The sequence below is a fragment of the Amblyraja radiata genome, chromosome 35 (assembly GCF_010909765.2).
Source record: "Amblyraja radiata isolate CabotCenter1 chromosome 35, sAmbRad1.1.pri, whole genome shotgun sequence".
Taxonomy (NCBI): domain Eukaryota; kingdom Metazoa; phylum Chordata; class Chondrichthyes; order Rajiformes; family Rajidae; genus Amblyraja; species Amblyraja radiata.
In genome coordinates this window covers 17,871,264-17,926,265 of record NC_045990.1, presented here as the reverse complement: position 1 = coordinate 17,926,265, position 55,002 = coordinate 17,871,264, and the positions used below count along the sequence as shown (strand labels likewise).

At 45.7% G+C, this 55,002-nt stretch overlaps 2 protein-coding genes across 4 annotated transcripts; one reads left to right on the top strand and one right to left on the bottom strand.

Annotated features, from left to right (window-relative positions):
• Positions 1–20,062: 20,062 nt before the first annotated feature.
• get3 (guided entry of tail-anchored proteins factor 3, ATPase) lies at positions 20,063–51,208 on the bottom strand. Of its 2 annotated transcripts, XM_033050884.1 has the most exons (9): positions 51,204–51,208; positions 39,408–39,415; positions 39,182–39,331; positions 34,943–35,090; positions 30,924–31,072; positions 27,812–27,962; positions 27,145–27,252; positions 23,993–24,193; positions 20,063–22,104 (listed from the first exon to the last, which is right to left on the bottom strand). In XM_033050884.1, the coding sequence occupies exons 1-9, from the start codon at positions 51,204–51,206 to the stop codon at positions 21,976–21,978; spliced, it is 1,047 nt and encodes a 348-aa protein (XP_032906775.1). In that variant the 5' UTR covers positions 51,207–51,208; the 3' UTR covers positions 20,063–21,975. The 2 variants fall into 2 exon arrangements, with proteins under 2 accessions (XP_032906775.1, XP_032906776.1); XM_033050885.1 differs by lacking the exons at positions 39,408–39,415; positions 51,204–51,208 and adding an exon at positions 50,007–50,016 and having other exon boundaries at positions 21,075–22,104; positions 39,182–39,361.
• Positions 43,002–53,427, top strand: LOC116991910 (telomerase RNA component interacting RNase-like). 2 transcript variants are annotated; one of them, XM_033050888.1, is made up of 3 exons: positions 43,002–43,330; positions 49,222–49,299; positions 52,259–53,427. In XM_033050888.1, exons 1-3 carry the CDS (start codon positions 43,040–43,042, stop codon positions 52,364–52,366), a joined length of 477 nt encoding a protein of 158 aa, XP_032906779.1. In that variant the 5' UTR covers positions 43,002–43,039; the 3' UTR covers positions 52,367–53,427. The 2 variants fall into 2 exon arrangements, with proteins under 2 accessions (XP_032906779.1, XP_032906781.1); XM_033050890.1 differs by lacking the exon at positions 52,259–53,427 and having other exon boundaries at positions 49,016–49,261.
• Positions 53,428–55,002: the final 1,575 nt, after the last annotated feature.

The window sequence follows — 55,002 nt, the reverse complement described above, 5'->3', positions numbered from 1 at the left end:
AATGGAAAGACAATACATGATTACAATCGAGCCGTCCACAGTGTACAGATAAAGGATAAAGGGAATAACGTTTAGTGCAAGGTAAAGTCCAGTAAAGTCCGATCAAAGATAGTCCGAGGGTCTCCAGTGAGGTGGATAGTAGCTCAGGGCAGCTTTCTAATTACTAGGATGGTTCAGTTGCCTGATAACAGCTGGGAAGAAACTGTCCCTGAATGTGGAGGCGTGCGGTTTCATCCTTTAGTTTTTGGGGAGACCGTTGTCCCAATCTAAGTCACAGCAATCTGAGCTGAGATCGGGGTAGACAAAAGTGCTGGAGAAACTCAGCGGGTGCAGCAGCATCTATGGAGCGAAGGGAATAGGCGACGTTTCGGGCCGAAACCCTTCTTCAGACTGATCAGTCTCAGTGTATGTTGTCTCTCGGACACATGATAAAGGCACTAACGTAAACGGATCAAACACTGTAAACGGTTCGATTGTAATCATGTATTGTCTTTCCGCTGACTGGTTAGCATGCAACAAAAGCTTTTCACTGTACCTCGGTACACGTGACAATAAACTAAACTGAACTGAACTGTTTTAGTGCAAGGTAAAGTCCGATTAAAGATAGTCTGAGGCTGCCTGACCCACTGGGTTACTCCAGCACTTGGTGCCTTGTGCTTTGATCTGTGTCTCAGTTCAAATTACAGGCTGACCAACGTGTGTGTGTGTTTGGGAGTAATAGGGGGGTTAGGGACAGCCAGACTAACAACCATGCCTCTTGTTTTTCACCAACATTGTACCATGAAACCTTGTGACCACAGAGGGCCAGGGGCACTTGACCAGCGTGTGATGAGCTGACTGACATCTGACACTCTTCCTACCAACACCCTTCATTATCTTTAGTTACACAACAACAGTCTCTGTGTCTCGCGGCCATTGGGAGTGTGTGACAGGCTTTGGGGGTTTTCTGGAGAGGGGTGGGGGTTCCAGGCCTGCTCTGCCCCCTAGGCAGGGGGACGGTAGAGTTGCTGCCTCACAGCGCCAGAGACCCGGGTTCGATCCCGACTACGGGTGCTGTCTGTACGGAGTTTGTACGTTCTCCCCGTGACCTGCGTGTGTTTTCTCCAGGATCTTCAGTTTCCTCCCACACTTCAAAGACGTACAGGTTTGTAGGTTAATTGGCTTGTCACACTTGGGCGCCATTTGCGCGCTTCATCATTTACGCGCGCGAGGTGCGTGGTGGCGTAGGCAGTGACGTGCGGTCACGTGGGGCCCCCCCCAGGATTTTGGGATGTACAATATCTTCGCTCGCCATCTGCGTGACTCGCAAATGACCCCCAAGTGGGACAGGCCCTTTCATTGGCTTGGTGTAAATGTAAATTGTCCCTAGTGTGTGTCGGTTAGTGTTTGGGGATCGCTGGTCGGCGCGGACTCGGTGGGCTGAAGGGCCTGTTTCCCCGCTGTATCTCTAAACTTAACTAAATAATATTTCACAAGTTCATAAGTGATAGGAGCAGAATGAGGCCGTTCGGCCCATCAAGCCTACTCTGCCATTCAATCATGGCTGATCTATCGTCCCCCTCAACCCTTCTCCCCATAACCTCTGACACCCTCACTAATCAAGAATCTATCTATCTCTGCCTTAAAAATATCCACTGACTTGGCCTCCACAGCCTTCTGTGGCAATGAATTCCACAGATTCACCACCCTCTGACTAAAGAAATGCCTCCTCATCTCCTTCCTATAGGAACATCCTTTAATTCTGAGGCTGTGACCTCTGGTCCTAGACTCTCCCACTAGTGGAAACATCCTCTCCACATCCACTCCATCCAGGCCTTTATATTTATTAAACGTAACAATACCAACACACACACACAACCAAAGACAAAATATTACCAAATATTCTCAATACTAAATATTAAATGACTACATTACATTCCTGGTCCAGGATGTATTCAATCCCCCATGATGTACAGTGGTCCCAGCAACCCCCCTTGGTGCCCTGATCAAAACCGTGTCTTTGGCGCTGCAAGCGCTGTAAGGCAGCAACTTCTCCGCTACGCCACTGCGCCACCCTTAAGTCCTGCCCCGCTTTGTCATGCCTCTCCTCTCTCCCAGTTTTTACTCCCCCCCCCCACCCCCACCGCCCCCAACCCACAATCAGTCTGAAGAAGAGTCTCGACCCAGAACATGTTCTCCAGAGATGCTGCCTGACCCACTGAGTTACTCCAGCACTTATGTGAAACGTCACCTATCCATGTTCTCCACAGATGCTGCCTGACCCGCTGAGTTACTCCAGCACTCTGTGAAACATCACCTATCCATGTTCTCCCTTTTAAAAAGGGAGAGAGAAAACGGGGAATTACAGACCAGTTAGTCTAACGTCGGTAGTGGGGAAACTGCTAGAAACAGTTATTAAAGATGGGATAGCAGCACATTTGGAAAGTGGTGAAATCATTGGACAAAGTCAGCATGGATTTATGAAAGGTAAATCATGTCTGACGAATCTTATAGAATTTTTCGAGGATGTAACTAGTAGAGTGGATAAGGGAGAACCAGTGGATGTGTTATATCTGGACTTCCAGAAGGCTTTCGACAAGGTCCCACATAAGAGATTAGTATACAAACTTAAAGCACACGGTATTAGGGGTTCAGTATTGATGTGGATAGAGAACTGGCTGGCAGACAGGAAGCAAAGAGTAGGAGTAAACGGGTCCTTTTCAGAATGGCAGGCAGTGACTAGTGGGGTACCAGCAAGGCTCAGTGCTGGGACCCCAGCTATTTACAATATATATTAATGATTTGGACGAGGGAATTGAATGCAACATCTCCAAGTTTGCGGATGACACGAAGCTGGGGGGCAGTGTTAGCTGTGAGGAGGATGCTAGGAGGCTGCAAGGTGACTTGGATAGGCTGGGTGAGTGGGCAAATGCATGGCAGATGCAGTATAATGTGGATAAATGTGAGGTTATCCACTTTGGTGGCAAAAACAGGAAAGTAGACTATTATCTGAATGGTGGCCGATTAGGAAAGGGGGAGATGCAACGAGACCTGGGTGTCATGGTACACCAGTCATTGAAAGTAGGCATGCAGGTGCAGCAGGCAGTGAAGAAAGCGAATGGTATGTTAGCATTCATAGCAAAAGGATTTGAGTATAGGAGCAGGGAGGTTCTACTGCAGTTGTACAGGGTCTTGGTGAGACCACACCTGGAGTATTGCGTACAGTTTTGGTCTCCTAATCTGAGGAAAGACATTCTTGCCATAGAGGGAGTACAGAGAAGGTTCACCAGACTGATTCCTGGGATGTCAGGACTTTCATATGAAGAAAGACTGGATAGACTCGGCTTGTACTCGCTAGAATTTAGAAGATTGAGGGGGGATCTTATAGAAACTTACAAAATTCTTAAGGGGTTGGACAGGCTAGATGCAGGAAGATTGTTCCCGATGTTGGGGAAGTCCAGAACAAGGGGTCACAATTTAAGGATAAGGGGGAAATCTTTTAGGACCGAGATGAGGAAAACATTTTTCACACAGAGAGTGGTGAATCTCTGGAATTCTCTGCCACAGAAGGTAGTTGAGGCCAGTTCATTGGCTATATTTAAGAGGGAGTTAGATGTGGCCCTTGTGGCAAAGGGATCAGGGGGTATGGAGAGAAGGCAGGTACAGGATACTGAGTTGGATGATCAGCCATGATCATATTGAATGGCGGTGCAGGCTCGAAGGGCCGAATGGCCTACTCCTGCACCTATTTTCTATGTTTCTATGCTGCCCTACCCGCTGAGTTACTCCAGCACTCTGTGAAACGTCACCTATCCATGTTCTCCATAGATGCTGCCTGACCCACCGAGTTACTCCAGCACTTTGTGAAACGTCACCTATCCATGTTCTCCACAGATGCTGCCTGACCCGCTGAGTTACTCCAGCACTCTGTGTACTTTTAACTCCAGCAAAGATAGACACAAAATGCTGGAGTAACTCAGTGGGACAGGCAGCATCTCTGGAGAGAAGGAATGGGTGACGTTTCGGGTCGAGACACCTTCTTCAGATAAGGAAGTGTCAGGTGTGAAAAGAGGACAAAGGGAATGAAGATCACTGTTAGAGGTGGCTGTGAAAGTACACACTCTGTACTGACAGCACCTGAGTTGTGAATTTATGGAATTCCCTGCCACAGAGGGCAGTGGAGGCCAAGTCTCTGGATGGATTTAAGAGAGAGTTAGATAGAGCTCTAGGGGCTAGTGGAATCAAGGGATATGGGGAGAAGGCAGGCACGGGTTATCGATTGGGGACGATCAGCCATGATCACAATGAATGGCGGTGCTGGTTCGAAGGGCCGAATGGCCTCCTCCTGCACCTATTTTCTATGTTTCTATGTTTCTATGCTTCCAGAGATACTGCCTGTCCTGCTGAGTTACTCCAGCATTTAGTGTCTATCTTCAGTGTAAACCAGCATCTGCAGTTCCTTCCAACACAGGAATGTCTGTCTGTCTGTCTGCCAGGAGGCTGCTGCCCACAAGTGCAATGCCCAATCTAACACAATTTAATGGCAATTCAAATCATTCATTAGGCTCGACAGCATCCTAATAATGGAACTGACTTCACAAACCCTGGTGCCAACTAACCACACCACAACTCACCCAACCAACGTTGACTCATCTGTGTCATACTTTAGCCGAATAAATATTTTTGAAGTGAACAGCAATTATATTTTTCTCACACAATATTTTTCTCTGCTTGAGATAGATACAAGAAGCTCAGTGGGTCAGGCAGCATTTCTGGAGAAAATGAGTAGGTAACTTTTTCGGGTCAAGACCCTTCTTCAGACGTCTCGACCCGAGACGTCACCTACTGTATACCTTTTCTTCCAGCTGCTGCCTGTCCCGCTGAGTTACTCCGGCTTTTTGTGTCTATCTTCGGTGTAAATCAGCATCTGCACAGTTCCTTCCTACATGTCAATGGGCATGAGAAAATGAACTATGATCGGAGTTAGACAAAAATGCTGGTGAAACTCAGCTGGTGAGGCAGCATCTATGGAGCGAAGGAATAGGCGACGTTTCGGGTCGAGACCCTTCTTCAGACTGATGTTGGGGGAGGCAGGAAAAAAGAAAGGAAGAGGCGGAGACAGTGGGCTGTGGGAGAGCTGGGAAGGTGAGGGGAAGGAGGGAGAAAGCAAGGACTACCTGAAATTGGAGAAGTCAACGTTCATACCGCTGGGGTGTAAAATGCCCAAGCGAAATATGAGGTGCTGCTCCTCCAATTTACAGTGGGACTCACTCTGGCCATGGAAGAGGTCCAGGACCGAGAGGTCGGATTCGGAATGGGAGGGGGAGTTGAAGTGCTGAGCCACCGGGAGATCAGGTTGGTTATTGCGAACCGAGCGGAGGTGTTGGGCGAAGCGATCGCCAAGCCTACGCTTGGTCTCACCGATGTAGAGCAGCTGACACCTGGAACAGCTATTGATGTCGGGGGGGGGGTGTGGGGTGGTAATGATGTCAGGGGGGGGGGGGGTTAGTTTTGAGATACAGCGCGGAAACAGGCCCTTCGGCCCACCGAGTCCGCGCCGACCAGCGATCCCCGCACACTAACACCATCCAACATGCACTAGGGACAATTTTACATTGATGCCAAGCTAATTCACCTCCAACCCTGCACGTCTTTGGAGCGTGGGAGGAAACCGAAGATCTCGGAAAAAACCTACGCAGGTCACGGGGAGAACGTACAGACTCTGTACAGACAGCACCTGCATTTAGGATGGAACCCGGGTCACTGGCGCTGTGAGGCAGCAACTCTACCGCTGCGCCACCGTGACGCCCTCAATGAAAACATTAATTTGCAGATGTCAGGGGGGAGGATGGTAAGGTCAGGGCAGTTTGTCCTAACGTCACCTCCTGTGGCTGAGCAGGTGTATTCTCCCTGCACACATACGTAATGAAACATAAAGTACTGGAGTAACTCAGCGGGTCAGGCAGCATCTGTGGAGAACATGGATAGGTGACGTTTCACAGAGTGCTGGAGTAACTCAGTGGGCCAGGCAGCATCTGTGGAGAACATGGATAGGTGATGTTTCGGTTTGTGAACTTTCTTTCCCAGCCCGAAACGTCACCTATCCATGTTCACCTGCGATGCTGCCTGACCTGCTGAGTTACTGCAGTGCTTTGGTTGTGAACTAGCATCTCAAATAGAGCCTGCAACCCTTCTTAAATAGAGATATTTAGAGCTGCCAGAGGAGGTAATTGAGCCAGGCAGTTAGAAACATAGACAATAGGTGCAATAGTAGGCCATTCGGCCCTTCGAGCCAGCACCGTCATTCAATATGATCATGGCTGATCATCCACAATCAGTACCCCGTTCCTGCCTTTTCCCCATATCCCTTGATTCCTTTAGCCCTAAGAGCTAAATCTAAGTCACTCTTGAAAACATCCAATGAATTAGCCTCCACTGCCTTCTGTGACAGAGAATTCCACAGATTCACAACTCTCTGGGTGAAAAGGTCCTAAATGGCCTACCCCTTATTCTTAAACTGTGTGACCCCTGGTTCTGGACTCCCCCAACATGGGGAACATTTTTCCTGCATCTAGCTTGTCCAATCCCTTAAGAATTTTACATGTTTCTATAAGATATCCCCTCATCCTTCTAAATTCCAATGAGTACAAGCCCAGTCGACCCATTCTTTAATCATATGTCAGTCCCATCCCGGGAACTAACCTGGTGAACCTACGCTGCACTCCCTCAATAGCAAGAATGTCCTTCCTCAAATTAGGAAACCAAAACTGCACACAATTTAAAAATCATTTGTATAGGTACACGGATGGGACAGGTTTGGAGGGATATGGGCCAAACACAGGCATGTGGGATTAGTAGAGGGGACATGTTGGTGGGTGTGGGCAAGTTGGGATGAATGGTTTGTTTCCATGCTGTATCACTCTACCACTCTAATACTACACTCTGTCGACTTCACTTCTGAAACATCCCTCAACATCCTTGAGAGGGGCAGTTCCAAACATCCTTCCCCCTGGCTGTGAGGCTGTGAGGCTGTGAGGCATCCCGATAAAATGCTTTCTGTGGCGCATCTGTAGAAGTTGGTGAGAGTTGTTGGTGACATCCTTTTAGGAAGGAGATGAGGAGAAATGTCTTTAGTCAGAGGGTGGTGAATCTGTGGAATTCATTGCCACAGAGTACTGTGGGGGCCAACTCAGTGGATATTTTTAAGGCAGAGATAGATAGATTCTTGATCAGTACGGGTGTCAGAGGTTATGGGGAGAAGGCAGGAGAATGGGGTTAGGAGGGAGAGATAGATCAGCCATGATGGGCCGAACGGCCTAATTCTTCTCCTATTCCTTATGACATAGCTGCAGTCCCTTGTGTCTACAGCATTCTGAGATGTTTGTATGTCTTTTAGGGGAGTCAGTGACCTCAATGTCCCTTGTTGTAAGGAGGGCCCTCCCTCCCTGTGACCCCTCTCTGCACCACTCCAACCCCCAGCCCTCTCCCACCACCGCTCGCTCCAGCTCCCCATTGCTTGGCCTGGCCTGGCCCTGCTGGTCAGTGTGACCATGCTCCATCTCAGCGCCTTGTCGGCAGGGACCTCCCCTCAGCCACTCCACGTCGGAGCTACTAAAGCACCAGTCCCCCGCATGTGTGGCAGGAACTATCGGCAAACAGTGAGTGTTTGTTTACAGGCAATCAGAGAGCCCTGTGTAAGGGCAGCGGGCTGGGAATTATGGAAACACGTCCCATGTTTAGTCAAAATATCTAATAGATGCTTGTCACCTCACCCTTGGCATGGGAATGGAGTGACCAATATCATCACCTCGATGAAACTAAAGCCTCTTCATTATACTCACAAGTAAAAGCTTCCTGATACCAGCAGAGTGACAACAGACACACACACACACACACTTTATGCCAAAACTGTTGCTGCTCTTAAGATGTTTAAGAAGGAACTGCAGATGCTGGAAAATCGAAGGAAGTCTGAAGATGGGTTTCGACCCGAAACGTTGCCTATTTCCTTCGCTCCATAGATGCTGCTGCACCCGCTGAGTTTCTCCAGCATTTTTTGTCTACCTGCTGCACTTAAGAAATGACTCAAGGCTGCAGACACGGGAGTTGGGAGAGCGTTGTTGTTAGGGGTGCACAGCGGTAGAGTTGCTGCCTCACAGCGCCAGAGACCCGGGTTCCACCCTGACTACGGGCGCTGTCTGTACGGAGTTTGTACCTTCTCCCCGTGACCTGCGTGGGGTTTTTCCGGGTGCTCCGGTTTCCTCCCACTCTCCAAAGACGTACAAGTTTGGAGGTTAATTGGCTTCGGTGAAATTCTAACTTGTCCCCAGTGTGTGTAGGATAATGTTAGTGTACGGGGATCGATGGTCGGCACGGACTCGGTGGGCCGAAGGGCCTGGTTTCCGTGCCATATCTCTTAAATCTAAAGTAAACTAAACATTTTAAGACCACTCTCGACCTGAAGTTATCATCTCTATAATTTATTTTAACAGAAGTAAGTTTACTTCAGGTACAATATGACAACTAAACACTATTCCAAGGGGACGTCGATGCAAATAAACAGTATAACCAAATATCAAAGCAATGTTATTACTCTTATCTTTGATTATAAGACATTTGGACAGATACATGGATAAGACAGGTTTAGAGGGATATGGACCAAATGCAGGCAGGTGGGACTGGAATAGTGGCATTTTAGGGGCATTTTCACCAGTATGAACAAGTCGGGCCGAAGGGCCATCTCTCTGTAACCCCACTGTTGAGAGGGTCTAGGACCAGAGGGCACAGCCACAGAATTAAAGGGCATCTTTTAAAAAGGAGGTGAGGAGGAACTTCTTTAGTCAGAGGGTGGTGAATCTGTGGAACTCATTGCCACAGAGGGCTGTGGAGGCCAAGTCAGTGGATATTTTTAAGGCAGAGAGATAGACAAATTCTTGATTAGAACGGGTGTCAGGGGTTATAGGGAGAAGGCAGGAAAATGGGATTGGGTGGCAGAGATCAGCCATGATCGAGTGGCGGAATGGACTCGATGGGCCGAATGGCCTAATGCTACTCCTATAACGTGACTCTATAGCTAAGATGCAATTAGGTGCCAGTGGACACTGCCTGCACCCTCTCCAGGGACTCACGGGCACGGAGGTAAGTGTGGGGCCCTCGACTGCCCACTACCACCACCCACCAATGGCCAGCTTGGCCAGGCCCAGTAGCAAACCCAGCCTCCCACTAGAAGGGCCAAATGGCCTACTACTGCACTATTGTCAGTTCTCCCCGTGACCTGCGTGTGTTTTCTCTAAGTTCTTCCGTTTCCTCCCACTCTCCAAAGATGTACAGGTTTGTAGGTTAAAAGGCTTGGTATAAAAGTAAAATTGTCCCTGGTGTGTGTAGGATAGTGTTAGTGTCGCTGGTCCGTGCTGGCTTGACGGGCCGAAGGGCCTATATCCACGCTGTATCTCTAAACTAAACTAAAGTCATTGAAAGCCACGGAATTAGGAAGGAAAGCTATATGCCAGCCTTTATTTCCAGCGGATTTGGGTACAAATGGTCTACGATAATGATAAGGGTTTCATTGAAGAAGGGTTTCGGGCCGAAACGTTGCCTATTTCCTTCGCTCCACAGATACAGCTGCACCTGCTGAGTTTCTCCAGCATTTTGGTCTGCCTACGATAATGATATAGTTGTGGGGAGATCATGTCTGGTGAAGTTTGTACAACTATGGTCTCTTTAGTTTGTGCAGCAATCATTCTCCAGACTGGTATCACCTCAGCCCTTGCTTTCCCTCTCTCTCCAACCCTCCCCCTTCCCAGTTCTCCCACCAGTCTTACTGTCTCCGACTACATTTTATCGCTGTACTCCCCGCTCCACTGACATCAGTCTGAGGAAGGGTCTCCATCCGAAATGTCACCCATTCCTTCTCCCCAGAGATGGTGCCTCACCCGCTGAGTTACTCCAGCATTTTGTGTCTATCTTCCTTCGATTTAAACCAGCATCTGCAGTTCCCCCCTACACATTCTCCAGACCGGTTCCTGGAATGGCTGCTCCCCAGACGAGAGGAGACCTAGGACCCCAGATTGTTATCTGCACTAGAGAGTATTAACTCCAAGGAGAGGTTTCATTTCTCTAGAGATCCAGAGGCTGAGGGGAGACCTGATAGAGGTTTAAAAATTATAAGAGGCATAGATAGCGTAGACAGTCTGAATTTTTTCCCCCCAGGGCAGTACTGGGTAGTCAAGCACCGGATGGCAGCGGTAGAGTTGGTGACACAGCGGTTGAGTTGCTGCCTTACAGCGCCACAGCCCCGAGTTTGATCCTAACCTTGGGTTCTGTCTGTACGGAGTTTGTACATTCTCCATGTGACCTGCGTTGGTTTTCTCCGGGTGCTCCAGTTTCCTCCCGCATCCCAAAGATGTACAGGTTTGCAGGCTAATTGGCCTCAATAAATAGTCCCCAATGTGTAAGATAATGCTAGTGTACCGGAGTCACTGGTTGGTGTGGATTTAGTGGGCCTGTTTCTATATCTCTAATTGAAATATCTCCAATAAGTAAGTAAGTAAGTTTATTGGCCAAGTATTCACATACAAGGAATTTGCCTTGGTGCTCCACCCACAAGTAACAACATAACATAGTGACAGTTACGAATGACTCAGAAAACACAAAACATTAATAATAATAAAACATTAATGATAAAACACCATTGATCAAGCATGTGAACCAACAAAATACCAGAGCAAAGGGAGGCTGTTGAGTAGAGCAACTACTCGTGGATAAAAGCTGTTTTTATGTCTGGCTGTGGCAGCCCGGAGTCGCCTTCCAGAGGGAAGTGATTCAAAGAGTTTGTGGCCAGGGTGAGAGGGGTCAGAGATGATCTTGCCCGCTCGCTTCCTGGCCCTTGCAGTGTACAGTTCATCAATGGAGGGAAGGTTGCAGCCAATATCCTATAACTTTAAACTAAACTGAACACCACTTTGAATGATTTCATAAAAGGCAAGATTCTCTTAAAAATAGCGGAGTCAGGGGATATGGGGAGAAGGCAGGAACGGGGTACTGATTGTGGAAGATCAGCCGTGATCACATTGAATGGCGGTGCTGGCTCGAAGGGCCGAATGGCCTACTCCTGCACCTATTGTCTATTGTCTATAAAGGAAGAGAGAGGGAGAGAGACAGAGAGATCCAGAGTGAGAGAAAGAGAGGGAGAGAGACAGAGAGGGATGTCCAGATAGAGAGAGACAGACAGAGAGAGAAAGAGAGGGCGTGAGATTCAGAGACTGATTGGCACAGTGGCGCAGCGGTAGAGTTGCTGCCTCACAGCGCCAGAGACCCGGGTTATCATCCTGACCACGGGTGCTGTCGGTGTGGAGTTTGTGCGGTGCTGGCTCGAAGGGCCGAATGGCCTACTCCTGCACCTATTGTCTATTGTCTATTGTCTAAATGGTAGTGTGAGATGTGGCTCTTTCTCCATCCCTGGTTCCAAGTTTGTGACCTTCGGTGCGACAAGGGCACACACACACACACACTTATACAAACCATGCCGGAGAGGTGTACACTGTCATCAGGCTAAGTTGTGTCACAAACAAATACAAGGTGAAGTGAGCCCTGCTCAAAAGGAAAGATTGACTTGGTTTGTTTCCATCCACAGTAACTACTGAGCAACAAAGCGTTCCCAAAAATACTGATTGTTTGTTGAGGTTCATGACTCAACACTTTGGAACCAGGCAAATCTACAAAGTCGTGTCAGAGGTAAAGACAGAGGAGTCCACTGGTCCATTCATACATCAGGACACTGTTCGCTGGCTGAGTACAGTTCTGGGCACCATGTTATAGGAGTTCCCGCCCCTTGCCACGGGTACCATGGAGCAGGTAGCATGTAATCCCGTAGACAAAATTGCTAGAGAAACTCAGCGGGTGCTGCCGCACCCGCTGAGTTTCTCCAACAATTTTGTCTACCTTCGATTTTCGAGCATCTGCAGTCCCTTCCATCGAGGGGATCTATCGCAGTCACTGCCTCAAAAAGGCTGGCAGTAACATCAAGGATCCACACCATCCTGGCCACACACTCATCTCCCCTGCTACGTTCAGGTAGAAGGTACAGGAGCCTGAAGACTGCAACGACCAGGTTCAGGAATAGCTACTTCCCCACAGCCATCTGGCTATTAAACTCGGCTCGGACAAAAATCTGAACATTAATAGCCCATTATCTGTTATTTGCACTTTCTCCGTTTATTTATTCATGTGTGTATATATTTATATAATGGTATATGGACACACTGATCTGTTCTGTAGTCAATGCCTACTATGTTCTGTTGTGCTGAAGCAAAGCAAGAATTTCATTGTCCTATCAGGGACACATGACAATAAACTCTCTTGAATCTTGAATCTTGCTTCTTCTTGACCATGTAATCCTGCGCTACCTGCTCCGTGGTTGGATAGTCGGCGACTGAACCGTCTCCCCCACTTGGTTTGCCAGGTGAGGAGGGGGCTGTGGACCCCCAGCAGGACCAAAAACAAAGAGCTGTCAAAGGGCGGATGAGCTCCTAGCGAGCCAACGGCCATCCACACTTCAGTAGAAGTTGCGATCACTGTCGTACACGGCATTGTAAGGCCCGTTGATGGTTTCAACAATGAGGATGTTATAGGAAAGATGTCGTCAAGCTGGAAAGGGTACAGGGTTAGAGGGTCTGAGCAGGCTGGGACTCTATTCCTTGGAGCACAGGAGGATGGGCGGTGTTTTTATAGAGGTGTATAACATCACGAGAGGAAGGTGCGGAGTCTCTTGCCCATAGGGGAATCAAGGACCAGAGGACAGACGTTTAAGGTGAAGGGGAAAATAGTTAATAGGTAACTTTTTCACTCAAAGGGTGGTGGGTGTATGGAACGAGCTGCTAGAGGAGGTAGTTGAGGCTGGGACTATCCCAACATTTAAGAAACAGTTAGACAGGTACAGGAGTAGGCTATTCGGCCCTTCGAGCCAGCACCGCCATTCAATGTGATCATGGCTGATCATCCCCAATCAGTACCCCGTTCCTGCCTTCTCCCCTGACTCCACTATTTTTAAGAGCCCTATCTAGCTCTCTCTTGAAAGTGTCCAGAGAACCAGCCTCCACCGCCCTCTGAGGCAGAGAATTCCCCAGACTCACCACTCTCTGTGAGAAAAAGTGTTTCCTCGTCTCCGTTCTAAATGGCTTACTCCTTATTCTTAAACTGTGTGTGGCCCCTAGTTCTGGACTCCCCCAACATCGGGAACATGTTTCCTGCCTCTAGTGTGTCCAAGCCCTTAACAATCTTATATGTTTCAATGAGATTCCCTCTCATCCTTCTAAACTCCAGAGTGTACAAGCCCAGCTGCTCCATTCTCTCGGCATATGACAGTCCCGCCATCCCGGGAATTTATCTTGTAAACCTGCGCTGCACTCCCTCAATAGCAAGAATGTCCTTCCTCAAATTATGGGACCAGAACTGCACACAATACTCCAGGTGTGGTCTCACTAGGGCTCTGTACAACTGCAGAAGGACCTCATTGCTCCTATATTCAATTCCTCTTGTTGTAAAGGCCAACATGCCATTCGCTTTCTTCACTGCCTGCTGTACCTGCATGCTTACTTTCATAGACTGATGTACAAGGACCCCCAGATCCCCTTTTCCCAACTTGACGGCATTTAGATTAGGTCAGCCTCCAGTTTTCTCTTCGGATCCTCATGGTTGGTGCTCAAGGTTGAGATTGGGTAGCCTGTGACTGGAGCCGAGAATCACTAGTCCAGCCATGTCTATTTTCGGAGCTAAACAGGGTTGGTATATTTAGTTTCTGAAGCAGTTAAGCATTTGCAGAATCCTTAATTATAGGCACATAATCACAGCTTAAAACTATTAATTAAAGTAGGCAACTCTCATCAGTACAGGTGTAGCATAGAGAGATCTGGACACAGAGAACCAAAGATCATAGAGCGGAGATTTTTGCAAGGAACTGCAACAACAAAAAAGACACAAAGTGCTGGAGTAACTCAGCATGTTCAAGAAGGAACTGCAGATGCTGGAGAATCGAAGGTAGAAGGTAGAGCGAAGGAAATAGGCAACGTTTTGGATTGAAACCCTTCTACGGGGGGGGGGGGGGGGGGGGGGGGGAGCCCAGGACAGAAAGGTCTGATTCGGAATGGGATGGGAGTTGAAGAGCTGGTTCTGAAGAAGGATTATGATCTAAGTGTTGAGTGTAGGAAGGAACTGCAGATGCTGGTTTAAACTGAAGATAGACACAAAACGCTGGAGTAACTCAGCGGGACAGGCAGTTTCGGGTCAAAATGTCACCTGTTCCCTCTCTCCAGAAATGCTACCTGTCCCGCTGAGTTACTCCAGCTTTCTGCGTCTATCTATGATCTAAGTGTTGCCTATCTATGTTCTCCAAAGATGCTGAGTTACTCCAGCACATTGACCATGGAGTATTGTGTTCAGTTTTGGTCCCCTAATTTGAGGAAGGACATTCTTGCTATTGAGGGAGTGCAGCGTAGGTTTACAAGGTTAATTCCTGGGATGGCGGGACTGTCATATGCTGAGAGAATGGAGCAGCTGGGCTTGTACACTCTGGCGTTTAGAAGGATGAGAGGAGATCTCATTGAAACATAGAACATTGTTAAGGGTTTGGAAACGCTAGAGGAAGGAAACATATTCCCGATGTTGGGGGAGTCCAGAACCAGGGGCCACAGTTTAAGAATAAGGAGTAAGCCATTTAGAACGGAGACGAGGAAACACTTTTTCTCTGAGGGCGGTGGAGGCAGGTTCTCTGGATGCTTTCAAGAGAGAGCTAGATAGGGCTCTTAAAAATAGCAGAGTCAGGTGATATGGTGAGAAGGCAGGAACGTGGTACTGATTGGGGATGATCAGCCATGATCACATTGAATGGCGGTGCTGGCTCGAAGGGCCGAATGGCCTACTCCTGCACCTATTGTCTATAATAATGTCCCCTTTTGTTACAATAAGAAACCCTGGAGACTGCGCCCTCATCAGTTGAAAGGTGATATTGCAGTGTGCTGGGATATTTGGCTGCAGGTACCTTCTTCCGAACCTGCTGGTAATTCTGCCCAGAATGACATAGGTGCCAAGACGTTGAAACTTGGTACAGAGATACAGCAATGAGTACCACTGTCTCACAGTCCAGTCAGTCCTGATCTTAGTGCTGTTTGCAAAAGAGACAGGATGCTGGAGTGGTTCAGCAGGTCAGGCAGCATTTGAAGAAGGGTCCCGACCCGAAACGTCACCTATCCATGTTCTCCCAAGATGCCACCTGGCCGGCTGAGCTACTCCAGCACTCAGTCTTTTTCTGTCTGTGTCCATTCTTTCCGCCGTGACCACGTATGTCTTCAGACTCGAAGATTAACTTATTGCAACACACACCAGTTACCAAGCATCCTGCCCAATGTCAAGCAACATTAACTAAACACATCGATCAATTGGTCGCAATTCAGCCTTTGGGATCTATCCATGGATAATATACCAGCTGGAATTTGGGCTTGCAAGCGGTGAGATTACCTCAAAGGAACATCAATGAGCGGTTGCAGGTTGCTTTGGAAACCCATTCCACATGGCTCTGCTAACTTTCAGATGTCCTCTCACAAATGGCAATTCACAACAGGGGTCACATCTTGTGAGAATAACCAAGCTTACTTTGCTGAGGAAAGCATCTGTACTTGGTGTCTGGTAGCACACTGCTCAATTAGAAGATGCTTGCATCTGAGCCAAATCCTCACAAATATACCACCTCACCCCACCAAATCCCCCCCCCATCCCCCCCCACCCACTCAACCCCCCCTCCACCCACTCAACCCCCCTCCCACCCAACCCCCCCCCCTCCACCCACTTTAAACCAAAGATGGACACACACAACTGGAGTAACTCAGCGGGTCAGACATCATCTCCGGTGAGAAGGAACAGGTAAGGTTATGGGTCGAGACCCTTCTTCCATACCCTAAAGTCACCTATTCCTTCTCTCCAGAGATGCTGCCTGACCCACTGAGTTACTCCAGCTTTATGTGTCTATCCAAAGTCATGAATGACCTGGTTCATCTCAAACAGACTGAGGCGGAAGCTCTTCCGACGATGATGGCTAAAGCAGACACTAAGACAATCCTGAAAGTGGATTCCAACTACTCCAGAAAGATGATGACTGTGTGTTATTATCAGAGTTATTATCTTGACATTGGTTTACAAAATAAAAGACTAAGTGTTGGAGTAACTCAGTGGATGTTTTGAATCGGGATCATTTAGAATCTAAGGGCCTCAACACAAAACATAACCCATCCACGTAGATCTAAAGATGCTGCCTGACCCGCTAAGTTGCTCCAACATCGCGGAGCTGTGGTTTGGGAGAGCTGAACAACATCGCGGAGTCCTGGGGCCCTTCGCCGAGGGCCACCAGCGTTGCATCTCCGTCCAGCGTGGCCTGCGGACTTTGGGAGCCACAGACTCCTGTAGTGCCCGACTCGGATGACCAGGCCGCTGAGGAGGTCCTCCAGTCCCAACGTCGGACTTCCATCAACCCGGCGAGCGGGGCCTGAACATCGGGCCACCCGTAGCGGCGACTGCGGAGGGTTCAGGGAGGCCCCGACCACTGGTGAACATCAGGATCATTAGAGGAGGAGGACTGACTTTGGTGCCTTCCCTCACAGTGGGAAACTTTTTGATTCTGCTGTGTGGGGATGTTTTATGTTGAACTCTATTGTGTGTTACATAGAAACATAGAAAATAGGTGCAGGAGTAGGCCATTCGGCCCTTCGAGCCTGCACCGCCATTCAATATGATCATGGCTGATCATCCAACTCAGTATCCTGTACCTGCCTTCTCTCCATACCCCCTGATCCCCTTAGACACAAGGGCCACATCTAACTCCCTCTTAAATATAGCCAATGAACTGGCCTCAACTACCTTCTGTGGCAGAGAATTCCACAGATTCACCACTCTGTGTGTAAAAAATGATTTTCTCATTTCGGTCCTAAAAGATTTCCCCCTTATCCTTAAACTGTGACCCCTTGTTCTGGACTTCCCCAACATCGAGAATAATCTTCCTGCATCTTGCCTGTCCAACCCCTTAAGAATTTTGTAAGTTTCTATAAGATCCCCCCTCAATCTTCTAAATTCTAGCGAGTACAAGCCGAGTCTATCCAGTCTTTCTTCATATGAAAGTCCTGACATCCCAGGAATCAGTCTGGTGAACCTTCTCTGTACTCCCTCTATGGCAAGAATGTATTTCCACAGATTAGGAGACCAAAACTGTACGCAATACTCCAGGTGTGGTCTCACCAAGACCCTGTACAACTGCAGTAGAACCTCCCTGCTCCTATACTCAAATCCTTTTGCTATGAATGCTAACATACCATTCGCTTTCTTCACTGCCTGCTGCACCTGCATGCCTACTTTCAATGACTGGTGTACCATGACACCCAGATCTCGCTGCATCTCCCCTTTTCCTAATCGGCCACCGATTGTGTGCTTTATTTTATTGTATGGCTGTATGGTGATCACATTTCACTGTGCCAACTGGCACATGTGACAAATAAATGTATCTTGAATCTTGAATCTTGAAGGGATGGTTTGCAATGAGCACTATTGTAGTCATTCATATTTTCACCATTAGAGGCAGAAGAGGAAGTTGATGGCAAATTTATTCTGAACCACTAAAAAGAGAAACAGTTAACTAAACGATTGCCACTTGTTAGCAAGTCAGAGGATGGAACTTACTGAAAGATTGAAGTGGGCATCAGATTGTGCTCCAAAAACATGTGTGTAAATAACTTGGAATGCCCAGGAGCAGAGCATGTTGCAAAGTATTTCAAAGGGAAGAAGTTCAAATTTTTTTTTTAAAGGCACAGGAATTCCACATAAGTAGTTACTTTATAGATGAACAATGGGCCATAGGGTTCTCCCTGCTGAATAACATGTCTGTGTTTCCCCAGAGGTAAAGACAAACCAACCATCTTGCATGTGTAGGAAGGAACTGCAGATGCTGGTTTAAACCAAAGATAGAGACAAAAAGCTGGAGTAACTCAGTGGGAGGGGCAGAGTCTCAGGCTAAAAGGAATAGGCGATGGTTCGGGTCGCGAAAGGGTCTCGACCTGAAAACCCATTCCTTTTCTCCAGATATGCTGCCTGACCCACTGTTATTCCAGCTTTCTGCGACCATCTTGCATGATGCTCAGACTCAAACCCACAGAAATATCTCATGGTGGATCCCACTGTGAATCCACTGTTCACATTAGCACTCCAAGGGATGGCAGGGATCATCACTGCGACTTTTACAGCACTGAGCTATGCATGCCCCTTTTTGGGGGTTATGTCCGCGCCCGGGTGGTGTCAGAGAGGGACTATGTGCTGTCCACGGGCACCCCGGGGGATTTCCAGGACCACTGGGCACTGCATGGGGTGGAATGCATCCTCAATAAGGATGGTGATATCATTGTATAGAAGTTTACTTCATATATTTGTTTGATTTATATTGTGGTGGGGTTGTCTTGTACTGTACATCTTATTGTAAATAATTGATCAAATTATTTTTGGTTAAAAAACAAAAATCAGTACTGAGCTAGGGCTTTCTCCAGGGAAGGTCTACTCAAATCCAGACATTTTCCAGGGACCATTACAATCCAGAGGCAGGCACAGTGCAAGAGGTGCATAGTTCCAGCTCTGGATTTCAGACTTTTCTCGGTGTGAGGGAAGATACAACGCCGGACAGGGAAACAGCACATCATTCATTGCATCGATAGAGTGTGGATTTAAAATAAGACACAGTTCAGGAGCAACTCAGCGGGTCAGGCAGCATCTCTGGAGAAGATGGTCATGTGACTTTTCAGGTCAGAACCCTTCTTCAGACCGATCCAAAACATCGTCTATCAATGTCCCCCCCGAAGATGCAGTCTGACCCGCTGAGTTACTCCAGCACGTTGTGTCTTTTTTTTGTTAACCCACATCTGCAGTTCCTTGTGTCGACAGTGTGGATTAGAGGTGAGCTCCAGAATTTGGAGAAATAAGCATCACTGATAAAATGTGTTTTAACTCATCTGTAAACACAAAGTTCAAGAACATAACCTTTCTGTCCTGGGCCTCCTTCATGGCCAGAGTGAGGCCCACTGTAAATTGGAGGAGCAGCACCTCATATTTCACTTGGGCAGTTTACACCTCAGTGGTATGAACATTGACTTCTACAATTTCAGGTAGTCCCTGCTTTCTCCTCCCCTTCCCAGCTCTCCCTCAGCCCACTGTCTCCGCCTCTTCCTTTCTTCTTCCTGCCCCCATCAGTCTGAAGAAGGGTCTCTACCCGAAACGTCGCCTATTTCCTTCGCTCCACAGATGCCGCCTCACCCGCTGAGTTTCTCCAGCATGTTTGTCTACCTTCGATTTTATATCATCTGCAGTTCCTTCTTAAATATTTAACCTTTCAATAGTTAGTTTTAACCATCTTTCCTTCACAGCCCCCAATGTCCTCCCCATTGAGAATTAATGTAAGCACCAACAAACAAGAACTAAGCTCATGCCATAATATAAGCTTTCCATGCCGCAAGCATTAAAATACTATCGTGCCAAGTGTGTAGGAAGGAACAGCAGATGCTACTTTACATCGAAGATGGACACAAAATGGAGGAGAACTCAGCGGGTCAGGCAGCATCTCTGGGTGACGTTTCGGGTCGAGACCCTTCTTCAGACCCAAAACGTCACCCATTCCTTCTCTCCAGAGATGCTACCTGACCCGCTGAGTTACTACAGCATTTTGTGTTTATCTATCGTGACTACTTAAGATAACTTTTCTTTACTGATGAATTCCCGTCAGTTTCTCTGAAGGTCTCATCACATTCTGGTACGTTACTTCCCCATTAGGAGAAGTGCAGAATATCACAGCTTCAATGTTAGGTTTGGGGAGAGGGGTGGACAGAAACATAAAGGATATGGTGCAGAGACCCTGCTGGAGGTCACTCCTTGAGGTTGATAGTTCAGAGGTTGGCAGCTGGATCTTTCTGATCTACAAACAGCCTGCTTCAAGTGCACAACACAGATTGTGAGCTTCCAGTGTGCACAAACAAGGCACCAGGGCAGCCAAAAAGGTCACTCAGCATAAGAGTATGGGATGAGAAATTTATTCTAAATAAAATTTAAACAGCAGTCATCTGTCACGTAAATTAATAAGAGATATTCTTAAAAGAGCGCAACATTTTCTCCTCATGTACTTCTCCAATCACCCTGCTACCTTTGATTTGGTTGGTTTAAACACATGGGCCCTGCTCTCAAAGGGATCTGTTGTTCTAATAGCCAAGTATTTTACAAAACAAAGCAGAGTTAGGGTAACCTAGGGCTTGCAATAAACAGGCCTGGATGGCTTTCCTCAGCCTCTCCACAGCAGCGGCAATATTAAAACACAAAATGGTCATTCCACTGTGAAAGAAGCCCAATGCATTGAATCTTCCCTCTTTGCTGACGAGAATTAACTTCACCACCCCCATGGGATTTAATTTTCCTTATGGTTTGACGGTTGCCGCTCAATTACTACCTCAGTCAGTCACCACAGGTTTCACCTACTGCTATTAAAACACATTTAACGTTTGTGGAGTGAACAATTCACTGACTTGTAATCCCCCAACATTAAGCCTTCCCTCTGCCTCTCCTGGAAGATATAATGTTGGATGGTATTGGTCTTCTGGTACATATTAGCAGGTATTTCTCATGGATCAAAGGAAACATTAATGGCTAACATCCGAGCCCAAAGGTTGTTCACATCCATCACCCTTTACAAGGGCAGACCAGAACCATTTAGATATTGTAGCCAATTTACCCCTTTCCTTTCTACATCCATCTTCTCCGCCATTATCCGAGCCAAGCAGACATCCAACTGCTCTTGCAAAGCCCAGGGATTAATTGTATGATTTTCCTGGCCTGAAATGGCTCACTATTTTAAGTTGAGCCACTGCTTGAGGTGCGGTGACAACAGGAACCGAGGGATTACCTAAGCTGCCTCCTCCAAACTCGTGGAAGAATCTGCATCCACATTCAACAGGGACATGGACAGGTAAGCAATTTGAACATAGATCTGGCAGATCCAATGCAATAAAATAAAACATTTGAAAGTACCATTCTGGTTAGGTATTCCTTAACAAGTGTCTTCATTTAAACTTCTTTAACAAATCAGAAAGAAACACTTCCATAAAGCACGGGCAGCATTCACAACATGTCTATTGGATGTTCAATTAAATGCCAGGTGTGCCAAACAAGAAAAAAACTCTGGCTACAAGTAACTCTGGCTACAAGGCGACACTTGACACTAATAGGTTGTCTATTGTACCCCCTGTTCTACCCAAGACCAAGATAGCCTTTGTATTCAGAATAACAAGGTTACAGGAGATGAATATTAAATTAGACCTAAATGAGATAATGGACCAATATCAGGCAAAAGGCTCCCTTTCACATCTTTGCCTCGAACTGGTGTTGATGTGTTAACAAAGTAACCTGGATAAAGTTGCTAGTGTTAAATGGTTTAATGGACGAGGCTCATAATGTTGAGTGGGTAAACTCGCTCAACATGTCACAGTGGAACTGCCCCTTCAGCTGTGAACCATGCACTTCCTTCTGATGACTATCACACTCGGAGTGAAAATTGATCCGATAGTAGTGTGGCTTGCAGCTGGTGAGGGCAGAGGGGCTTCGGTCTTAGGTAGATGCTTATTTTGGAGGGGGGGAGGTAAATATTTAAGGGGGGGGGGGGGGGAAGGAGAGTCAAAGCTGGAATGCAATGATGTGTAACGTTTGCGAGAGCTAAGATTTAGGTCAAAATAGTACAGCTTTGACACAACCTTCGGGTCGGCTCGTGTAGTCAGTATTACTGCAGAATTACATGAACAAATAAACTCACACCTGGCCCAACACAATAAATAACATCCACACATCCCTCCCCCATGCTTGTTTCTACAAACACAGTGTTAATAAATTACAAATCCTAGGCTTTCCCCGCATCGGTATTGAAAGGGAATGAAGGAAGTCTGTTCATTTGCTGGGCGGCAGGTAAGGCTCAAGCAAGAGCTTGGAGAAAGTATTGACTTTGTCGGTGCCCCTGACTTCGTGAGGTAACAGTGGGAGCTTCACTATGTGAAAATCTTCGTACAGATCCTCCATCTGGAAAACAAAAAGGCAAAGTATAAAAAGATGTACAAAAACACTTTTTTTAAAGGACAGGTACACAAAAGGAAGGTGATTGTGAGTGGGATATTTGTTATACTGATTGTATTGGGAAGGGTGATTATAGGGTGATGGGTTGTATATATGACTAAGAGTATAGTATATGAGGGTTTTTTCTTTTTTTCTCTCCTTTTATGTATGGCTTTGTAAATATTTGATTAGTGTATGGTGTACATATTTAAGATAATTACAAGCTGTTGAATAAGGGGTGGGAATTAATAAGCTTTGGCTTCTTCCTGCTCCTTTTCGGACACATATGATTTCATTTATTTATAGATATTGTTTATGACACTTTATAAATATTCTTGTTTTGTTTTTTGTATGTTGTTTCACACTTGCTTTTTATTCTGTTCGAAATAAAGAATTAAAGAATTAAATAAATAAATAGATAGATGGATAAATAAAGGCTGAAATCTCCTCTTAAACAGGCAATGCAAACAATTAACTATCCCCACTGGTAGAGAGCCACAGATGTAGCGACTTGCTAGATGTGTCAAGTCTCGACCCTAAAGGTCTCCTATTCCTTTTCTCCAGAGATGCTGTCTGACCCGCTGAGTAACGTCAGCTTTTTGTGTCTATCTTCGACTTGTTTGATGAACCAGGTACGTTGATGATTACATCAAACCGCCAGCTTGGTTTCGGTCATTGAAGTATAACGGGGAAAAATACTGGCCAGGATAGATTTAGGTTTGGAAAAACACGGATAGGATAGGTTTAGCTTTAGAGAGTTATTGGGCAAGTGAGGGCAGGGTGTGGCGAGTGTACATGAGGCATGTTGGGCTTCTTCTTCTTGTCGAGTCCACACATAAGATTAGAAGTTGTTCTCTGCATCTGCATACAGTGGTGGTGGAAACAGGACCACGACGTGAACACTCTTTCATTGACCCCAGCTGGGCAGAAAGGCCGTATGACTCTATGACTTACAAATAGAACAATCACAAAACTGCTTTTAAACATCACAAGGGGGGGGGGGGGGGTACAATCATAAGATTACAGCCAGCCCTTTAAGGAATTGGGATTTAATCATAAAATGATTAGCTCCTGTTAACATATTTTATAGTCTAGCTTCAACTGTATTTTATAGTCTAGCTTCAACTGTGTTTTATAGTCTAGCATCAACTGTGGGGCTGTATTCACGGAGCTCCCAACGCAGGCGGCGCTGACCGACATTGCGGAGTCCCTGGGGCCCTTTGCCAAGGGCCGCCAGCGTTGAATCTCCGCCCGGCGCGGCCTGGGGACGTCGGGAACTGCGGACTCCAGTGGGAAGCGACCGATTTGGAGGTCCAAGCGGCTGAGGTTGGCCTCCAGTCCCGACGTCGGAGTGCCAACATCCTGGCGAGCGGGCCTGAGCGGCTGGCTGCCCGTGGCGGTGACTGCGGGGGGCTCCGGAGGCCCCGACCACGGGCGAACATCAGAGGAAGATGACTGACTTTGGTGCCTTCCCTCACAGTGGTAAACTTTGATTCTGCTGTGTGGGGATGTTTTATGTTGAACTCTATCGTGTGTTGTGTTCTTTATTTTATTGTATGGCTGTATGGTGATCACATTTCACTGCGCCAACTGGCACATGTGACAAATAAATGTATCTTGATCTTGACATTCAACAATCAGTCTATTGGATCCATTATTTTAAAAAATTGAACAAAGAAATGAAACATGTGCACACACCCACGTTTACCAATGATGCTTTTGTATGTGAAGAAAGGAATTGCAGGTGCTGGTTTATACCGAAGATAGACGCAAAGTGCTGGAGTAACACATCGGGGCAGGCATCTGTGAAGATGGGTGACGTTTCGAGTGGGAACAGTTGCCCGCTGCAGTGTACCTGGTCTAGGTATTTGGACTGGATTTTGTGTCGTGCCTCACACATCCGACAAGGCTTCTCCCCGGGGTCTGGAAACACCAGCTGGTTTACGATGATGTTGTGCGTGTCAATTTTGCACTTTGCCAACTCTTGAATTAGTCGCTCCGTTTCGTACAAGGACAGAAATTCGGCAATGCACACACAGATAAATGTGGTCTGCTCCTGCAAGTGACAAAAACAACAACTGTGAAGCAGCTCTGCATCAGTGCCAAACATGCGGAGTATTGTAAGCGGTTTTGGGCCCCATTTCTGAGGAAGGATGTGCTAGCTTTGCAGAGGGACTACAGCAGGTTTACGATAATGATCCCATGAGTGATTGGGTGACCATATGATGAGCGTTTGATGGCACTGGGCCTGCACTCGCTGGAGTTCAGAAGGATGAGGGGGACCCCATTGAAACTTACCAAATATTAAAAGGCCTGGATGGAGTGGATGTGGAGAGGATGTTTCCACTAGTGTCTGCGGAATTCTCTGCCTCAGAGGGTGGTGGAGGCCGGTTCTCTGGATGCTTGCAAGAGAGAGCAAGATAGGGCTCTTAAAAATAGCAGTCAGGGAATATGGGGAGAAGGCAGGAACGGGGTACTGATTGGGGATGATCAGCCATGATCACATTGAATGGCGGTGCTGGCTCGAAGGGCCAAATGGCCTAATCCTGCACCTATTGTCTATTGTCTAGTGGACCAGAGGTCACCACCTCTGAATTAAAAGAACGTTCCTTTAGCAAGGCGATGAGGAGCAATTTCTTTAGTCAGAGGGTGGTGAATCTGTGGAATTCTTTGCCACAGAAGGCTGTGGAGGCCAAGTCAATGGATATTTTTATGGCAGAGATTCTTGATTAGTATGGGTGTCAGGGGTTATGGGGAGAAGGCACGAGAATGGGGTTCAGATGGAGGGATAGATCAGCCACGATTGAATGGCGGAGTAGACGATGGGCTGAATGGCCTAATTCCGCTCCTATCACTTATGATCTTAGGACGTCCAGCACCTCCCTGATGGTAATCAAGACTACTCCATTAAACTGTCCCAAGTTCAAGTTTCTCTCCATAGTAAAAGCAAAGAGAAGTTATCATTGAGGACCTTGCCCATCTCCTGCGAACCCATTCACACCTTAATGCTTGGTTTCTGAGGAGCCCTATACCCTCTCAAGTTAGCCTCTTTCCCTTAATAACTTCGCATTGGATTCTCCTTAATTTTATCTGTCAGAGCTATCTCCTGCCCACATCTTTGCCTTCCTGATTTCCTTCTCATTTATGTTCCAGTCCCCTAAACTCCTGTAGGGATACACTTGATCTCAGCTGCCATTACCTGGCCCATGCCGCCTCCTTGTTTCTGACCAGAGCCTCAATTTCTTACTCCCAGCTGCCCTGCCCTTCACTCGAACAGGAACATGTATGCATTGAACTCTCATCGCCACACTTAAAAGCATCCTTCAATCTGGACATTCCTTTATCAACCATCTAGGCTACACCATTACATCGATGACCCCATGGACGTCCCTGGCCAGGACCGGCCCCGAAAGCAGTGGACAACCCACAACCGCTTGAGGACAAGCGTCGGACGCTCTGGAGTAGCGATGAAGAGGTGGGGCCTCGTGGACCAGCGAATGTGGGGACCCAACACAGACAGTGGAGCACATAGTCACCAGTTGCCCCAAACACCGAATGATGAACGAGGTCTGGTTGACCTGGACGATGACAAGTTGGCCTGGCTCGCCTCAACGGAGCTGCAGGTCTAAAAGACATACGGCAGAAGAAGAAGACATCCCTTTGCCTGCAAGCAATTCCAATTATCTTAAGCAAGTTCTCATCTAATATCATCTATGGTTGCAGATACGTGAGATACGGTCTTAAAATAATCCGCTGTCTAATTCAGAGGCCACAGAGAAAACAGAGAAAACGCTTCTGTCTACTCTATAGCCTCAGAAATAGATTCTGACTATCTACCAGTCTATCGGACTATCTTTTACATTTTTTTTGTGCTCCAAGTTACAATTTGAGGTCAAGTTACAGGATAATTACAGGAAAACATACAATTTGCTCCTGGCAAGCAGGGGGCCGGGACACTCCTGGTAAGCAGGCCTGAATCGCCCGCTGTGGTCAGACGACGGAGGAGGACTCGGCCCACAGGAGCGAGTGGTGGAGGCGAGGTGGTCAGGTCAGAGCCCAGAGGGCGAGTCGGGCCAAAGAGGAGCCCCTGTGGATGAGGTCTTGTAGGGCCGAAGCCTCATGGTTTGGGGCTGAGCCTCAAGGTTAAGACAGGCTGAGGACAGCGTCAGGCCACATCACCGAGAACTAAGGGGGCCCCAGCATTGGGGGGGGGGGGGGGAGGGGGGACGAAGAAGGGATGAACAAGAGGAATCGAATATAGGAGCAAAGAGGTCCTTCTGCAGTTGTACAGAGCCCTAGTGAGACCACACCTGGAGTATTGTGTGCAGTTTTGGTCCCCTAATTTGAGGAAGGACATTCTTGCTATTGAGGGAGCCCAGCGTAGGTTTACAAGGTTAATTCCCGGGATGGCGGGACTGTCATATGCTGAGAGAATGGAGCAGCTGGGCTTGTACACTCTGGAGTTTAGAAGGATGAGAGGTAATCTTATTGAAACATATGTGGAATCGAGATTGTTAAAGGCTTGGACTCGCTAGAGGCAGGAAACATGTTCCCGATGTTGGGGGAGTCCAGAACCAGGGGCCACAGTTTAAGAATAAGGAGTAAGCCATTTAGAACGGAGACGAGGAAACACTTTTTCTCACAGAGAGTGGTGAGTCTGTGGAATTCCCTGCCTCAGAGGGCGGTGAAGGCCGGTTCTCTGGATGCTTTCAAGAGAGAGCTAGATAGGGCTCTTAAAAATAGCGGAGTCAAGGGGAGAAGGCAGGAACGGGGTACTGATTGGGGATGATCAGCCATGATCACATTGAATGGCAGTGCTGGCTCGAAGGGTCGAATGGCCTACTCCTGCACCTATTGTGTATTGTGTATTGTCTATTGAGTACTTTTTGTAACGTTGTCTGCGCCTTGCTGGTGCCTCTTTCGTGTATCTTGTATGCAAAAGCAAAGAATTTCTCTACACCTAGCTAGGTACAAATGACAATAGAGTATCAACATCATCATAATTACCGGGTCTTTAAACTGCTCACTGACGGAACGAATGACCGGCAGGGTCTCTTCCAGCTTGGATGCAAGTTGATCCGCATTCATGTCACCGAGTCCAAGCATACTGCACATCTGAAATGCAGGCACTGATTCAATATAGAGGGATTCCACATCCAACATAACCAAAGATTACTTAGATCACCGACAATGAAAGTGACAATTATTAAGAAATGATTACAGAACAGTCATGTTAAATTTTAATTGAAGTCACGATGCGATATTTTATTTCAATTGCAAGTAATCCTAGCTATTTGGTTTAGTTTAGAGACTTAGCGGGAGTCTGAGTCCACGCCAGCCAGCGATCCCCCGCACACCAACAATATTCTACACACACTAGGGACAATTTACAATTACCGAAGCCAATTAAGCTACAAACCTGTATGTCTTTGGAGTGTTGGAGGAAACCGGAGCACCCAGAAGAAACCCACGTGGTCATGGGGAGAACGTACAAACTCAATGCAGACAGCACCCGTAGTCAGGATGGAACCCGAGTCTCTGGCGCTGCAAGCCAGCAACTCTACTGATGCACCACTGCTACCTTTCTTTTTGGCATCAATTATCAGTAATTATTTTATCTCATTTCAAACAAGTAATTATTTGATCTCATTTCAAACAGATAGGTTTAGTCTACCTGGGAGATGAAAGGACTAATTTGGTTTTTAATCTGCATTAGCCGGCCGAGACCCCTCTCGACGATAGTTGGGAAGTTCAAGAGCCGCAGTGTGTGTCCTGTTGGTGCCGTGTCAAAGACCACCACTGAGAAATTCATGCCTTTCACCAATCTGTAACACAGATGCGAAACAAAAGATATTTCACAAAAAGGCGGTGCTAAGTTAAGAAAACCCTTCGGTAAAAGTTGCTTTACTTTACTTTAGAGGCAGAGCGAGGAAACAGGCCCTTTGGCCTGTTTCAACCAAAGATCCTATAGCGGAGCAAGATAGACCACTCCTGCTAAATGCAATGGGCTGACGTGTAGTACGCAACAGAGCGGAACGTGGGCCTTTTTTTCATTCATTTCAGTAACCCGACCCGACTCGCAGTGTAATCAACGTTGCGGGGGAACAGTTTGTGTTAATAAATTATAATTCTGAAAATGAGAAGATTTTTACCAAAGAACGTTTATTTTTACGAGGATGTTTCCGTAACCGGCTTCCGTCTCCACACTAGTATCTTTGCTCCACTATGGGATCTTTGGTGCGGAGACGGAAGCCGGTTACGGAAATATGGCCGAAAATTAACCATGAATCTGCCCATGACCGTACTACGTCTTTTTCGTCAAGTGATCTATCTTGCTCGCTATAGGATCTTTGGTTTCAACCAGCGATCACCCCATGCAGCAACACTATCCTACACACTAGGGACAACGTACAATTTACCGAAGTCAATTAACCTACAAACTTGCATAACGTTGGAGTGTGGCAGGTGACCGGAGCACGCAGTGAAAACCCAAGCAGGTCACAAGGAAAACGTACAAACTCCGTACTGACAGCACTGGCAGTCCGGATCGAATCCGTGTCTCTGGCACTGTAAGGTACCGCTGCGCCACTGTGCCGCCACCATTTAGCATCATTTAGTTGCAAATTACTGTACACGTAATGCAGATCCAATCTAATAAAAATCTATCCAATTGTAATTCAATGTATCTGGCAAAATAAGCAGTGTGACGGCAGTCAAATGTACAGCAGCATTTACTATCCAGGTGCCTCGAACATTTAGTTTTCATAAGTGATGAGAGCAGAATTGGTCCATTACAGGAAAGAACTGCAGATGCTGGTTTAAATCGAAGGTAGACACAAAATGCTGGAGTAACTCAGCAGCATCTCTGGAGAGAAGGAATGGGTAACGTTTCGCGTCGAGAAGAAGTCTGAAGAAGGGTCTCGACCCGAAACGGCACACATTCCTTCTCTCCAGAGATGCTGCCTGTCCCGCTGAGTTACACCAGCATTTTGCGTCTGCCTCTAACATTTAACTTTACTTCCAAAACTAGCAATCAGTGGCAGGATCTTCACAGCAGAAGAGATGAGATTTAAGTTTCAAAGTGATGATCGCCATGGAAAAACCAGGAAGCAAAATGGAGGTTTGTGTCCGAATGTGCAGCAATGAGCATACATCAAGCCAATTAACCTACATTCCTGCACGTCTTGAGTGTGGGAGGAAACCGAAGATCTCGGAGAAAACCCACGCAGGTCATGGGGAGAACGTACAAACTCCGTACAGACAGCACCCGTAGTCGGGATCAAACCCGGGTCTCCGGCACTGCAAGCGCCGTAAGGCGGCAACTCTACCGCTGCGCCACCATGAGCCCACCACTATTGTATGCCAGAGTTAACCGTCTCCATGCAACTCCTCCACCCTGGTCCATCTAACACGATTTACATGTCTTATTCTTATTTTATTATTCCCTCTTCCCATCCCCGCTGTTTCCAGAAACGATATTTTCTTTCTTTCTTTTAAATCTTTTTATTAGTTTTTTTCCAAAAAACAAAAACAAAACAAAAAAAAAAGCAAAAAGAATAATGATAAACATAACAATGATATTGATACATAGGGATCAGGATTACATTAATAACAGGTATAACCTAATACGAGTCCAGTGTCAAAATACACATTGAATATAGACCTCTATATAAATATAGTTAAATGTTTAAAAGAAAACTTATATATGTAGAAAAAAACAGATAAAAAGGCAAAACAAAAGGAAAAAAGAAACAAAACTAAACTAAAGAAAAATAAAGCAAAACAGAATCTGAACTGAGAATTTGTCGTCAAGTCCGTTCCACTATATAAAGGTAAAATAGTTTTTATAACGGTTAGAGAGGGAGCAATTTATGTTGTGTGAAAGTGTTGAATAAATTTTCCCCACAGAAACGATATTTTGATTGATTCATTACAATATACCTCGTTGAAACAGGCCCTTCAGCCCATCAAATCCACGCCGACCATTAATCATCCATTCACCCTAGCTCTATGTTATCCCACTTTCTCATCCATTCCCATGCACACTAGGGACAATTTTACAGAAGCCAATTAACCTACAAATCTACACATCTTTGGGACGTAGGATAAACTGGAGCACCTGGAGGGAACCCACACAGTCTTCCCTGGACCACATCCATATAGTACACCTCAAGTACTATGCATTCAACTTGCATATTAAAGTGCTCAAGTAGTTTCATTCCTAGCTTATGCCATCACAAACAGCTCATACAAGTCCTCATTCCACTCATTCAGACCCTCCATTCCCTTCCCAAGGTGGTCCTTTTGCAGCTTGTTAAATGGGTCATCCACTATTGCCTGATCAGAAATCTATTTCACCACTCATTTGTCTCAACACTTTGCTGAAAGAAGTTCTCATCAAGAAGGTGTCTGGGGTTATGAGGAGAAGGCAGGAAAATGGGGTTCAGAGGGAAAGATAGATCAGCCATGATTGAATGGCGGAGTAGACTTGATGGGCCGAATGGCCCAATTCTGCTCTCATCACTTATGAACATGAACTTTTCTTTCTATGAACTTCATAGAAATTGAGAATATGAATATTATCATTCTAAACAACAAGTATTCCCATGCCCAACACAAAAGTATTCTTCCTCTTATTGGCATTGTTCCTGCATCAAGTCGCGATGTAGGAAAGATTAACAGAGCTGAACTCAAGTCACCACTAATTCTAGTTAGAGGTCGCAGCCCAGAATGTTGAGTCTTAAATGGATATGACAAAGGTAGAAACCTGCCCCAGCTCACATTACCTCATAACTTCAGCATAGCTCATGGCTTCATCGATGCCTGGGAACGCACTCATTGCCTCCTGCATCATCTTCTTGCCCATGCTCAACATATTATCTTCTTCGAAAAATTCATCGGGTAGTTCAGCTACACCAAGGCTTGGATCAATTTCCTGCTCAGCAAACAGGAAAACAGTTAAGTGTTAAGTTTAACTTCATCTAGGTAACCAAATTTGCACAGAAAAAGAAATGCCCAAATGCGATATCTTCAAATAGTAATCAATCCTATTTTCTTCAATAGAAAAAAGGATGTCCTAGATTTGACCCTGAATTACTGAATGAATCAATATCTGATGAAGAGGAGTACGGAAGGAGTACAGAAGAGGAGATTGCATTTGGTTATGTCGATATTCTCAGCTAGAGCCAATGCAGATCCACCACCGATTTTACAGCCATGTCCGGTGCCTCAGACAAATTTATGAGCACACTTGAAACCTCTCCCCAGAAGTCCCCCCGAAAATGTGGCGCCAAGCCGGTTAAGGCAGCCGATCTCGTCCTCGTACGGGACTTCCACGCCGATTGACTAGTCGAATTTGCCCCCTGCAGCTGCTTCTTTTCCTGTGCCCCACTCTGTGGTGTGCACCCATTTCTCCCACACTCCCTTCCACCTATATCCCTCTCTGCAGCTTTAGAAGTCACTGTTTGTCTCAGACACCCTTTTGTCTCCTTTTCAGCCCTGGCCTTTGTACACCCATCTGCAAACCAAATCTCCATCTATCACTTACCAGGGTTTGTCCCACCCCACCTTTTTCACAGCTTTCCCCCACCTACTGCAATCAATCTGAAAAAGGATCTCAACCTGAAACGTCACCTATCCATGTCATAATGTCATGTGATAGGAGCAGAATTAGGCCATTCGGTCCATCAAGTCTACTCCGCCATTCAATCATGGCTGATCTATCTCTCCCTCCTAACTTCATTCTCCTGCCTTCTCCCCATAACCCCTGACACCCATACTAATCAAGAATCTATCTATCTCTGCCGTAAAAATATCCATTGACAGCCTCCACAGCCTTCTGCGGCAAAGAATTCCACAGATTAACCACCCTCCATAGATGTTGCCCGACCCCCTGAGTTACTCCAGTACTGCGGGGTTTTTTTGCATATCCTGGTCACTGCATTATAGGAAGGATGCAGAACCTGTAGATGTGCAGAAGGGATTTACCAGGATGCTGTCTGGATTGGAGTGTATTAGCTATAAGGGGAGGCTAAACAAACTTGGATTGTTTTTGCAGGCGTGTCGGAGACTGCGGGACAATCTGATAAAGTATATAATATTATGAGACACACAGATTTTGCCCCTCTCCCATCGGGCAAAAGGTATAGAAGTGTGAAAACACCCACCTCTAGATCCAGGGACAGTTTCTTCCCAGCTGTTATCAGGCAACTGAATCATCCTACCACAACCAGAGAGCAGTGCTGAATTACTATCTACCTTATTAGTAACACTTGGACTATTTTTCATTGTACTAAACTAGCTTTACCTTGCACTAAATGTTATTCCCTTATCATGTATCTATGCACTGTAAATGGCTCGATGGTAATCATGTATTGTCTTTCTGCTGACTGGTTAACACGCAACAAAAGCTTTTCACTGTACCTAGGTACACGTGACAATAAACTAAACTGAACTGAGATAGGTTAAATAGTGAAAACATCAATTATTAGAGGGTTTTTGCTGATAGGCAAAAGATTTAAAGGAGATTTGCAAGACAAAGTTTTTGCACTTTGCGGTTGGTGTCTGGTATACACAACCAAGGGAGGTGGTAGAGCAGATGTGACAGCAATCTGTAAATGACATTTTGAGACACACGCAAAATAGGACGGGAATAGAGGGACACAGACCACGAGCAGGCAAGCAAGGACCCGTGGTAATCTGGCGAGCTGACCTATACCACCGCACTGAGTCCAGTTGCCAGCTCTCGGACACCTCCTCCTACTTATCATTGGACTTCTCCCACAGATGAGCACCAGGCCATAATCTCACAGACCATTTCTGATGTTTAAGAAGGAACTGCAGATGCTGGAAAATCGAAGGTAGACAAAAATGCTGGAGAAACTCAGCGGGTGAGGCAGCATCTATGGAGCGAAGGAAATAGGCGACGTTTCGGGTCGAGACCCTTCTTCAGACTGAAGAAGGGTCTCGATCCGAATCGTCGCCTATTTCCTTCGCTCTATAGATGCTGCCTCACCCTCTGAGCTTCTCCAGCATTTTTGTCTACCGACCATTTCTGATGTTATCACCTCTGGCTGTCTGCCCTCCACAGCCTCCAACCTTATCGATTCCCAGCCCCGCATGGCCTGGTTTTACCTTCTCTCCAAAATCCATAAACACACTGCCCTGGCAGAACCATTGTTTCTGCCTGCTCCTGTCCCACTGAAATGATTTCCACATACCTCGACTCCATCCTATCCTCCCAGTCCAATCTCCTCCAACCTATGTCCAAGATACCTCACACGCCCTTCGTCTCTTTAACGACTTCCACTTTCCGAGCCCCCACTCACTCATCTTCACTATGGACATTCAGTCACTAGTCTGAAGAAGGGTCTTGACCCGAAACGTCACCCATTCCTTCTCTCCAGAGATGCTGCTTGTCCCGTTGAGTTACTCCAGCATTTTGTGGCTATCTTGAGATTAGATTAATTTGGCAATGTGATCGGTGCAAACACAGTGGGCCAAAGGGCTCGTTCCTCCACTATATTTTGCTATGCAATTTAAAAGTAAAACTGGTAGTTATGGAATTCAAAACCCAAATTAATATTGTGTAAGAAGGAACTGCAGATGCTGGTTTAAACCAAAGATAGACACAAAAAGCTGGAGTAATTCAGCAGGAACTCCCCTGACCTTCAGTCTGAAGAAGAGTCTCGACTCAAAAGTCACCTATTCTTTATCGCCAGAGATGCTATCTGACCCACTATGTTACCCCAGCTTTTTGTGTCTATCCCGAGTTAATATTTGTTGGCGATATAAACTTAGGTATGGCACTTCCCAATTTCCTCTCCGCATACTAAAATCATAATGGGAATCAAACTGGGATCAATAATAAAAAATGGTTCAGGATGGAGGTGGCAGATTTCTTACAAGACCTTATCTTCAACAGTCCTCGAACCAGAATTACCCTTTTTACATATTTCAAGGCTGCATTTATCTTGATATTTTTATAATATAATCTTTTAATTCTCCACACATATAAGATTGTTAAGGGCTTGGACACGCTAGAGGCAGGAAACATGTTCCCGATGTTGGGGGAGTCCAGAACCAGGGGCCACAGTTTAAGAATAAGGAGTAAGCCATTTAGAAAGGAGACGAGGAAACACTTTTTCTCACAGAGAGTGGCGAGTCTGTGGAATTCTCTGCCTCAGAGGGTGGTGGAGGCAGGTTCTCTGGATGCTTTCAAGTGAGAGCTAGATAGGGCTCTGAAAAATAGCGGAGTCAGGGGATATGGGGAGAAGGCAGGAGCGGGGTACTGATTGGGGATGATCAGCCATGATCACGTTGAATGGCGGTGCTGGGTCGAAGGGCCAAATGGCCTCCTCCTGCACCTATTGTCTATTGTCCACCTATCAAATATGAAAACACTTCTAGTACAAAGTAGCTTCAATGTTTAGATTAGTAACAGACCCTTCTGCCCACTGAGTACACACTGATCACCCATTCACACTGGTTCTGTAATCTTACTTTCCCATTCAATCTCCACACACCTGGGGTTAATTTACAGAGGGTCAATTAACCTACAAACTCATGCATCTTTGAGATGTGGGAGAAAATCAACGCACCTGGAAAAAACAGGTTATAGGGAGAATGTACAAACGTCTCACAGATAGCACCCGAGGTCAGGATCGAACCCAGGACTCTGGCACTTTGAGGCAGCAGCTCTACCAGCTGCACCACTGTGTTGCTTACATATTTTGATACATTGAATTACTGAGTAAATCATGGAACATATGTCAAAAGTTATCTCCACTGCTAACATTTTACTTACCATAGCAAAGAGGTTGTTATAACCCTTCACCTTTGTTGGCACTTTGGAGAATTTCTGATCAAACGCATCAGAAATGTTATGGGCTGGGTCTGTGGAAATAATCAGCACAGTCTCTCGAACCTCTGCCAACTGCACAGCCAAGCTGCAACTGTTTGGAATAAAAAGATTTGTATTGAGGAGACACAAGGAACTACAGATGCTGGAATAGAAACATAGAAAATAGGTGCAGGAGTGGGCCATTCGGCACTTCGAGCCTGCACCGCCATTCAATATGATCATGGCTGATCATCCAACTCATTATCCTGTATCTGCTTTCTCTCCATACCCCCTGATCCCTTTAGCCACAAGGGCCACATCTAACTCACTCTTAAATATAGCCAATGAACTGGCCTCAACTACCTTCTGTGGCAGAGAATTCCAGAGATTCACCACTCTCTGTGTGAAAAATGATTTCCTCATCTCGGTCCTATAAGATTTCCCCCTTATCCTTAAACTGTGACCCCTTGTTCTGGAGCAAAAACAAAGTGCTGGAGGAACTCAGCATCTGTGGAAGGAATGGATGAGTGGCATTTCAGATCTGGTTCCTGCTTCAGAGTTTATCGATTCCCTCCATAAATGCTGCGTGACCCAATGAGAATCTCCAACCACTTATGTTTTGCTAAAGGTTTGTATTTATATACAGATGTATTCACACAGTGAAGTGCTTTTAGCCAATAATCATCTTTTGATCTGAAGACATTTGTACTGTCAAAGGGGGAAACCTTTCCCCACTCAGCAAGCTCCCTCCCGCACACTGCAATCTGATAATGACTGGAAAGTGATAGTCGGATCAGGTGAGGAGGGATACTGGCAGATGGGTGGAAGTTGTAACCAAGGCTGGAGATAAAGTGGGAAAGGGGTGTAGATATTAAATCTGATAAGAAGATGAGGAGTGAAATGTAGAACTAGAGGAAGGGATAGCTGGTGGAGAGGATTGGGGGTAGAAAAGAAAAAATTGGTTGTATGGAGTAGGGAAGGATGGGAGATGAGCAGATGGAGGAGGAGAACGGAACTAGGTAGTTTTCACCCACTCGCAATCCGTCCGGTTCTACATTTCACTTCCCATCTTCCTTTTTATCAGATTCCACATTCTGTCACCGCACCACATAAAGAGCTTTCTCCTCACCTCAATACTAAATGGCTTACATAGATACATAGATACATAGAAAATAGGTGCAGGAGTAGGCCATTCGGCCCTTCGAGCCTGCACCGCCATTCAATATGATCATGGCTGATCATCCAACTCAGTATCCCGTACCTGCCTTCTCTCCATACCCCCTGATCCCTTTAGCCACAAGGGCCACATCTAACTCCCTCTTAAATATAGCCAATGAACTGGCCTCAACTACCCTCTGTGGCAGAGAGTTCCAGAGATTCACCACTCTCTGTGTGAAAAAGTTTCTTCTCATCTCGGTCCTAAAGGATTTCCCCCTTATCCTTAAGCTGTGACCCCTTGTCCTGGACTTCCCCAACATCGAGAACAATCTTCCTGCATCTAGCCTGTCCAACCCCATAAGAATTTTGTACGTTTCTATTAGATCCGCTCTCAATCTCCTAAATTCTAGCGAGTATAAGCCAAGTCTATCCAGTCTTTCTTCATATGAAAGTCCTGACATCCCAGGAATCAGTCTGGTGAACCTTCTCTGCACTCCCTCTATGGCTATAATGTCCTTCCTCAGATTTATTACCTTTATTCTGAAACTGTAACCCCTGCTTTCAGATCCGACAGCCAAGGGAACACCATCCCTGCTGATATCCCGGTTAAAACGAGGTCCATTTAAATACTAAAGAATACAGGTCTAGTTTACTCAATCTAATCCCAAACAGCAAGCTATCACTCGCGAACCCATCTGATAAACCTTCATTACAATCTCTGAAATCTTATTTTTTACAAAATTGGACACAAGGCTCCAGGTGCAGTCTCACTAAGGGTTGTAAATAGAGTAAGACATCATCACGACAGCACTCCCATAATAAAGGCCAATAGACCATTGTCCTTCTTGTGAAAATAATGTAAACATTCAAACTTATAACTAAATAGGAAGGAACTGGAGATACTGCTTTAAATGGAAGATAGACATAAAATACTGAATGTCTGAAGAAGGGTCTCGACCCAAAACGTCGCCCATTTCCTTCACTCCATAGATGCCGCTGCACTCGCTGAGTTCCTCCAGCATTTTTGTCTACCTTCGATTTTCCAGCATCTACAGTTCCTCCTTAAACATAAAATACTGGGGTAACTCAGCGGGATAAGCAGCATCTCTGGAGAGAAGAAATGGTTAACGTTTCGGATCGAGATCCGAAGAATGAGTCTGAAGAAGGGTCTCGACCCGAAACGGCACCCATTCTTCTCTCCAGAGATGTTGCCTGTCCCGCTGAGTTAATCCAGCATTTTGTGTCTAGTAACTAAAGTGTGTTTAGTTATGGTGCCAGAGAAGTATTTTTCTTATTGTGACTTTCTTCCACAGAAACAAACAATTTATGGCAAATTCCAAATTAAACAGCGTAGCAACTAATAGATCATGGCACATACTTTAAAGTGGCACAGCCTCAATATAGCTACAACCATTAAGGATCAATATAGCACACTAGAGACACAGCAGATGAATGGTCTCTAAATCTGTTGAAGAATAACTTGCCTGACACAAAATTCACTTTGGGCCACGTTTTAATCCAGCAACAGCAGCTTGTTTTCATCTAACCCACAGACTGTTTCCTTGATCATCTTTATTTTTTTTAACATATTTTTCATTCATTTCTTCTATATCTCTCTATATCACTAATCAATATCTCTAATTTCCCTTTCCCCTGACTCTCATTCGAAAGATGGGTTTTGGCCCAAAACATCACCTATTCCTTTTCTCCAAAGATGCTGCCTGACCTGCTGTGTTACTCCTGGATAGAGTGGATGTGGAGAGAATGTTTCCACTAGTGGGAGAGTCTTGGACCGGAGATCATAGTCTCAGAATTGAAGGACTTTCCTTTAGGGAGGAGATGAAGAGGAGTTTCTTTAGTCAGAGGGTGATGAATCTGTGAAATTAATTGCCACAGAAGGCTGTGGAGGCCAAGTCAATTGATAATTTTAAGACAGAGATAGATTCTTGATTAGTACAGATCTGTCAGGGGATCTGTCAGGGAAGGCAGGAGAATGGGATTGAGAGGGAGAGAGATCAACCATGATTGAATGGCACAGTAGTCTAGACTTGATGGGCCAAATGGTCTAATTTTGCTCCTATCACTTATGAACATGATCATTTTGTGTTTTTTCTTCGGTATAAACCAGCACCTACAATTCCTTCTTGCATACAACTGTATTTATGCAATGTTTTGAATCTATTAAAGGGGCTAAAGGCAGAGTTTGCGACGAACCGTCACGCAGAATTAGGAGGTAGACCAAAAGTGCTGGAGAAACTCAGCGGGTGCAGCAGCATCTATGGAGCGAAGGAAATAGGCACCGTTTCGGGCCGAAACGTTGCCTATTTCCTTCGCTCCATAGATGCTGCTGCACCCGCTGAGTTTCTCCAGCACTTTTGTCTACCTTCGATTTTCCAGCATCTGCAGTTCCTTCTTAAACGCAGAATTAGGAGATGTGGACCAAGGGCTTGTTCGTGGGGAGAGGCTCCTATGGGAGGATACAGGCAGCTGAGAACCCGCTGCGGGGAAATATAGACACAAAAAGCTGGAGTAACTCAGCGGGTCAGGCAGCATCTCTGGAGAGAAGGAATGGGTGACAGACTTTTCTCGTCCCTATTCATGTTCTCCAGAGATGCTGCCTGACCCGGTGAGTTACTCCAGCTTTTTGTCAAGTCAAGTCACATTTATTTATATAGCACATTTAAAAAACCACTCTCGTTGGCCAAAGTGCTTTACATTTGTTATAAGAATAGCACAACAAAACAGACTACATACATATATACATGTAGCCCTCACTCAGAGGACGTCAGGAAAGGCTTGGGAGTATAGATAAGTCTTTAGTCTTGACTTAAAAGAGTCGATGGAGGGGGAAGTTCTGATGGGAAAGGGGATGCTGTTCCACAGCCAAAGGCGCGGTCGCCCCTGAGCTTTTGTGTGTTTGCCTTCGGCTTAAACCAGCATCTGCAGTTGCTTCCTACACGAGAGTTCGGGCATCTGGGCCTGACAGTGACAGCCGCCCCATGGCAACTCCAGCAACAGCCCCAGCCCCGGCCCCGGCCCTTCTACCTGCAGGTGGTTTTGCCCACTCCTCCTTTGCCGCCCACGAAGATCCACTTGAGTGATTTCTGCTCGATGATGTTGGAGAGGGTGGGCTCCAGGGGCTCCACGTCGATGGCGTCCTCGAACTCCTCGTCCATCGCCGCCGCCGCCGCCATCTTGCGCCGTCACGTGACCGGGGCCTCAGGCCTCGCCCTGTCCCCGTCGCCTCGCCTCGCCCCCCCTGCGGGTTGTTGCCGCCGCCTCAACACCGCCTGCAAACCCCTCAACAGCAACAACGACGGCCGAACCCACTCCTAATCACACATACACACATACAAAACAATTCCTCCCCCCAACCCACACAACTTGGCATCACCACCCCCTCCTATCCGCGCCGCTGATTGGCGCAGCCGCTCCCAACACAATACCTTCACATTCCTTAAACTGCTGCCCACCAGATTAAAGTTGTGCATTACTTTAAATGTTTTATCCTTCGCTATTCCTGCCCAGAAATAACCATATAACAATTACAGCACGGAAACATTATTCTCACCTAGTCCCATCTACCTGCACTCAGACCATATAAATTCAAGTTCAAGTGAGTTTATTGTCATGTGTCCCTGTATAGGACAATGAAATTCTTGCTTTGCTTCAGCACACAGAACATAGTAGGCATTTACTACAGAACAGATCAGTGTGTCCATATACCATAATATAAATATATACACACATGAATAAATAAACTGATAAAGTGCAAATAACAGAAAATGGGTTATTAATAATCAGAAGGTACACAAAATTGCTGGGGAAACTCAGCGGGTGCAGCAGCATCTATGGAGCGAAGGAAATAGGCGACGTTTCGGGCCGAAACCCTTCTTCAGACTGAATATTAATAATCAGAGTTTTGTCCGAGTCAGGTTTAATTGCCTGATGGCTGTGGGGAAGTAGCTATTCCTGAACCTGGTTGTTGCAGTCTTCAGGCTCCTGTACCTTCTACCTGAAGGTAGCGGGGAGATGAGTGTGTGGCCAGGATGGTGTGGGTCTTTGATGATACTGTGCATTTAAAGTGTTTTATCCTTCGCTATTCCTGCCCAGAAATAACCATATAACAATTACAGCACGGAAACAGGCCATCTCGGCCCTTCTAGTCCGTGCCGAACACTTATTCTCACCTAGTCCCATCTACCTGCACTCAGACAATATAATGCCCCTGTCCCACTTAGGAAACCTGAACGGAAACCTCTGGAGACTTTGCGCCCCACCCAAGGTTTCCGTGCGGTTCCCGAAGTTTGCAGATGGTTGCCGGAGGTTGCAGGTAGTGGAAGCAGGTAGGAAGACTGACAAAAACCTCCGGGAACTGCATGGAAACCTTGGGTGGGGCGCAAAGTCTCCAGAGGTTTCCGTTCAGGTTTCCTAAGTGGGACAGGGGCATAACCCTCCATTCCTTTCCCGTCCATATACCTATCCAATTTATTTTTAGATGATAAATGTGGCTTTTAAAATTCTAATTCCTGTCTTAAATTTTATGCCACCACCAAAAGCACATCAGCGCCTCTACTTCCTGAGAAGATTACGGTGAGTCGGTTTGTCAAGGCGGACTCTCTAACTTCTACAGGTGCACAGTAGAGAGCATGCTGACCGGTTGCATCATGGCTTGGTTCGGCAACTTGAGCGCCCTGGAGCGGAAAAGACTACAAAAAGTAGTAAACACTACCCAGTCCATCATCGGCTCTGACCTCCCTTCCATCAAGGGGATCTTTTGCAGTCACTGCCTCAAAAAGGCTGGCAGTATCATCAAGGACCCACACCATCCTGGCCACACACTCATCCCCCCGCTACCTTCAGGTAGAAGGTACAGGAGCCTGAAGACTGCAACGACCAGGTTCAGGAATAGCTACTTCCCCACAGCCATCAGGACAAAACTCTGAACATTAATAGCCCATTATCTGTTATTTGCACTTTATCAGTTTATTTATTCATGTGTGTATTTACGTATATAATGGTATATGGACACACTGATCTGTTCTGTAGTCAATGCCTACTATGTTCCGTTGTGCTGAAGCAAAGCAAGAATTTCATTGTCCTATCAGGGACACATGACAATAAACTCTCTTGACTTGACTTGTCTTGAGCACCGGCATGCTATGCAAGTTGAGCTTGGTCAACTTTTCCACTTAAGATGGACATAAAGTGGATGCTGCCGACTGTATTTCTTCTTCTTCTTCTTCTTCTTCTTTGGAGTTTTACAGCAGCCAGCATCCGCAATGTTGCATTGCTGCCACCTTCTGGCTTCATTCCACAGTACTCATGTCTTTACATTATATCCTTTTTATAAGGCCAGAGGCCCTCAAGAAATCAAACAACAACTTTATTCCTTTTCCTTTCCCTCCACACTCTATAATAATAATAATAATGGATGGGATTTATATAGCGCCTTTCTAATACTCAAGGTGCTTTACATCACATTATTCATTCACTCCTCAGTCACACTCGGTGGTGGTAAGCTACTTCTGTAGCCACAGCTGCCCTGGGGCAGACTGACGGAAGCGTGGCTGCCATTCTGCGCCTACGGCCCCTCCGACCACCACCAATCACTCACACACACATTCACACACAGGCAAAGGTGGGTGAAGTGTCTTGCCCAAGGACACAACGACAGTATGCACTCCAAGCGGGATTCGAACCGGCTACCTTCCGGTCGCCAGCCGAACACTTAGCCCATTGTGCCATCTGTCGTCCCAATTCTCTAGAATATTCTTTACTGATATTTCTGTCAATCCAATTTTCCTCATTTCAATGATCATAAATCTTCTTTCTGTCATACCTCCTACATGCAATTAGGGCATGCTGAACTGTTTCAGGCTGATGGCCTCACATAGCCCAGTAGGGCGTTTTCCCAATATTTTTAATGTGCTGTTCAGGTGAGTGTGTCCTATCCTCAATCTTGTTAATACTACCTGTTCCCTCCTGTTCCCCCCTCTTCTTGCTGTAATGCCCACTCTGTTTTGTAGCGAATAGAGGTGTCTCCCCTTTGTCTCCTGTTCCCAGTATTGTTGCCATTCCTGATTTATTTTCTTCCGCACTATGTGTTTTCCTTCAGATTTGGATAGTTGTAAGTTTACCTCTATGTTTCTTTTTTTTACAGCCTCCTTTGCTAATTTATCCACCTTTTCATTCCCTAGAACACCAATGTGTGCTGGGACCCACAACAAAGTCACGTCACGGCCCCTCCTTGTCACTTGGCTTAATAGTAGCAGGATTTCATAAACTAAGTCAGGCCGCCTATGGGATGCACCAGACCCAATACTCTGGATTGCAGATAATGAGTCGCTACATATTAATACTTTGCATGGTTGCACCTGTTCCATCCACCGAACTGCCATCAAAATAGCGTACAGTTCCACTGTATATACTGTCAAATAGTTATTTGTTCTTTTGTAAAGCTCAACATTCATCCCCTGGACTACCACAGCCGCCCCTGTTGTTTCAGCTACTGGGTCCTTTGATCCATCTGTGAAAAATTAAGAGGTGTTCCCTGTATCTATATGGCTATGATATTCTGTCTTTAGGTCTGAATTTTTGTTCCTCCTTTTTGCCTCCCATATCTCCAGATCAACTTTTGGGATGTTCAGTAACCATATTGGCACAGATGGCCACAATACTGCAGGGCAGAACTCTTTGTCCTCTACTCCCATGTCCCTTGCCACAACTGCCGACTGTATTTGTCAGTGGCAACTATATTTATAGTAGGCTATATATTATTATCTTTGCTATTTAGTGCTCGTCCGCGTGATGACGTTGTTAATGTTAACGTTTATTGCCTTGGGGCGTCAGTCAGTCAGCCCGCCCTCACTCCCAGCAGGCTCGGCGGCCGCCCTTCCCAAGATGGCGGAGAGGCGAAGGAGCCGCGAAGTTTCTCGAAGCTCCGAAGCGGAGAGCAAAGGGGTGAACGCCTTCGCCAACGACGGCAGCTTCATGGCGCTCTTCAAGAAGATGGAGGAGGAGAAGGCGGCGCAGCGGGAGTCGGGCGGCGGCGGCGGCGGCGGAGAAGGAGGAGGAGGAGGAGAAGGCGGGGACGTGGAGCGTGGAGGGCGGCCGAGACCGGTGGTGGCGGCAGCGGCGGCGGCGGGCCCGGGGGCCGAGGCCGAGGCCGGCAGGAGGCCCGTGCCGAACACTGTAAGGGCCGGAGGTTTCGCCTGCGGGTACCGAGCGGGGCTGGGGCTGGATCTGCCGTTGTTATCCATCCTTCCCCCCCCCAAAATGTCGCCCCATTTACTCACCTGGGGCGAGGGAGCGACCCGCCCGCCCGGGAACAACATCTAAACACATTGCAGTCGCCCACTGCCATCCCACCCCCGGCTCCCTGCTTTGTCCCATAGCCAGCTTCCATTCTTCATTCCCAATGGGGATATATATACCCAAGCCCACAGTCATCTACCCCTTTTATTTCAATCGTAAAACAGGCTCGAAGACAGACACAAAAAGCTGGAGTAACTCAGCGGGAAGGGCAGCATCTCTGGAGAGAAGGAATGGGAAACGTTTCTGTCTTTCAATTCGTCCATACCATCCAGACCTGTCTTCAGTCTGACCCGCTGAGTTGCTCCAGATTTTTGTCTCTCTTCAGCCTGAAGAAGGGCCCCAACCTGAAATGTCTCACCTATTCCATTTTCTCCATAGATGCTGCCCGGCCCGCTGAGGTACTCCAGCGTTTTGTGGCTATCTAAATTTAGAGTATAGTGTTCAGTTCTGTAGCAAAGGTGTTGTCGACCTGGAAAAGGTGCAGAGAAGATTGACAAGGATGTTGTCAACTCGAAGGTCTGAGCTGCAGGGAGAGGGTGGATAGGCTAGGACTACATTCCTTGGAGTGCAGAATGATGAGGGGTGATACTGATAGGAGATAGTTGAGGCAGATGGACAATAGGTGTAGGAGTAGGTCATTTGGCCCTTCGAGCCAGCACCGCCATTTAATGTGATCATGGCTGATCATCCCCAATCAGTACCCCGTTCCTGCCTTCTCCCCATATCCCCTGACTCCGCTATTTTTAAGAGCCCTATCTAGCTCTCTCTTGAAAGCATCCAGATAACCTGCCTCCACTGCCCTCTGAGGCAGAGAATTCCACAGACTCACCACTCCGTGAGGAAAAAGTGTTTCCTTGTCTCCGTTCTAAATGGCTTACTCCTTATTCTTAAACTGTGGCCCCTGGTTCTGGACTCCCTATTATATTATAGGTACTATAAATATAATTTTAAAGACACTAGTAGCAGGTACATGGATAAGATGGGAACAGTTCACTTGGATCGGTTCACTTAAGGATGTTTCCACCAGTGGGAGAGTCTAGGACCAGAATAAAGCCTTTAGAAAGATGAGGAGGAATTTCTTTAGTCAGATGGTGGTGAATCTGTGGAATTTATTGCCACAGTTGGCTGTGGAGGCTGTCAATGGATGTTTTTAAGGCTAAGAGTGACAGATTCTTGATTACTAAGGGTGTCAGGAGTTTTGGGGTGATGGCAGGAGAATGGCATTGAGAGGGAAAGATAGATCATCCTGACACAAGATCACAGGAGAAGTAGATTTAAATATTTTTAAAGACTACTGCAGATGTTAGCTGCTTGAAGTAAAACGCTGGAAATATTTGGATCAGGCAGCATTTGGAGAGGGAAAAGTAGTGTATTAGGTCAATGACTTGGGTAGACTAGTAGATTCAGAACATTGAATTGCTCTATTGGTTATATTAATTACACAATGTAGCAAAACAACATACTACATTTTAACTGGAAAAAACACAGTAGTGCTGGAGTAATTCAGTGGGTCAGCCAGCATCTCTAGAGAACATGGTGAGTATTGTTATGGGTTGGAACCCTTCTTCATACTGACCTGATGCTGCATGATCTAAGTTTTTTGCAAACCAGCATCTGCAGGTTATTGTTTCAGAATCTTAATTGGAGTACAGTATTGTCTAATTCTATGCACAATAATGGTAAAGGTGAAGGAAGGAACCGCTGATGGTGGTTTAAATCGAAGATAGGCACCAAATGCTGGAGTAACTCTACGGGACAAGCAGCATCGCTGGAGAGAAGGAATGGATGATGCTTCGTGTCGAGACCCTTCTTCAGACTATGGATAGGTGAAGTTTCGGGTCGGGACCTTTCTTCACACTAGAGTCAGGGGAAAGGGATATGAGAGGTATAGCTCGGGTGAAAGGGAAACATTTCCATTTCCCTTGATTCTAGTCTGAAGAAGGGTCTTGACCTGATGCCTCACCCATTCTTCTCTCCAGAGATGCTGCATGTCCTGCTGAGTTACTCCAGCATTTTGTGTCCATAATGGTAAAGGTGAGGGAGATCTGTTGAGTAGAGGAGTGGAGCAAATTGTTTCTGTTTGAATCCAAAGTTATGTGGAGTTTTAATGCCAATTCTAAAATTGATGAAGCTTGTAGATAGTATTTAAAGAGAGGACACTGACAGATACTGATTTAAACATATACTCCTTAAAATAGAGACACAAGAGATTGCGAATGCAGGGATTTTATGCAAAACATAATAATCTGGAAGGGCTCAGCGAGTCAAGCAGCATCTGTAGAGGCAAAAGGATGGTCGACTATTTTGGTCAAGACCCAGCATCAGAGCTGAGAATGTAAATGGAAGATAGTCTGGATAGATTAGTGGGAAATAGAGATGAGCCAGGGTGATTGCTGGATCCAGTTTTTTTTTTTTTGTGGGGGGTTACCGGAAATATGAAATGAAGCACCGAAAATGGTGGGGATATTTGGACCAGGCAACATCCGTGGAGAAAGAAATATTCAACATTTCAGACCGATCTTTCATCGGATGGAGAGTGAGGTAGTTTCCTGCTTAATATTTGCCCCCTCGCCAATTTTGCTAGAACAGATGAGTTCACTGATGTTTTGAGGCCCTCACTGTGTGCAAATTGGTTTCTGTGCTTTCAATGTTGTAATAACAATTGTATTTCCAAAATGATTTTGTAGTGCTTTGAGATGTTGCAAAGCGGTGAACAACAGATTTAAGAAAACATCCTTTCTATTTTGTATGATGATAAAAAAAGTGATGGTAGGCAAAAAAAAAAAAATCACTTTTTGGTATTTGTATAAAAAATCAACAACAAAGGAAAGGTTTGAGATGTTAGCTGACGTGTGTATTTCTTTCACCTTTTTGCTTTGTTTTTAGTTCCTAAATTGATGTGCTCCCATACAACTTGATGACTTTCTCAAAGAATTTCTTCCAGGATTTTAAAAAATTGTTCTCTATTCTATTATGTTTAAGGACAATTCCCTTTTTTTTTTTAAACACCTTTATTCGTTTTCCCTGGATGCTTTACCGAACAAAGATTTGTCGATATGGTTTTGAAGATACCAATTGGCCCAACTTTAATTTTTGCACCAACTGTTACATTTGGTTTTGTGACATGACTGGGTGTTGTGGGGAAGAGAACACTCCATACCAGTCTGGTTTAAATCCAGTTTTTTCAAATCGTTTCACACCCCTGTTGTCAGACTTCTGATGTGAGCAGAAAAATCAGTTACTTTGGGGAACGAATAAGAATTATGGACTTTGCAGTGCACCTCAATTGGAGGCTACAAATTACCACTTGACATTATGTGCAGGAAATTCTGGTTCTGTTGAGGAAGTTGGTGTTCGATGTGACTAGTCTTTTCAGGGCAGTTAGTCAAATGTTTGGTTGCTGGCTGAATGGTTTGTATCTTTTCTTTGAAGATATAAACTCTCGTCAAATGATTCTTCCTGATGGTTATGTAACAGGTGACGATGAACTGAATCTCCAGGAATTTCAGCTTCAATTGTTCTTTAGATTGATTCTTTAAACACTAGGCTAAATTTCAGATTGTCAGAATATAATCCTCTTCATCTAGGGTTGACACGTCTTTAAGGTGGTGTCCACATGCAAAGCCCAGTTTACTAACACCATCTACTTTGGCCCAGAAACAATAATTTCTTCAGCAGCAAACTAGAAAAATAACCAAATTCAAAACTGAGAAATAAATGCCAAATATCTAGATCAGATCAATGTAATATGAGTATTGTAAGCAGTCAATTCCTTGTAACTTTTTTTGCTTTACAGCTTCAAAGTCGTCCTGTGCTCCGGTGGGAGTGTGACGTTATGTAAACCAAGTGATGTGATTTGTCATTGTATGCTCACCAGAGCAGTAATGTCGTTATCCAGATTGTTGTTGAAAAATTCACTTAATGAATAGACCTGAGAATATTTAACCTCTCTCTTTAAAAGCATTCCTTAATACAATTTAATGTTAATAATTGGAAATATCATACCATGTTTATGGTCCCATTGGTTGAGTAGACCAAGGTAAAGTTAAGGATTGATCTAGAGTTACATACTGATATTGCATGTGTTCTGCATAATGTTGGTTTATCTTGCAGCTATTAACATTCTTTGATATAATGTTTTATAGCTGGGGTGATTAATTTTGTGACACTGGTATGATTGCACCCTGGTTAGAGTCCTATGTTCAAATGTAATCATTTGAGAAACACAGATTTGATGATCTCTGGGGCATTAAAAACCTGTGGATACCGTATGCAGTGTGGGACCAGCATTTTGCACGATATACAAGTGTGTGATGCTCACTTAATCTTTCTCATCACCTGACACCACACACTAATATAACAAATTAATAAACTATAATGTTACCTTTTATGTGTTACGATATTTGGATAGCATTAAAAGACAATTAATGTCAATAACTAGCTGAAAATGACCAGATTTATCTTTCTGCGATCATTTATAACATGGATTTGTTGACTCATTAATGGATTTAACAAAATTCTTAAATATCCAGCCATGTAAAATAGAATAAACTTGGCACAGGTTTTAAATCATTTCTCATTGGATTTGTGTTTCACAAAATTTAAATTTACACATTTTCCTTTTTAATTGTTATGCAGCTTGTATTCTGAGCCCAGTGATTGTTCGGGAACCATAGTGATCATATCAGATATTGATAATATCGCTAATCTAAATCTATTGCTTTCTTGGTATTCTTCCTGTTTATTTTCATGTACAGGTTTGAACATTTCGCTGCCTTGCAAAATATTTTGTGCCAAACTTTTTGAAATCATCTCCTGGAAGAAAATGTTGACAAAAAAATGAGTAAATCCTTTGAAACATTGTGATTTAAAAAAATATATTATATAGCAAAATTAAAACTCAAATACATGCATGTATTTATATTAGCATTTAGTGAGCAGTTAGTTTGATTGTTCATTGGAGTAACCATGCTCAACATTTGTAAGTTTTCTCTTTACAGGTTGTGAACAGGAGATAGAACTATCATTTGTCAGTTTGCAGACTAACCCTTGACTTTGAAGCATGCATGTCCTCAATTTTAAGTTGAATTTTAAATTTGGTAGTCAGTCAGAAATTGTACCAAGCTATAACAAAATGTATATCAAATGGAGTAACAAAAAGAAGAAAAGACATAAGTGATTGCTTTTGGAAATAATTTATTGAATAGAACTTTGTATTCCCCAGCCCTGCCTTGATGGTAATTCACTGTTTAACCCCCTTGTTATACAAACATGAGGCTTGGATTAAGCTCAGTAGTTAAACGGGGATTGGTTCGACGTCATCTGGTCAAAGCATTGCTTATTTAAATAGCCAGTGCCACAGATTTTTAACTTTTACACAAGTCTTCACGTTGCAGCAAGAAATCCAATTTATAATCTATCTTTTGTTGCAGGAAAAAATGTGCCGAAAATGTTGATGGAATTGCAAATGTACATGTCTGGCTAATTTGCCATTGCACAATTTAAAGAGCTGTTGCTGGTCTTTAAAATGGTAACACCTGCACTGTCACTTTTGCCTTATAGGAGAGTGTAAAGAATGGCCTACCTCCGCTCACAGTAGCTTGTATACTGTATGTTAGAAGTGCGTTGAGACGTTGTCGTGGGAGATGCATTCTGTTGTGGAATGAGATCTAATTTGAGGACCCGTGTTTAATTACATAATGGGCAGCATTGACATTGCAGCTCCAAGCGCTCGTGTAATGGTTGCAGTCTTCTGTCCCTTACACCAGGTGGGAAAGCGGCGAGGTGGGGCAAAGTTAGCCCTCAAGACGGGAATGGTAGCCAAGAAACACAAGGCCGATGAGGAGGTAAGAATCGCTAGCTTTTCCGTTCTGATTTCCACAATCTGACTTGCAAAATTGTTTTGTACCTCACAGTACAGGAGATAAATAATTACGCTTGTGTGCCTGTGCCAGTTTTCGAATGAGCTTGCAAACGTATTCCACTTCCCAGCTCTTTCCCACTGGGCCTGCTCTAAGATTTCCTTCAATTCTTGACCAATGTTCTTCTGAAATCCTTCCAGCTCTACATGCGGAAGAGTCCAGTTGACAGTAATTTTGTTTATATTTTTTGAAAAAGGTGCTTCATATCACCTCTGGTGACATAGTAAGGTAATAGGTAGTACGGTAGTTTAAAAGGGAAATGTGAACTCTCTTTGAACTGACAGGCTGGTGCTCTGGATCACACTGCCTTAAAGGCTGGCACAGGAGACAACTCAAATGTATTTATGAAGTACAGGTGCACAACCTTTTATCCGAAATTCCGGAAACCGAAAAGCTCCGAAAATCGGACATTTTCGGTTCTGGAAAAAAGGGAGGGTATATTGCCCGGGAGAGTAGGAATCCCTAGACCTAGTACAGTGAGCGTCCACCGAGGGTCGCCCGGAGAGGTTCCGCGGTCACCTCTCCGGGTAACCCTCGGTGGACGCTCACTGAACTAGGTCTAGGGATTCACAAAAATGCTGGAGAAACTCCGCGGGTGCAGTAGCATCTATGGAGCGAAGGAAATAGGTAACGCTTCGGGCCGAAACCCTTCCTCAGACTGCCCTATCAGTCCCCCCTATCAGTCTGAGGAAGGGTTTCGGCAAAGGGAGGGGAGAGAAGGGAAAAGAGAGAGGAAGGATCTGCCGGACATGCTGTGTGTGTGTGTGTGTTTGTTTGGCGGAGTCTGAGGGGAGAAGGAGGGAAGGAAGGGAGAGGTCCAGCGGCGGGAACGAATGCCTGGGTCCGGGCGTGAGCTGAGTCCGAGGTTTGTAAACGTTGCTGCAACCCCCGGCCCGGCCCTCTGTGTATTGTTCACCGCGTCTTCCTGGAGAGAGGGGGGACGGCGGGAGCCGGGGCTGTGTGCGTGAAGCACGGCGACTGGAGGGACGGGAGAGCTGCCCCGGGAGCGTGAGGGCACCTCCCCCTTCTCCATTCCCCCTCACACCCCTCTCCCTATCTACCCCTTTCTTCCCTCTCTACCTCTCTACTCTCTCTCGGCCCGCAGCGATCTGCCGGACATGCTGTGTGTGTGTGTGTTTGGCGGAGTCTGAGGGGAGAAACGCCGGCACTAAGAGCGAGCGAACGCGCGGACAGAACGGACAAAAGCAACGATCATAGGTCGGAATTGGTGACCAAAGATCTTTGTAGGTGACATTTCGGGTCGAGACCCCTCTTCTAACTGATTCGGGGGAAAGAGGAGCAAGACCTATGGACGGTACTAAGGACAAGTGAATGGAAGATATGCCGATATCTCCCGTTTCCCTTTCCCTTGACTATCAGTCTGAAGAAGGGTCTCGACCCGAAATGTCTACCAACGCCGCTCTATGAACCTTGCTTTCGTCCGTCTGTCAACGCTTTCGCTCGCTCTTGGTGCCGGTGCTTGTCCCCTCATGGCAGCTATTGAAAAAGTCGACCCGAAATATCACCTATTTCCTCCTATTACGTATTCCTCATCAGAGATGCAGCCTGATCCGCTGATTTACTCCAGCCTTTTGTGTCTGTCTTCGGTTTAATCAGCATCTGCAGTATGTGCCGTTTATAAAGTACAAGGCATGTGCCGTTTAAAAAGGAAGTGATAAAACACATTTAAAACATTTAACAACACCTAAACTGTTCCCCCGCAACGCTGCGAGAGGCATAACTGAAGTCGGGTCGGGGTTATTGAAATGACGGAGGTTACGCTCCGGTGCGGACTACGCATCAGTTCATTGTATTTGGCAGGAGTGGACCATCTTGTGCGCTATAAGATCTTTGCTCCAACTGATTTGATTACTCTAGCGCGGGGCCCCCTTAGGCGCGGGGCCCAATTGGGAGAAATAGGTCCTATCGGCTAAAGGCCGGCCCTGACCGGGTAACTGCCGGGATCGAGGCGCAAACTCACGACCTTGCGGCCAAGAGCCGAGCACTCTATTACTGAGCCACATGTTAAAATCTACGCTAAAAACCTTCCGTTCGGAAAACCAAAATATCTCAAAATCCGACAAGTGTCTGGTCCCAAGGCTTTCGGATAAAAGGTTGTGCACCTGTACTTTAAGCTGCACCTGAAATGTCCCTACATATGCAGCAATGAAACCAGGTGCTGGGCAGTGGGATCAAACTGGAGAATTATTTCATTTTAAGGACAAAATGGTCTGAATGGCATCATAAGATGGTTCTTTTGCCACTGGAAACATTTCTCTTTATTTACCCTGTCAGAACCATTTATAATGTTGTCTACCTCTTTCAAACCCTCATGCTCTGTGCCCTGGTGTAAATCTTTCTTCCCTGTTACCATTCTTATAAATCCCTTAATAATCTGTCTAGAAAGTCTAACCTGCTTAATTTGTAAACTACATTTTCTTTCTTTTATCAATATATTGAAAAGTTCATTTTAAATATTGATAGATTCACAATGTTTTTGAATTTGTACAGCCTTAGATATTGGTCCTTGTGTTAAACTGAGCTTGAATCAGCCATGATCATATTGAATGGCGGTGCAGGCTCGAAGGGCAGAATGACCTACTCCTGCACCTATTTTCTATGTTTCTATGAATCAGTCCTGGCAAGGGAGAGGGCCATCAAATAAGATGTGTTATTTTGTCAAAATAACTTGATCTTCTAAAACTAAGCACATGAATGTTTTCCTGCATGAGGTATTAAAGGACTGTCAAAACAGGATTTGAATCTGAGCTTCTGTGTATAATGTTCAGAGGTTATTCCTGCACTTGCCTCAATGCTGTTTGCTATCTCCAGCATGTTGAACGCCTATGTTTAGTCTACCCGTTTCTCTCTCCCCTCTCTCCAGGCAGAGGCACGAGGAGGAGATGCTTGGGCCAAATACATGGCAGAGGTGAAGAAATACAAAGCACATCAGTGCAGCGATGATGACAAAACCCGGCCTCTTGTTAAATAGCCTCAGTTGCAAGCCCATGCAAACAAGAACTGTATTATATTTTACACCGTTAAGATCAAGTCCTCAACCCATTGCCCTGACTGCACAGAGATTTTTTGATGGCCTGAAATGTATTTATTTGAATTTGTGGTATGAAACCGACACCTGCAAAACATCCAATGCATTGTTTAAGTTCCGGCATTGAGAACCTGTCCATTTTCAAAGTGATTATTAATGTACAGTTTCCCTCTCATTCCTATCCCAAATATTGTTTTCACCGTAGAACATAGTTTTCAGACTCTTTTAATCTTTATTTTTTATAATATGCACAATATAGCTCCAATTGTCAGTAAACTGTAAACTCCACGCATATTTGCTCTTTTGTGCCTCCAGTTATTAGCTACAGTACGGTGGTCAATTTATTTTGAACAATGTACATAATCTTGTATACTCTGCAGCCTCCCGCTGGCAAGTGGATTTGCCAGGTTGCCGTGAACACATCCTGGGACCGGCCAGTTTGGAAATGGCTGGTCCGATGCTTCCTGCCTTGCTCTGAAGAGCCCAGTGCCAAGTGGTGCTGCCAGCGCCTTCTGCTATCTCCATGAAGCGCCATGGGTAAGAGGCAGCAAGGCTCGTTCCTTGTAGTCTGTTGTTTACACCACTAGGAGGCCTGGTGGTTCCACTCTGGGAATGTGGTATACCCAGGGGACAGAATATGACTGCCAGTCCCCTGACGGGACTTTCCAGTGGATCAATCTGGGTTCATGAATGGACGTCCCAGTGTAGTTAAGGCGGACCGTGCAGTGTGAACAGGGATTGGAGTGGGGTTAGCAAAGGTTTCTCAAGTCCACAAACTACCTCAGATGTATTTAGCAGAACATTTTCACGTCGCTGTGAATATAATTTTCACCCTGCTAGCTTTCACCTTCCATTGTGCGAGTACAAGACTTTGCCTTGTTTGATGCCTGAATTTTCTTTCCCATAACAAACCGCTAAGCCTGTTACATTGTCATGTTCACTGTCTCTGCCGGATGATCCTGGAGTGTCCGTTCGGTCAAAATAAAATCAAATGGTGAAAAAAATAAGTGACTTCAGACCATAGGCTGCTGATCACATTCCAGATAAGGTGCATAAGGGAAATCTCTTTTGCAGATTCCAAGCTGTTTGCCACATGGTTGATTTGCAGTCTCCTCAAATCACCAGCCACTGTTTGACATAGACACAAGGATCTGCAGATGCTGGCTTACACAAAAGTACTGGTGCAACTCAGCAGATCAAATAGCATCTCTGGAGAACATGGACAAATGACTTCTTGACTAGAGTCCTGACCGGAAACATCACCTGTCCATGTTTTGCAGAGATGCTGCCTGACCCACTGAGTTCCTCCAGCAATTTCTGTCCCACTGTTTGACTCTTGTTACCACCTCTCTTAATTTTTATATCAGCTCTCCCCTCAGCTTTAGATATTCCTGACAAAACAATTCAAGTTTGTCCAACTTTTCCTTATAATGAATATCCTCTATTCTAGGCACTTGTTCTGCATCCTCTCTGAAACCACCAGATCCTTGACCAAAACTGCACATAATACTCCAAAGGTACACAAAAATGCTGAAGAAACTCAGCGGGTGCAGCAGCATCTATGGAGCGAAGGAAATAGGCGACGTTTCGGGCCGAAACCCTTCTTCAGACCTTCTTGGTTAGGCCACATAATACTCCAAATGTGGCCTAACCAAAGTTCAATAAAGCTGCAAAATGACTGACTTTCCCCCCCAAAGCATTGATCGATGAAAGCAAGCATACCATATGCCTTCTTTACCACTCGTATCTACTTTTGTCACCACCTTCAGGGAGCTATGGACTCGGACCACACGATCCCTCGTTTGTCAATGCTGTCAAGGCTATTAATACCACACCCTACAGTACAACACTTAGTGCTAATGGCAGTGTGAGATCAAGAAAGATGTAATTCTGGGTCTCCATGGGGCATCAGGATGGATAAGTCCCTACCTGATGGGATCTATCCCTAGTTATTGAGATGAGAAGAGATTGCAGAGACGTTGACGGAGATCTTTGTATCCTCTAACCACGGGCAAAATCCCAGAGGATTGGAAAGTAGCCCGGCATTCCTTACTTTAAGAAGGGAAATTGAGACAATCCAGGAAATTGTAGGTGAGGCTCACATCAGAGGTCGTGAGGTTTTGGAGAAGATTCATTGGGATCGGATTTACTCATGTGGAAGTGTATTGACTAATTGAGGATGGTCAGCCTAGCTTTGTCCGCATCGTGTCTTACAAATTAGATCTGGGTTTTTGAGATGATATTGAGGTTGGCAGTGGATGTTGTCCACGTGAATATTTGGCATCAGATCAAGTACCTTGTGGTAAATGATTCAGATTAAGATGCATGGAATCCACAACAACTTGGTTGGATTCAGAACTGGTTTACCCATGAAAGACAGAGAATGTGGAAATGTGTTATTCTAACAGATCAGTGTTCTGCAGAGAACAGTGCTGGGGTTTCTATTTGTATGTCTCACATATTGTCTTAAGATATGGACAAAAATGAAGACAGACAGGTTGGTTTGCAAGTTTGAAACACATTCCCTTTTATGCTCTTCAGTTTCACTATCTCCAGGATCCAAAATAACCTGGATTTTG

What these genes read in the sequence shown, in the direction of transcription:
- get3 (XM_033050884.1), bottom strand. An exon ending in GTGGGCAAAACCACCTGCAG is followed by an intron (nt 35,091 to 39,181) that starts GTAGAAGGGCCG and finishes TATTCCAAACAG; the next exon opens with TTGCAGCTTGGCTGTGCAGT. An exon ending in AGTCCAAATACCTAGACCAG is followed by an intron (nt 22,105 to 23,992) that starts GTACACTGCAGC and finishes TTTGTTTTCCAG; the next exon opens with ATGGAGGATCTGTACGAAGA.
- LOC116991910 (XM_033050888.1), top strand. Translation starts at nt 43,040, where the DNA reads ATGGCGGAGAGGCGAAGGAGCCGCGAAGTTTCTCGAAGCTCCGAAGCG. An exon ending in GGAGGCCCGTGCCGAACACT is followed by an intron (nt 43,331 to 49,221) that starts GTAAGGGCCGGA and finishes CCCTTACACCAG; the next exon opens with GTGGGAAAGCGGCGAGGTGG. An exon ending in AACACAAGGCCGATGAGGAG is followed by an intron (nt 49,300 to 52,258) that starts GTAAGAATCGCT and finishes CCCTCTCTCCAG; the next exon opens with GCAGAGGCACGAGGAGGAGA.